A 72,089-nucleotide genomic window follows, 5' to 3' on the forward strand; every position below is an offset into this window, starting at 1 on the left:
CATGAATAAATATACAGATAAATACTTGTGGGTTGTGGACCTTGAATCATTGATGATTAAAACCAGAGCCTTACAACCTCTGGTAATGATTCAAGCTTAGGTTGAATTAGAGATAGAAATTCACGACAGATTGGTCCTTTGAGCGGAGCTTAATACATCTTTATCGTTCTAAGGACACCGAAACCCGTGCACGGGCGGGTGATAGCATCCGTGAAAGAGTCCTGGCCTTCGACGTTAAGGTTATAAACAGGCCGGTGATTACTCTTTATGAACGATAAAGACGTTAACGAGTTTGAAAAAGCATTTAAATCCAAACTGCAAGGAAAAGGTCAGTAATTTTTATTCATGGATTTTGGTGAAATGATTTGAACTTGTATAAGAATAGGAATTCTTGTAAAGGGCAGACAGGTTACCAAAATCTCAAAGGAGGTAATAATTATTACGACTGGGGAGGGTCCGAAAATGACCCTAAGTAAATAGCTATTACAAAAATAAACTAGTCCGAAATGACATGGAGTGAAGGGTATTCACCAAGGTAAACTAGTTAATATTGTCATTGTGCGAGATGCAGTGTAACAGTATAAACAGGGAGATAATTATCATCGTGTGAGATAGATGAGTCGGGAGTAGCGTATACGACTGGGGATTTGCTAGAACTTTGCAAATAAGTTTAGCAAATGATTGTATAAGGTCGTATATGTGTGAGACTTAATCCATCGGGAGACGTGATAATTGTTTCAAGGAAGGAGCTAAAAATTAGGTCGCGTGAGAAAACATGGTTATCGACCCCTTTCATGAAACCGGAGTTTTAAATAAAAAACTCTGGGTTAGGGGTTAAATAATTTTAAATGGTTAATTACAAAAGCAGATCATACATTGGCTCAAGAGGCGCACTAAGATATTAGCTCCTACGAAAATAATTTGGGTTGAATTATTACAAAAAGGGGGGGGATTTCTTATTTTTCCACCATGGGAAATAAATCTTCTAAAGAGGTCGGAGAATTAACGGGGGATGAAAGATATATGTTAGGAAGAGATCGAAGAAATATGTTTTATGGATCCATTAGGGAGAAGAGGTATGAATTTATTGGGCATCTCGAAGTAAAAAAGTTAGAGAAGTTATATGATTAGGCAGATGCATGTGAAACGGATTTGAAAAAACAGCGAAAGGAGGGGCTAGAGACAGCGAGTGTTTTTTTAAGCGCGAAAGTGCTTTAACGGTAACAAAGGAATATTTAACCATTGTTACTGCAGGGGTAAAGAAAAGGAGGAGGACAGTCAATTTTTTGGTTCAACGGGTAAAATGTTTGAAAAAATGATTCGTGTCAATTAAGAATTGGCTAAAAACACCACAAAGCGATTATTTGAGAGGTACCTATTAAGTCCAACGATGCATATGTATGAACTTTCGCACTCAAACGTAGACGTACGTCATGAGTGAGAAAGTAGAGAATATTTACATTTGCATTTTTGGTCATTTGGCAGACGCTCTGGTCCAGAGCGACTTGCAGAACCAATAGAGGGTTGCATTGAACTATTATGTTGTGTTGGGCATTTGAATGGCATAAGGTGAAATATGTGTGTATGAGGGAATTCAACGGCTGGGATGAATGGTAACCGGATACTACTTAGTATTTGGTTGGTTAATGCTAAAGGGAAGATTTGGAGCGTGGTTGGGGGTTAAAAACGCACTTATTCAATAGGGAATGGGTGGAGAGAGAGAGAGTTTTTACGTGTATTAAAAGTTGCATAAGATAGCTTTAGTAGTATTCTAGATAGGTCTATGAAAATATGTTACAAGTACGAATGACATTATGGAATATCATCCTTAAATGTATGCTTATCAATGATATCAAGTGTTTGTTTTATTGATTAGGGCCGAATCAGAGAGAACAGTTGAAGAAATTGGATGGCGAACTGAAGTAGCGATAGAGCTGTGAGGGTTGAGTTGAGGACAAGGAGAATGATTTGTGGCTCTGGTTGGCGGGAAGAAGGAGAGGCAGAGACAGACTTAAAGAGACAGAGGAAGTTAGAGAGGGAGAGAATAAAAGAAATAGAGAGAAGGAAACTGTTTAGGTTTGAAAAACAAGCAGGCTGAGAGACAGAGACAACAGTTTCTGGAGCTTGAAAAGCAGAGACTAACAGAGTAAGAAAAGGAACAGACGAGAGCAGAGTATTTAATGGCCACTAGGGGAAATAGCTGGTAGAGGTAGAACTCCAGAATAGAAGGGGAGAGAGATTTTACTAGGGGGTGAATCAAATAATTGATAATGGATCATTTGAAATGAGATCACATGTAGCAGATTTAGGTTAATCAATTAAATAATAATTAAATAATCATTGTATACTCGAAGAATTTTGAGTGGTTTTATGGATTAGTTATAAGGAATTAGATTGATACAAACATTATTGATGGGTTAGGACTGGGGATATCTGTATCATGTTTTGTGTGTACTACCATCTTTAGATTACGGATGGTAATTGAAGGTTAACAAAATGTATAACCAGGAGAAAGAGATTAGCTTATCTCATTGGAATATTGCTCAGGGCAAGGGGGAGCAGTAGTGAAGTTAGGCAGTATTTAGGTCATAAGAGGGAGCTACCAAATTAAGTTGAGCCTAACTATCTTTGATTGTTATTTTTCAATTGGGTTTTTCAAAAAAAAAAAAAAAAACACACCCAGCATGATGTTTATAAAGGGTTGTTATGTTGAATTTAGGGGATTTTCAACAGTTCATAGGTGGTGTTTACTATGCTGTGGGATGGAACGGTTTATTGGGTGATATTTGAAACTAAATTAATGGAATAAGCTGCAGTAATCAGAGGAATGTACAATCTAAGGCGAGACAACTATTGCCTAGATCATTGATTTAGCAATAGGATCAGGTAGATAAGGACTAGAGAAAAAAAAAATAGATGAAGAATGATGAGCTTTTTGGTAAGGATAGACTGCTGTAAAGCTTGGGTACTCCATTATGTACTGCATATGGGTAAATTAAGTGATCTTATCTATGGGAAGGCAATGGCAGCCCATAGTAAAATCATTTGGAACTCTGAGGAGGAAGAACAGTTTATGTTGTTGCTCTCTTCCCAAACAGTCTTAGCTTTTCATACATATATCAGGGATGTTACCCAAATGGTAGAGAGTAAAGAGGGATATGACATTGGTCGTGATTTAAAGATGATGTTTTTTTTTTTGGTGGGCTATTAGAGATAACTGGGTTAATCACAAACATAGAGGTTTTTATTCTTTGTTGCTAGGCAGAACACTTAGGTGACCTAAATATGAACTTGTCATGTCCAACAATCAGTCTTCAGGTCAAGCCCGGGAGAGCCGGGGTAGAACAGAGGTTGAACTAAACATAAGTGTTTTTACAAGATAATAGATTGTTTGATTGGATTACTAATTGATTCTGAACTGAATGAAAGTCGAATTTAGCCGCCATAAAGACAAAGGAAGTGGGAGGAGCAATAAAGAAGCAAAAGACAATCTCAAAAATGAAAGGCATGTCAATTGGTTGATAAATTACCTAAGGGAATGTTTAGGAAGGTGGTAAATATTGACACATAAGCAGAACTATGTGTCAAGAGGGGGGAAGAGGCTAATTGTAGGATTAAATAATATACGAAGGAGAGGACAAAATACTTTTTAAAAAAAACATTTTTTTAGATACAGTCTAAAAAGAGAATGCAGTCAGAAATTGTTACATTAATCTGAACATGTGTGAAGATAGTTTATTAACCACACCCGTATGTCAGAGGTTTTGTGCCCCACAGGTGAACTAAAGGAGAAGGTGACCCACTATCTAACCAGGTGACTGGTGAGCATCCAGTCACTAGAAGGAAAACTGGAAGCAGGCCTGTTGGGAAGGGCCCTATCAGGTTATGTTGGTCACCACCTTGGCCATTAGAATAGCAGAGAGAGGAACCTGGGTCCATGTTACCCACTGCAAGAAGGTAAGACCACATACAAGCACCACTTAGCACACGCAGAGTTGGCGAGCAGAACTAGGCCACAGGGTCCGGGGGTCACCTCTGTCAACGAAGATCTCCTACCCAGACCTATCATCACTGTAGTGTGTTCCTAGGGTGTGAGTATGGGGTGGTACCGAGCAGAAGGACTCAAGACAGGAGAGGGTTGGCGGTTGTTGGGAATATGGGTGACCCTGAGCTGCATCATAGTCTCGGCAATAGTCTTGGTATGTCAAGATCCACCACCACCTCGCACCAATTACGCTATGGCCTTACCATTATTAAGAAATAAAAGGGAAGCAACCCGACATACTGACCGTCAAGGACGAGTGATCTACAAAATAGGGATCAGAGAAGGGTGGGGAGTAAGATTCAAAATTAGGATCAGGGATCTTATCAGGGCAGATAAGCAAGCAACGTGGGATTATAAAATCCCATTGTATTTATGTTCAGCTCCCTCGGCGGATTGTTCCTGGGCTCAGGTATTTAGACATACTGGGGGACGGAGATATGAGACGGGGGGGGGGCTGGACGTCCAGATGGAGGATAAGAAGGTATAACGACATCCCCACGGAGATGGTAGTAACGATAGTAAAGGTCACTAAAGAGGACATGAAAAGATCTTACTGGGCTTGCGCGGACAAATACGGACGGGATACTTGTCTAAGATTACATTTGATGGAGTCAAAAGATATGGAAAGCACAGGTACTGTCATTAATCCACTAACAGCAATAGACCGAGTAAATCAGTCAAGGGATGACGGAATCAATTCGACTAACCCGTCCACTATGAAAGATTTTCTCCTCCAACAATGGAACAATGGGGAAGTGGAGGGGGTCCCTGATGAGAATCTCTGGTTAAAGTGGATGAAATACACCGCTAGGGCCTTGGGGGAGACCAATTGTTATGCATGCTCCATTGGGCGACCGACAATGTTGACCGCCCCAATGCCAAAGGCAATGTTTCCCTGTGTATTAGACCTGGGGTCCAATCAAAAAGAGCCAAATTGCACAGGGATTGGGCTGGCAAAATTGACATACTCGGCCAGCCCACCTAGATTCACTTTAACTCCTGGTGAATACCAGTGTTACAGACATAGAAATGGCACCCGTAACTTGGGTGATTTTGATGGCTGTAAGGAGATAATTAATGTGACTGATTTAGATAAGGAAGGGAGGGAAAAAATTAGGAGCCTAACCATCCCTCTGACTGATGTGTGGTGGGCATGCACTAACAAAGGGAGCATTCGGCAGACATTACCAGAGGGATGGGTGGGTACTTGTGCACCAGTATTGTTGGTCCAACCTGTAAGAATTGGTCATCAAAGACCAGTGACAGGAAGAATAATTAGGAGAAAAAGAAATATAAGTCAGGAAGGAAATAGCCCAATTTGGATAGATGGTATAGGCATCCCCAGGGGTGTTCCAGACGAATACAAAGCTATGAATCAAATATGGGAGAGTTTTACTACAACATTTTTCTGGTGGGTGACAATAAACAAAAATATGGATTGGATAAATTATATCTATTACAACCAACAACGATTTATTGACCAGACTAGAGATACAGTAAAGGGGATCTCTGAGCGATTATCCGCCATCCCGCTCATAACTTAGTAGAGGTTGGTTCTAGATCAGGCAGAAAGGGCCGGTGTCTATAGAAAGATAAGCCATTGTTGCACATTTATCCCTAACAACACCACACTGGATGGGACAGTCACCAGAGCTCTTGCAGAATTAACTGCACTAAGTGAAGGATGAACTGAACTCAGAAGTTAGTACATTGTGGATAGGTGGTTTGATGAAATATTTGGTAAATGGAAAACCCTAGCAGCCACCATCTTAGGAGCGGTCAGTGTTTGTATGGGTATTCTTGTATTATGTGGTTGTTGTCTTGTTCCCTGTGTCCGAGGATTGGTGAGTCAGGCGTTGGTGAAATGCAGTATCTAAACAATGATGAGAGATGGACTGACTCCGGACTCTGACCAGGGGAATGTGAAAAACGATCCTCCAGGCTTGGTGGATGACGAGGATTTGGACCCTGAAAGACCGCAATTGGATGAAATGTTTATTAGTTCTGATGTGATCTCTGAGATTAATCATGCTTGTAAAATACATTTATCCTGAATGTGGGAATATTTAGTCAAAGGGGTGGATTGTTAGATTAATTTGGATTTTAAGAATAATGACTAAAGGATTTCACCCCAAATACAGTATAAATGTTAGAATTATCATGTAGTGTCAACCCACTAACAGAGGGGGCGGTACTAAACATTCAAGGGTGAAGGGGAAGGCGGAAACTGTTTAGAAAAGTCACCTAAAGGTGGGAGGAGTCAAGTTTAGGAGGTATAAAATCGTACGTTTGTGTCTTTGGCGCCAGAGCTCTCCATGAATAAATATACAGATAAATACTTGTGGGTTGTGGACCTTGAATCATTGATGATTAAAACCAGAGCCTTACAACCTCTGGTAATGATTCAAGCTTAGGTTGAATTAGAGATAGAAATTCACATGACAGATGCTTGGTTAGTCGCTTGGTGTCCACAGTCCTATGTATTCGTGTGTGTCCGTTTACAGGTGGCGTTTACAGAATAGTCACTCCATGTAAGAATTTGATGTTCTCCAGGCTATTGTCGAGTCATCTAAAAGCATGTCCTGGTCCATCTCTTCCACTGCAAAAGAGAGAGAAAGAGGGTACCTAATCAGTTGTACAACTGAATGCATTAAACCAAAATGTATCTTTCTGCATTTAACCCAACCTCTCTGTATCAGAGAGCATAGCTGCAGGAAATAGGGTTGCTGAAGATGCTGCAGCACCCCCTGAAAAATCAGAATAAACAAATATATTAATAAAATAATATATACAGCGCATTCGGAAAGTATTCAGACCCCTTAACTTTTTCCACATGTTGTTACGTTACAGCCTTATTCTAAAATTGATTACATGTTTCTTTCCCCCCTCATCAATCTACATACAATACCACATAATGACAAACCAAAAACAGGTTCTTAGAAATTTTTGAAAATGAATAAAAAATAAAAAACTGAAATATCACATTTACATAAGTACTCAGACCCTTTACTCAGTACTTTGTTGAAGCACCTTTGGCAGTGATTACAGCCTCAAGTCTTCATGGGTATGACGCTACGAGCTTGGCACACCTGTATTTGGGGAGTTTCTCCCATTATTCTCTGCAGATCCTCTCAAGCTCTGTCAGGTTGCATGGGGAGCGTCACTGCACAGCTACAGTGAGGGAAAAAAGTATTTGATCGCCTGCTGATTTTGTACGTTTGCCCACTGACAAAGCCATGATCAGTCTATAATTTTAATGGTAGGTTTATTTGAACAGTGAGAAACAGAATAACAACAAAAAACGCATGTCAAAAATGTTATAAATTGATTTGCATTTTAATGAGGGAAATAAGTATTTGACCCCTCTGCAAAACATGACTTAGTACTTGGTGGCAAAACCCTTGTTGGCAATCACAGAGGTCAGACGTTTCTTGTAGTTGGCCACCAGGTTTGCACAAATCTCAGGAGGGATTTTGTCCCACTCCTCTTTGCAGATCTTCTCCAAGTCATTAAGGTTTCGAGGCTGACGTTTGGCAACTCGAACCTTCAGCTCCCTCCACAGATTTTCTATGGGATTAAGGTCTGGAGACTGACTAGGCCACTCCAGGACCTTAATGTGCTTCTTCTAGAGCCACTCCTTTGTTGCCTTGGCCGTGTGTTTTGGGTCATTGTCATGCTGGAATACCCATCCACGACCCATTTTCAATGCCCTGGCTGAGGGAAGGAGGTTCTCACCCAAGATTTGACGGTACGTGGCCCCGTCCATCGTCCCTTTGATGCGGTGAAGTTGTCCTGTCCCCTTAGCAGAAAAAAAACCCCAAAGCATAATGTTTCCACCTCCATGTTTGACGTGGGGATGGTGTTCTTGGGGTCATAGGCAGCATTCCTCCTCTTCCAAACACGGCGAGTTGAGTTGATGCCAAAGAGCTCGATATTGGTCTCATCTGACCACAACACTTTCACCCAGTTCTCCTCTGAATCATTCAGATGTTCATTGGCAAACTTCAGACGGGCCTGTATATGTGCTTTCATGAGCAGGGGGACCTTGCGGGTGCTGCAGGATTTCAGTCCTTCACGGCGTAGTGTGTTACCAATTGTTTTCTTGGTGACTATGGTCCCAGCTGCCTTGAGATCATTGACAAGATCCTCACGTGTAGTTCTGGGCTGATTCCTCACCGTTCTCATGATCATTGCAACTCCACGAGGTGAGATCTTGCATGGAGCCCCAGGCCGAGGGAGATTGACAGTTCTTTTGTGTTTCGCCCATTTGCGAATAATCGCATCAACTGTTGTCACCTTCTCACCAAGCTGCTTGGCGATGGTCTTGTAGCCCATTCCAGCCTTGTGTAGGTCTACAATCTTGTCCCTGACATCCTTGGAGAGCTCTTTGGTCTTGGCCATGGTGGAGAGTTTGGAATCTGATTGATTGATTGCTTCTGTGGACAGGTGTCTTTTATAAAGGTAACAAGCTGAGATTAGGAGCACTCCCTTTAAGAGTGTGCTCCTAATCTCAGCTCGTATAAAAGACACCTGGGAGCCAGAAATCTTTCTGATTGAGAGGGGGTCAAATACTTATTTCCCTCATTAAAATGCAAATCAATTTATAACATTTTTGACATGCGTTTTTCTGGATTTTTGTTGTTGTTATTCTGTCTCTCACTGTTCAAATAAACCTACCATTAAAATTATAGACTGATCATTTCTTTGTCAGAGGGCAAACGTACAAAATCAGCAGGGGATCAAATACTTTTTTCCCTCACTGTATTTTCAGTTCTCTCCAGAGATGTTAGATGGGGTTCAAGTCCGGGCTCTGGCTGGGCCACTCAAGGACATTCAAAGACTTGTCGCAAAGCCACTCCTGCGTTGTCTTGGCTGTGTGCTTAGGGTCGTTGTCCTGTTGGAAGGTGAACCTTCGCCCCTGTTTGAAGTCCTGAGCGTTCTGGAGCAGGTTTTCATCAAGGATCTCTTTTTACTTTGCTCCATTCATCTTTCCCTCGATCCTGACTAGTCTCCCAGTCCCTGCCACTGGAAAACATCCCCACAGCATGATGCTGCCACCACCATGCTTCACCGTAGGGATGGTGCCAGGTTTCCTCCAGATGTGACGCTTGGCATTCAGGCCAAAGAGTTCAATTTTGGTTTCATCAGACCAGAAAATCTTGTTTCTCATGGTCTGAGAGTTTTTAGGTGCCATTTGACAAACTCCAAGTGGGCTGTCATGTGCCTTTTACTGAGGAGTGGCTTCTGTCTGGCCACTCTACCATAAAGGCCTGATTGGTGGAGTGCTGCAGAGATGGTTGTCCTTCTGGAAGGTTCTCCCATCTCCACAGAGGAACTCTGGAGCTCTATAAGAGTGACCATCGGGTTCTTGGTCACCTCCCTGACCAAGGCCCTTCTCCCCCGATTGCTGAGTTTGGCCAGGCGGCCAGCTCTAGGAAGAGTCTTGGTGGATCCAAACTTCTTCCATTTAAGAATGATGGAGGCCACTGTGTTCTTGGGGACCTTCAACGCCGCAGACATTTTTTGGTACCCATCCCCAGATCTGTGCCTTGACACAATCCTGTCTCGGAGCTCTACAGATCCCACAGTTGACATGCACTGTCAACTGTGGGATCTTATATAGACAGGTGTGTGCCTTTCCAAATCATGTCCAATCAATTGAATTGACCACAGGTGGACTCCAATCAAGTTGTAGAAACATCTCAAGGATGATCAATGGAAACAGGATGCACCGGAGCTCAATTTCGAGTCTCATAGCAAAGGGTCTGAATAATTATGTAAATAAGGTATTTCTGTTTTGTATACATTTGCTAAGATGTCTAAAAACCTGTTTTCGCTTTGTCATTATGAGGTATTGTGTGTAAATTGATGAGGACTTTTTTTTATTTAATAAGGCTGTACCGTAACAAAATGTGGAAAAAGTGAATACTTTCCGAATGCACTCTATTTGCAAGTGCTCTTGTATATTCATGTTTATAAAGTTTATAACACATTAAAGTTAATGTAGAGTTCATAAAATGTTTCCTAATGCTGTTGTGATACTAGCTAAATATTGGTGAAAAGAGTTTAACACCATCTAATGCAATGCAATGTTGGCTATTTAGCTAGCTAGGCTAGCCTAGCTATCAACAGGGTGCCAGTGGCTTCCCTCTCACAGGCGCTCGCCAACTTCACTTTCACTTTCCCCCATGTTAGGTGTTTGTGCAGCATAGAGAGGCACGCCAGTAGCCATATCATTTCAATAATTTGCATTCACTCACTGCTGCATGGGTTTAGTCTCATCCAGGTAAGTTGGTCCCCAAGTGTTGTAACATTATACCTGTCCTGTGTTTTGGGCTATTTGCCATTGTTTTATAGCCGGTGGTCTTTTTGAATGTAGAATGTGTGACGCATAAAACATTTATGAATGTTCTTTTCTAATTCAGAACTCAGACTATTCAGACTATGTAAGTGGAAAATATTACTATTGATAAAAATATTACTATTGATTAATTTTGAATAATAGCCAACAATGCAGACTTAAAAAAGTAAGACAAATTAGCTAAATTTGCTAAAAAAAAAGACTAATAGTACACAAACAAATACCAATAACGAGGCTATATACAGTGGCTTGCGAAAGTATTCACTATCATTTGTATTTGTATCATTGATTTACACAACATGCCTAGCACTTTTGAAGATGCAAAATATTTTTTGGGGTGAAACAAACAAGTAATAAAACAAAAAAACGGAAAAGTTGAACGTGCATAACTATTCACCCCCCCAAAGTCAATACTTTGTAGAGCCACCTTTTGCAGCAATTACAATCTCTATAAGCTTGGCACATCTAGCCAGCTCCTTCAAGTTCGATGGGTTCCGCTGGTGTACAGCAATCTTTAAGTCATACCACAGATTCTCAATTGGATTGAAGTCGGGGCTTTGACTAGGCCATTCCAAGACATTTAAATGTTTTCCCTTAAACCACTAGAGTGTTGCTTTAGCAGTATGCTTAGGGTCATTGTCCTGCTGCAAGGTATACCTCCATCCCAGTCTCAAATCTCTGGAAGATTGAAACAGTTTTCCCTCAAGAATTTCCCTGTATTTAGCGCCATCCATCATTCCTTCAATTCTGACCAGTTTCCCAGTCCCTGCCGATTAAAAACATCCCCACAGCCTGATGCTGACACCACAATGCTTCAAGATGGTGTTCTCAGGGTGATGAGAGGTGTTGGGTTTGCGCCAGACATAGCGTTTTCCTTGATGGCCAAAAAGCTCAATTTTAGTCTCATCTGACCAGAGCACCTTCTTCCATATGTTTGGGGAGTCTCCCACATGCCTTTTGGCGAACACCAAAATTACATTTACATTACATTTCACATTTTAGTCATTTAGCAGACACTCTTATCCAGAGCGACTTACAGGAGCAATTATGGTTAAGTGCCTTGCTCAAGGGCATAGCGACAGATTTTTCACCTAGTCGGCTCGGGGATTAGAACCAGCGACCTTTCGGTTATTGGCACTACACTCTTAACCACTAAGCTACCTGCCGCCCTGCACCCATCAGGGTTATCTTTGATCTCTTTGTTGCCTCTCTGATTAATGCCGTCCTTGCCAGGTCTGTGAGTTTTGGTGGGTGGCCCTCTCTTGGCAGGTTTGTTGTGGTGCCATATTCTTTCCATTTTTTTATAATGGATTTAATGGTGCTCCGTGGGATGTTCAAAGTTTCTGATATTTTTTTATAACCCAACCCTGATCTGTACTTCTCCACAACTTTGTCCCTGACCTGTTTGGAGAGCTCCTTGGACTTCATGGTGCCGCTTGCTTGGTGGTGCCCCTTTCTTAGTGGCATTGCAGACTCTGGTGCCATTCAGAACAGGTGTACAGTTGAAGTCGGAAGTTTACATACACCTTAGCCAAATACATTTAAACTCAGTTTTTCACAATTCCTGACATTTAATCCTAGTAAAAATTCCCTGTCTTAGGTCAGTTAAGATCACCACTTTATTTTAAGAATGTGAAATGTCAGAATAATCGTATAGAGAATGATTTATTTAAGCTTTTATTTATTTTATCACATTCCCAGTGGGTCAGAAGTTTACATACACTCAATTAGTATTTGGTAGCATTGCCTTTAAATTGTTTAACTTGGGTCAAACGTTTCGGGTAGCCTTACACAAGCTTCCCACAATAAGTTGGGTGAATTTTGGCCCATTAATCCTGACAGAGCAGGTTTGTAGGCCTCCTTGCTCGCACACGATTTTTCAGTTCTGCCCACACATTTTTTATAGGATTGAGGTCAGGGCTTTGTGATGGCCACTCCAATACCTTGACTTTGTTGTCCTTAAGCCATTTTCCCACAACTTTGGAAGTATGCTTGGGAACATTGTCCATTTGGAAGACCCATTTGCGACCAAGCTTGAACTTCCTGACTGATGTCTTGGGATGTTGCTTCAATATATCCACATAATTTTCCTTCCTCATGATGTCTATTTTGTGAAGTGCACCAGTCCCTCCTGCAGCAAAGCACCCCCACAGCATGATGCTGCCACCCCCGTGCTTCACGGTTGGGATGGTGTTCTTCGGCTTGCAAGCGACCCCCTTTTTACTCCAAACATAACGATGGTCATTATGGCCAAACAGTTCTATTTTTGTTTCATCAGACCAGAGGACATTTCTCCAAAAAGTACTTTGTCCCCATGTGCAGTTGCAAACCGTAGTCTGGCTTTTTTATGGTGGTTTTGGAGCAGTGGCTTCTTCCTTGCTGAGCGGCCTTTCAGGTTGTGTCGATATAGGACTTGTTTTACTGTGGATATAGATACTTTTGTACCTGTTTCCTCCAGCATTTTCACAAGGTCCTTTGCTGTTGTTCTGGGATTGATTTGCACTTTTCACACCAAAGTACGTTCATCTCTAGGAGACAGAACGCATCTCCTTCCTGAGCGGTATGATGGCAGCGTGATCCAATGGTGTTTATACTTGAGTACTATTGTTTGTACAGATTAACGTGGTACCTTCAGGCATTTGGAAATTGCTCCCAAGGATGAACCAGACTTGTGGAGGTCTACAATTTTATTTCTGACATCTTGGCTGATTTCTTTTGATTTTCCCATGATGTCAAGCAAAGAGGCACTGAGTTTGAAGGTAGGCCTTGAAATACATCCAATGGTATACCTCCAATTGACTCAAATGATGTCAATTAGCCTATCAGAAGCTTCTAAAGCCATGACATCATTTTCTGTGATTTTCCAAGTGGTTTAAAGGCACAGTCAACTTAGTGTATGTAAACTTCTGACCCACTGGAATTGTGAAACAGTGAAATAATCTGTCTGTAAAGAATTGTTGGAAAAATTACTTGTCATGCACAAAGTAGATGTCCTAACCGACTTGCCAAAACTATAGTTTGTTAACAAGAAATGTGTGGAGTGGTTGAAAAGCGAGTTTTAATGACTCCAACCTAAGTGTATGTAAACTTCCGACCTCAACTGTATATATACTGAGATCATGTGACAGATCATGTGACACTTAGATTGCACACAGGTGGACTTTATTTAACTAATTATGTGATTTCTGAAGGTAATTGGTTGCACCAGATCTTATTTTGGGGCTTCATAGCAAAGGGGGTGAATATATATGCACACACCACTTTTCCGTTATTTATTTTGTAGATTTTCTTTTAACATGTTACTCCAAAAAAATATATATTTAAATTACAGGTTGTAATGCAACAAAATAGGAAAAACACCAAGGGGGATGAATACTTTTGCAAGGCACTGTACAAGATGTACATGTACGTAGGGGTGAAAGTGACTTGGCATAAAAATAAACTAGCAGCAGTGCATGTGAAGTGTGAAGGAGTGTGAATGTGTGTCTGTGTGCGAGTGTGTTTGGCGTCAATATGCTTTTGTATGTGTGTGTGTGAGCGTGTTGGAGTGTCAGTGTACTATGTGTGAGTGTATGGGTAGAGTCCAGTGTGTGTACATGGAGCCTGTGCAAGAGAGTAAGTGCAAAAAGGGGGTCAATGCAAATACACTATATGGCCAAAAGTATGTGGACAGCCCTTTAAATTAGTGGATTTGGCTATTTCAGTCACACCCGTTGCTTAATAAAATCGAGCACACAGCCATGCACTCTCCATTGGAAACATTGTCAGTAGAATGGCCCGTACTGAAGAGCTCAGTGACTTTCAACGTGGCACTGTCATAGAATGCCACCTTTCCAACAAGTCAGTTCATAAAATGTCATACCTGCTAGAGCTGCCCCGGTCAACTGTAAGTGCTGTTATTGTGAAGTGGAAATGTCTAGGAGCAACAACGGCTCAGCCACAAAGTGGTAGGCCACACAAGCTCACAGAACGGGACCAGCGGAGTGCTGAAGCGCGTAGCACGTAAAAATCGTCTGTCCTCGGTTGCAACACTCACTACTGTGATCCAAACTGCCTCTGGAAGCAACGTCAGCACAAGAACTGTTCGTTGGGAGCTTCATGAACTGGGTTTCCATGGCCGAGCAGCCGCAAACAAGCCTAAGATCACCATGCGCAATGCCAAGAGTCGGCTGCAGTGGTGTAAAGCTCGTCGACATTGGACTCTGGAGCAGTGGAAACGCGTTCTCTGGAGTGATGAATCACGCTTCACCATCTGGCAGTCCGACAGAAAATCCGGTGTTTCTATGTCAAACTGTGTTGTTATATTTCAGTCTTCTGTGATGTATATATTGGGATGCAAACTCAAAACTGATTAAATTACATCTGACATGGTACCGGTGTCTTCTTTTTATTAAGCCCATAACCATGTGTGTGAGGTGTATACTTTTGTTTCAAAGTAGATTTGTTTAAGACTGCCAAGAATCACTGTGTGACCCTGATTTAGCCCACTGCGGTAAAAGGTTAAAGAATCCCCATAGCTAACATATGGCTGGCTATCTTTCATTTGGACAGATGTACATCCAATTAAACATCTATTTTAGAAAAACAAAATGGCCACAAATTTGTTTACATCCCTGTTAGTGAGCATTTATCCTTTGCCAAGATAATCCATCCACCTGACAGGTGTGGCATATCAAGAAGCTGATTAAACGGCACGATCATTACACAGGTGCCCCTTGTGCTGGGTACAATAAAAGGCCACTAAAATGTGCAGTTTTGTCACACAACACAATGCCACAGATGTCTGAAGTTTTGAGGGAGCATGCAATTGGCATGCTGACTGCAGGAATGTCCACCAGAGCATTGAATGTTCATTTCTCTACCATAAGCCGCCTCCACCTCCGGCTTCTTCACCTGCGGGATCGTCTAAGACCAGCCACCCTGACAGCTGATGAAACTGAGGAGTATTTATGTCTGTAATTTTGTGGGGAAAAACTCATTCTGATTGGCTGGGCCTGGCTCCCCAGTGGGTGGGCCTGGCTCCCAAATGGGTGGGTCTGTGCACGCCCTGGCCCAGCCATGGCTGCACTCCTTCCCAGTCATGTGAAATCCATAGATTAGGGCCTATTGAATTCATTTAAATTGACTGATTTCCTTACATGAACTGTAACTCAGTAAAATCGTTGAAATTGTTGCATGTTGCATTTGTATTTTTGTTCATTGTGTTAACGGGTATAACTGAGTTCTTACCTGGTCGTTGCCATCTTATTTCCCTGTTGTTTACTTTCCAGACTTTGCCCTGTTATTTCACCACTGTAAACTAAAGAGATTTAGAAAATCTGGTAAAAAATTGTCAGGGTTGAGTGTAGAGGTAACGTGGAATCACACGCAGGACACACAGAGATTCGAAACAGATGTCTTTAGTGAAGTCCGAAAATACAAGCCAAACACGGCAACAGGCCACAGGCGAAACATACGCACACTTGGTAAGAACCACAGTAAATGCGCACAACGTGCAGGACTCTCTCAAACAAAACGAAATACAGAGAGCACAGAACAGCGAACCAACTACTACACGTGACATCGAACAATTACACACAACACCTGACCAAACACAAGAGAACTAAATAGGATGCATAATGAACACTTAACAATGAACAGGTGTAACAAACAGACAAAACCAATCAAACATAGAAACATAGAACGGTGGCAGCTAGTACTCCGGAGACGACGACCGCCGAAGCCTGCCCGAACAAGGAGAAGGAGCAGCCTCGGCCGAAACCGTGACAGTACCCCCCCCTTGACGCGCGGCTCCAGCCGTGCGCCGACCCCGGCCTCGGGGACGACCAGGAGGACGCGGAGCAGGGCGCGTAGGATGACCACGATGGAACTCGGTCAGAAGAGACGGGTCTAGGATGTCCCTCCTCGGCACCCAGCACCGCTCCTCCGGGCCGTACCCCTCCGACTCCACGAGATATTGGAGACCCCCCATCCGGTGTCTCGAATCTAGGATGGACCGAACAGTGTACGCCGGAGCCCCCTCGATGTCCAACGGGGGCGGAGGAGTCTCTTCTATCTCATAGTCCTGGAGTGGACCAGCTACCACCGGCCTGAGGAGAGACACATGGAACGAGGGGTTAATATTCTTGTAATCAATGGGCAGTTGTAACCTGTAACACACCTCGTTCAATCTCCTCAGGACTTTGAAAGGCCCCACAAACCGCCGACCCAGCTTCCGGCAGGGCAGGCGGAGGGGCAGGTTTCTGGTTGAGAGCCAGACTCGATCTCCAGGTGCGTACACTGGCCCCTCCCTGCGGTGGAGATCGGCGCTCGTCTTCTGTCGACGGATGGCTCGCTGCAGATGGATGTGTGCAGCGTTCCACGTCTCCTCCGAGCGCCGCACCCACTCATCCACCGCAGGGGCCTCGATCTGGCTCTCATGCCAAGGTGCCAGAACCGGCTGGTACCCTAACACACACTGGAAAGGGGTTAGTTTAGTGGAGGAGTGGCGGAGAGAGTTCTGTGCCATCTCGGCCCAGGGAACATATCTCGCCCACTCCTCCGGCCGGCCCTGGCAATATGACCTCAGAAACCTACCCACATCCTGGTTGACACGTTCGACCTGCCCATTACTCTCCGGGTGGTAACCCGAGGTAAGGCTCACCGAAACCCCCAACCGTTCCATAAACGCTCTCCAGACTCTGGAGGTAAACTGGGGGCCTCGATCAGACACTATATCCTCGGGTACCCCGTAATGCCGGAAGACGTGGGTAAATAGAGCCTCAGCGGTCTGTAGGGCAGTAGGAAGACCCGGCATGGGAAGGAGACGACAGGCCTTCGAGAACCGATCCACAACGACCAGGATGGTGGTATTCCCCTGTGAGGAGGGAAGGTCTGTAACAAAATCCACCGAGAGGTGAGACCAGGGTCGTTGTGGAACGGGCAGGGGTTGTAACTTACCCCTGGGCAAGTGTCTGGGCGCCTTACACTGGGCACACACCGAGCAGGAGGAGACATAAATCCTCACATCCCTGGCTAACGTTGGCCACCAGTACTTTGTGCTAAGGCAGTGCAATGTCCGGCCAATACCTGGATGCCCAGAGGAGGGTGACGTGTGAGCCCAATAAATGAGCCGATCCCGGACCTCGAGCGGGACGTACGTCCGACCCACCGGACACTGTGGAGGGCTAGGGTCGGTGCGTAATGCCCGCTCGATCTCCGTATCGACCTCCCATACCACCGGTGCAACCAGACAAGACTTAGGTAGTATGGGAGTGGGCTCAACGGACCTCTCCTCCGTGTCATACCGCCGAGACAGGGCATCTGCCTTCCCGTTCTGGGACCCAGGGATGTAAGTGATCTTAAACACGAACCGGGCTAGAAACATAGTCCACCGAGCCTGGCGAGGATTCAGTCTCCTAGCTGCCCGAATGTATTCCAGGTTACGGTGGTCAATCAGAATGAGAAAAGGGTGTTGAGCCCCCTCAAGCCAATGCCTCCACACCTTTAGGGCTTGTACCACGGCTAACAGCACCCTGTCCCCTACGTCATAATTACGCTCCGCCGGACTGAGCTTTTTCAAATAAAAAGCACAGGGGCGGAGTTTAGGTGGTGTGCCGGACCGTTGTGAGAGAACAGCCCCGATACCGGCTTCAGACGCGTCCACTTCCACTTGGAATGATAAAGCGGGATCCGGGTGCGCCAGCACTGGAGCCGAGGTAAACAGGTCCTTCAGTCTCCCAAAAGCCCTGTCCGCCTCAGCTGACCACCGCAAGCGCACCGGACCCCCCTTCAGAAGGGACGTTATGGGAGCTGCCACCTGTCCAAAACCCCGGATAAACCTCCGGTAGTAATTCGCAAAACCCAAGAACTGCTGCACCTCTTTAACCGTGGTTGGGGTTTGCCAATTACGCACAGCTGACACACGGTCAACCTCCATCCTCACCCCTGACGCAGACAACTGATAACCCAAAAAGGAGACCGACTCCTGGAAGAACAGACATTTCTCGGCTTTGACATACAGGTCATGCTCCAACAGCCTCCTCAATACTCGGCGCACCAGGGCTACATGTTCGGCCCGGGTAGAACTGTACACCAGAATATTGTCTATGTACACGACTACTCCCTGCCCCTGCATGTCCCAGAAAATCTCATCTACAAAGGATTGGAAGACTGATGGAGCATTCATTAACCCGTATGGCATGACGAGATACTCGTAATGACCGGAGGTAGTACTAAATGCTGTCTTCCATTCATCGCCCTCTCTAATGCGCACCAAGTTATATGCGCTCCTGAGGTCCAATTTTGTGAAGAACCGTGCCCCGTGTAATGACTCCGTCATAGTCGCAATCAGCGGGAGTGGATAACTATATTTCACAGTAATCTGATTGAGACCGCGGTAATCAATACACGGGCGCAAACCTCCATCCTTTTTCTTCACAAAAAAGAAGCTCGAGGACGCGGGTGAAGTGGAGGGCCGTATGTATCCCTGTCTCAGAGACTCGGCAATGTATGTCTCCAATGCCCTCTTCTCCTCCTGTGACAAAGGATACACATGGCTCCGCGGGAGCGCAGCTCCTGCCTGGAGGTCTATCGCACAATCCCCCTGTCTATGAGGTGGCAACCGCGCCGCTCTCGTCTTGCTAAACACGAGTGCCAGATCCTCATACTCGGGGGGAATGTGCAATGCGGGCATTTGGTTCGGACTCTCCACCGAGGTCGCCCCTACGGAAACACCCAGACATAGCCCCTCACACTGAGCAGACCACCCCTTAAGAGCCCTCTCTCGCCACGAAATAGTAGGATCATGGGTAATCAACCAGGGAAGCCCCAGCACCACCGGATACGCAGGAGAGTCGATCAGATAGAGCTGAATCGTCTCCTCATGACCCCCCTGCGTCTCCATCCTAAGTGGCATTGTGACCTCCCTAATCAACCCGGATCCTAACGGACGACTATCTAGGGCATGTACAGGGAAATGATTATTTACCGGAAGGAGGGGAATCCCTAACTCTACACAGAATTTGCGATCTACAAAATTCCCAGCTGCGCCTGAATCTACTAGCGCCTTATGCTGGGAACGAGGTGCAACCTGTGGAAAAGAAACAGGTATGGTTATGTGTACGACAGAAAGCTCTGGGTAAGTGGGGCGCCTACTCACCTGGGAGGACTCCCCAATGTGTGGCCTGCCTTCTCCTCCACCAGGAGACCCTCCCCAGCACCTAGCCGCGGTGTGCCCTCCACGGCCACAGTTGGTGCAGGGGACGGCCCCCCTCGGGCTCCTTCTTCTCCTTCCTCTAGCGCCAGCACCTCCGAGCTCCATAGGGCTCGGCTCGGAGGTGCTGGAGGGTGGAATGGCCGACCCCCACCTGGGACGCCCGCGGGTAGCGAGCAGGGTGTCCAGCCGAATGGCCATGTCAACCAATTGGTCAAATGAAAGCATGGTATCCCTGCACGCCAACTCTCTGCGGACGTCCTCCCGGAGGCTGCAGCGGAAGTGGTCTATGAGTGCCCGCTCATTCCACCCCGCATCTGCCGCTAGAGTCCGGAACTCCAGTGCAAACTCCTGAGCGCTCCTCATCCCCTGCCGGAGGTAGAATAGACGCTCCCCCACCGCCTTCCCTTCCGGTGGATGGTCAAACACTGCACGGAAGCGGCGGGAGAACTCCGCATAGGTGATAGTAGCGGCGTCTATTCTCCTCCATTCGGCGTTGGCCCACTCCAACGCCTTGCCGGTGAGACAGGAGATGAGGGCGGAAACGCTCTCGTGTCCCGAGGGCGCCGGGTGTACGGTGGCGAGGTAGAGTTCCACTTGCAACAGGAACCCCTGACACCCGGCAGCGGTTCCGTCGTACGCCCTCGGGAGCGAGAGCCGAATCCCACTGGGTTCCGGAAGTTGGACAGGCGGGCTGACCGATGGTGATGGTGCGGTAGGTGGGGGTGTGGGTACCCCGCTGGTCTCCCATCGATGGAGGGTGTTCATCACTCGGTCCAGGGCGTGCCCGATTTGGTTGATCCTGTCCTCCTGTCCACGAAGGCGCTCCTCGATGATCTCTGTGGGTGCGGGTGCTCCTGCTGATTCCATAGAGATGGTGTGTAATTCTGTCAGGGTTGAGTGTAGAGGTAACGTGGAATCACACGCAAGACACACAGAGATTCGAAACAGATGTCTTTAGTGAAGTCCGAAAATACAAGCCAAACACGGCAACAGGCCACAGGCGAAACATACGCACACTTGGTAAGAACCACAGTAAATGCGCACAACGTGCAGGACTCTCTCAAACAAAACGAAATACAGAGAGCACAGAACAGCGAACCAACTACTACACGTGACATCGAACAATTACACACAACACCTGACCAAACACAAGAGAACTAAATAGGACGCATAATGAACACTTAACAATGAACAGGTGTAACAAACAGACAAAACCAATCAAACATAGAAACATAGAACGGTGGCAGCTAGTACTCCGGAGACGACGACCGCCGAAGCCTGCCCGAACAAGGAGAAGGAGCAGCCTCGGACGAAACCGTGACAAAAATCATGTTTTTACTACTGTATTTTGTTAATTTGGTAGGCAAATAACATTGAAATGTTTTCATCTGTAATAGAAGGATAATCAAAACGATATCTTCTGTACATGGTTCTCCCTTTAGTCCAACTATTTCACTATGCTTCGGTAGTGACACATTTTGTGGTGGTAATGAATTCAGGTAAATTTTTCAAATATGCAATACAAACAAAGTGTGTGAGTAGTATATACTGTATGTTTACCTGACCAGTGGCGGTAAGTGCCGTTTAACATGAGGGACGATGATTTTGATTTTTTTTTATGAGCATGGCCTTATTTCTATTACAGCATAGTGGATGACTGTCATTCATATTCCATTCACCCAGCTCAATGTAACATCGATAGGTTTATGCTACTATATGATACTCAAATTTTCCCTGTACCCATCATGAGGTTGCTACAACCTAGCCTATGAATGAAAGTTTACAATGTAGGTGCACAGGTCGAGAGAATTTTGAGTAATCAAGGTGACACGTTCAATACCGCCTTGGACACTCTTGCCTGCATCTAGCTGATCTAGGGTTCTAGGGTTCAATCATTAGTCCAACATTTGCAAAAGAGAGTTTCTATTGGAAAAATTCAGGTATGTTTATCCCCGTTTCATTATGTTTGCTTCCGTTTAAGAAATTTATTTATATATATTTTTTTTTTCACCTTTATTTAACCAGGTAAACCAGTTGAGAACAAGTTCTCATTTACAACTGCAACCTGGCCAAGATAAAGCAAAGCAGTGCGATAAAAACAACAACACAGAGTTACATATGGGGTAAAACAAAACAAAGTCAAAAATACAACAGAAATACATATAATATACAGTGTGTGCAAATTTAGCAAGTTATGGAGGTAAGGCAATAAAATAGGCTATAGTGCAAAATAATTACAATTAGTATTAACACTGGAATGATAGATGTGCAAGAGATTATGTGCAAATAGAGATACTGGGGTACAAATGAGCAAAATAAATAACAATATAGGGATGAGGTAGTTGGGCGGGCTAATTTCAGATGGGCTGTGTACAGGTGCAGTGATCGGTAAGGTGCTCTGACAACTGATGCTTAAAGTTAGTGAGGGAGATAAGAGTCTCCAGCTTCAGAGATTTTTGCAATTTGTTCCAGTCATTGGCAGCAGAGAACTGGAAGGAATTGCGGCCAAAGGAGGTGTTGGCTTTGGGGATGACCAGTGAGATATACCCGCTGGAGCGCAGACTACGGGTGGGTGTTGCTATGGTGACCAATGAGCTAAGATAAGGCAGGGATTTGCCTAGCAGTGATTTATAGATGGCCTGGAGCCAGTGGGTTTGGCGACGAATATGTAGTGAGGACCAGCCAACAAGAGCGTACAGGTCACAGTGGTGGGTATTATATGGGGCTTTGGAGACAAAACGGATGGCACTGTGATAGACTACATCCAATTTGCTGAGTAGAGTGTTGGAGGCTATTTTGTAAATGACATCGCCGAAGTCAAGGATCGGTAGGATAGTCAGTTTTACGAGGGCATGTTTGGCAGCATGAGTGAAGGAGGCTTTGTTGCGAAATAGGAAACCGATTCTAGATTTAACTTTGGATTGGAGATTCTTAATGTGAGTCTGGAAGGAGAGTTTACAGTCTAACCAGACACCTAGATATTTGTAGTTGTCCACATACTCTAGGTCAGACCCGTCGAGAGTAGTGATTCTAGTCGGGTGGGCGGGTGCAAGCAGCGTTCAGTTGAAGAGCATGCATTTAGTTTTACTAGTGTTTAAGAGCAGTTGGAGGCTACTGAAGGAGTGTTGTATGGAATTGAAGCTCGTTTGGAGGTTTGTTAACACAGTGTCCAATGAAGGGCCAGATGTATACAAAATGGTGTCGTCTGCGTAGAGGTGGATCTGAGAGTCACCAGCAGCAAGAGCGACGTCATTGATATACACAGAGAAAAGAGTCGGCCCAAGAATTGAACCCTGTGGCACCCCCATAGAGACTGCCATAGGTCCAGACAACAGGCCCTCCGATTTGACACATTGAACTCTATCTGAGAAGTAGTTGGTGAACCAGGCGAGGCAGTCATTTGAGAAACCAAGGCTATTTAGTCTGCCAATAAGAATGCGGTGGTTGACAGAGTCGAAAGCCTTGGCCAGGTCAATGAAAACGGCTGCACAGTACTGTCTATTATCGATCGCGGTTATAATATCGTTTAGGACCTTGAGCGTGGCTGAAGTGCACCCATGACCAGCTCGGAAACCGGATTGCATAGCGGAGAAGGTACGGTGGGATTCGAAATGGTCGGTGATCTGTTTGTTGACTTGGCTTTCAAAAACTTTTGAAAGGCAGGGCAGGATGGATATGGGTCTGTAACAGTTTGGATCTAGAGTGTCACCCCCTTTGAAGAGGGGGATGACCGCGGCAGCTTTCCAATCTCTGGGGATCTCAGACGTTACGAAAGAGAGGTTGAACAGGCTAGTAATAGGGGTTGCGACAATTTCGGCGGCTAGTTTTAGAAAGAAAGGGTCCAGATTGTCTAGCCCAGATGATTTGTAGGGGTCCAGATTTTGCAGCTCTTTTAGAACATCAGCTGTCTGGATTTGTGTGAAGGAGAAGCGGGGGGGGGCATGGGCAAGTTGCAGCGGAGGGTGCAGAGCTGGTGGCCGGGGTAGTGGTAGCCAGGTGGAAAGCATGGCCAGCCGTAGCAAAATGCTTGTTGAAATTCTCGATTATTGTAGATTTATCGGTGGTGATAGTGTTTCCTAGCCTCAGTGCAGTGGGCAGCTGGGAGGAAGTGCTCTTATTTTCCATGGACTTTACAGTGTCCCAAAACTTTTTGGAGTTAGTGCTACAGGATGCAAATTTCTGTTTGAAAAAGTTAGCCTTTGCTTTCCTAACTGCTTGTGTATATTGGTTCCTAACTTCCCTGAAAAGTTGCATATCGCGGGGGCTATTTGATGCTAATGCAGTACGCCACAGGATGTTTTTGTGCTGGTCAAGGGCAGTCAAGTCTGAGGAGAACCAGGGGCTATATCTGTTCTTAGTTCTATATTTTTTGAATGGGGCATGTCTATTTAAGATTGAGAGGAAATTACTTTTAAAGAACAACCAGGCATCCTCTATTGACGGAATGAGATCTATATCCATCCAGGATACCTGGGCCAGGTCAATTAGGAAGGCCTGCTCGCTGAAGTGTTTTTGGGAGCGTTTGATAGTGATGAGGGGTGGTCGTTTGACCGCGGACCCGTTACGGACGCAGGCAATAAGGCAGTGATCGCTGAGATCCTGGTTGAAGACAGCGGAGGTGTATTTAGTGGGTAAGTTAGTCAGGATGATATCTATGAGGGTACCCATGTTTACGGATTTAGGGTTGTACCTGGTAGGTTCGTTGATAATTTGTGTGAGATTGAGGGCATCTAGTTTAGATTGTAGGATGGCCGGGGTGTTAAGCATATCCCAATTTAGGTCACCAAGCAGTACGAACTCTGAGGATAGATGGGGGGCAATCAATTCACATATGGTGTCCAGGGCACAGCTGGGGGCTGAGGGGGGTCTGTAGCAAGCGGCAACAGTGAGAGATTTATTTCTGGAAAGGTGGATTTTTAGAAGTAGAAGCTCAAACTGTTTGGGCACAGACCTGGATAGTATGATGGAGCTCTGCAGGCTATCTCTACAGTAGATTGTAACTCCACCCCCTTTGGCAGTTCTATCTAGACGGAAAATGTTATAGTTGGGGATGGAAATTTCAGAATTTTTGGTGGCCTTCCTAAGCCAGGATTCAGACACTGCTAGAACATCAGGGTTGGCGGAGTGTGCTAACGCAGTGAATAACTCAAACTTAGGAAGGAGGCTTCTGATATTTATGTGCAGAAAACCAAGACTTTTACGGTTACAGAAGTCAACAAATGATAGCTCCTGGGGAGTAGGAGTGATACTGGGGGCTGCAGGGCCTGGGTTAGCCTCTACATCACCAGAGGAACAGAAGAGGACTAGAATAAGGATACGACTAAAGGCTTTAAGAACTGGTCTTCTAGTGCGTTGGGTACATAGAATAAAGGGGGCAGTTCTCCGGGCGTTGTAGAAAAGATTCAGGGCATTATGTACAGAAAAGGATATGGAAGGATATGAGTACAGTTCAGGTAACCCTAAGCGTTGGGTAACAATGAAAGAGATAGCGTCATTGGAGGCATCGATTGAGCCGGTCTTGGCGTGTATGGGGGGTGGAACAAAGGAACTATATGAGGTAGTTTGAGAGGGACTAGGGGTTCTACAGTGAAATTGTATAATAAGAACTAACCCAAACAGCAATAGGCAAGGCATAATTGACATGGGAGAGAGGCATAAAGCAGTCACAGGTGTTATTAGAGAGAGCTAAGACACAACTGGAAATAGCGATAACGTTTGGGCTAAGACTAAACAGAATAAACAGGACAGGGTACCGTGTAAAGGAACAGTCCAGCAGGCATCAGCTGTGCAGCTGAGTGATCATAAGGTCCAGTGAACAGCAATATGTGAGTCCGAGAGCAGTTCAAATTGGTGCTTCAGCACAGCTAGCAGGGAGCACAGTTGTAGTTTGCGTGTGCTAGCGGGCCGGGGCTGGCAGATGGATCTTCGTGGTAGTCGCAACGGGAAGCCTGTTGAAACCACATCAGACTATTTCGTCGGCAAACCAGTCGTGTTGGATCGGCGGGGATCAGTGTCAACACTAGGAGGTCCCGTCCGGTTGACAGAGAGGTAGATAGCCGGGAGAATGGGCCTGAGGCTAGCTCAAGGCTAACTGGTGCTTGCTATAGGGCAATGGTAATCAGCCAACAACAGGTTGCAGCTAGCTAGCTGGTTGTGATGATCCGGCGCTAGGGTCCAGTGATTCCGGCAGAAAGTCCAATAAGCTCTGGGTCGATAGCACGCTGGGTCGATAGCACGCTGTGCAGACTGGCCGACGAATTGTCCAGGCTAGAGCTAGAGCTGGCTGGTGGATAGTGTAGGCCACGGACAGTGGTGAAGACGCTAACGGTAACTAATAGCAGGTAGCCAATTCAGATTGCGGCTACACTCAGATTGCGGCTACACTCAGCTAGCTAGCTGGTTGTGATGATCCGGCGCTAGGGTCCAGTGATTCCGGCAGAAAGTCCAATAAGCTCTGGGTCGATAGCACGCTGGGTCGATAGCACGCTGTGCAGACTGGCCGACGAATTGTCCAGGCTAGAGCTAGAGCTGGCTGGTGGATAGTGTAGGCCACGGACAGTGGTGAAGACGCTAACGGTAACTAATAGCAGGTAGCCAATTCAGATTGCGGCTACACACGTTTCAGCTTAAGGTTCTTGATGAAAGTTATAAAGAAATAATAGAATCCTTTCCACGTTGGGTGAGGCGGGTTGCAGGAAAGTATATTTAGTTAAAGAATGAAAGTAAAAATTGAGAAATATATACAAAATAGACAAAAAAAAACAAGAAACGGGATATTTACACAGGACGATGAAATAAAAGCGACCGCACTGCTACGCCATCTTGGGTTGAAATGTCGGCGGAATGAATACACCCCTAATCACACACGAACAGTTCACTTTCATAGCAGCCACATAAAAACAGCACGATCACTTTGCTCGTTATGTATATACAGTACCAGTCAAAAGTTTGGACACACCTACTCATTCAAGGGTTTTTCTTTATTTTTACTATTTGCCACATTGTACAATAATAGTGAAGACATCAAAACTATGAAATAACACATATGGAATCATGTAGCAACCAAAAAAGTGTTAAACAAATCTACATCTATTTTATATTTGAGATTCTTCAAAGTAGCCACCCTTTGCCTTGATGACAGCTTTGCACACTCTTGGCATTCTCTCAACCAGCTTCATGAGGTTGGCACCTGGAATGCATTTCAATTAACAGGTGTGCCTTCTTAAAAGTTAATTTGTGGAATTTCTTTCCTTATTAATGAGTTTGAGCCAATCAGTAGTGTTGTGACAAGGTAGGGGTGGTATACAGAAGATGGCCCTATTTGGTAAAAGGCCAAGTCCATATTATGGCAAGGACAGCGCTATGATGAAACTATCAAGCGCTATGATGAAACTGGCTCTCATGAGGACCGCCACAGGAATGGAAGACCCAGAGTTTCCTCTGCTGCAAGTTCATTAGAGGTAGAGAAATTGCAGCCCAAATAAATGCTTCACAGAGTTCAAGTAACAGACACGTCTCAACATCAACTGTTCAGAGGTGACTGTGTGAATCAGGCCTTCATGGTTGAATTGCTGCAAAGAAACCACTATTAAAGGACACCAATAAGAAGAAGAGACTTGCTTGGGCCAAGAAACACGAGAAATGGACATTGGACCCGTGGTAATGTGTCCTTTGGTATGGAGTCCAAATTTGAGATTTTTGGTTCCAACCGCCATGTCTTTAATTTTGTAGATAGATTGTATCTTCCATCAATGTAATTGTCTGCATCACTTCCAATCCCCCATATATAAATATATACATATACATACATACATACATATATGTACATATCCTTTAAAAATATATATTTCCTTTTATTACTTTCCAACCCCACCACCCCTTCCCTAATTGGAGTAAACTAGTGAACAACAACACTTAGGCCTCTACTTCCAGCTTATACATACTATGCACATTTTATGGACACGGTCAATTTTACAATAATTCTATTTTGTTTGTTTTTACTCCTGAACTTCCTCTACCCTCAACCTCTCTGATCATTTTCATGATGTCCGTCCGGTTTGCTTCTATATGCCATATCTTTATAACTGTGCTCTTTCACAAAAGCTCTCAACCTATAACCTCTATACGTATTATGGACACAGTATGCTTTACATTAGTTATCTTGTTGTTATTAGTTGTTGTTAGTTGTTATTAGTCCCATCCTTCAGCTCCATGCAACACCTCCCATCTACAGTGGGGAAAAAAAGTATTTAGTCAGCCACCAATTGTGCAAGTTCTTCCACTTAAAAAGATGAGAGAGGCCTGTAATTTTCATCATAGGTACACGTCAACTATGACAGACAAAATGAGAGAGAAAAAATCCAGAAAATCACATTGTAGGATTTTTTATGAATTTATTTGCAAATTATGGTGGAAAATAAGTATTTGGTCAATAACAAAAGTTTCTCAATACTTTGTTATATACCCTTTGTTGGCAATGACACAGGTCAAACGTTTTCTGTAAGTCTTCACAAGGTTTTCACACACTGTTGCTGGTATTTTGGCCCATTCCTCCATGCAGATCTCCTCTAGAGCAGTGATGTTTTGGGGCTGTCACTGGGCAACATGGACTTTCAACTCGCTCCAAAGATTTTCTATGGGGTTGAGATCTGGAGACTGGCTAGGCCACTCCAGGACCTGGAAATGCTTCTTACGAAGCCACTCCTTCGTTGCCCGGGCGGTGTGTTTGGGATCATTGTCATGCTGAAAGACCCAGCCACGTTTCGTCTTCAATGCCCTTGCTGATGGAAGGAGGTTTTCACTCAAAATCTCACAATACATGGCCCCATTCATTCTTTCCTTTACACGGATCAGTCGTCCTGGTCCCTTTGCAGAAAAACAGCCACCAGCATGATGTTTCCACCCCCATGCTTCACAGTGGGTATGGTGTTCTTTGGATGCAACTCAGCATTCTTTGTCCTCCAAACACGACGAGTTGAGTTTTTACCAAATTATCTATTTTGGTTTCATCTGACCATATGACATTCTCCCAATACTCTTCTGGATCATCCAAATGCACTCTAGCAAACTTCAGACGGGCCTGGACATGTACTGGCTTAAGCAGGGGGACACGTCTGGCACTGCAGGATTTGAGTCCCTGGCGGCGTAGTGTGTTACTGATGGTAGGCTTTGATACTTTGGTCCCAGCTCTCTGCAGGTCATTCACTAGGTCCCCCGTGTGGTTCTGGGATTTTTGCTCACCGTTCTTGTGATCATTTTGATCCCACGGGGTGAGATCTTGCGTGGAGCCCCAGATCGAGGGAGATTATCAGTGGTCTTGTATGTCTTCCATTTCCTAATAATTGCTCCCACAGTTGATTTCTTCAAACCAAGCTGCTTACCTATTGCAGATTCAGTCTTCCCAGCCTGGTGCAGGTCTACAATTTTGTTTCTGGTGTCCTTTGACAGCTCTTTGGTCTTGGCCATAGTGGAGTTTGGAGTGTGACTGTTTGAGGTTGTGGACAGGTGTCTTTTATACTGATAACAAGTTCAAACAGGTGCCATTAATACAGGTAACGAGTGGAGGACAGAGGAGCCTCTTAAAGAAGAAGTTACAGGTCTGTGAGAGCCAGAAATCTTGCTTGTTTGTAGGTGACCAAATACTTATTTTCCACCATAATTTGCAAATAAATTCATTAAAAATCCTACAATGTGATTTTCTGGTGTACTTATGATGAAAATTACAGGCCTCTCTCATCTTTTTAAGTGGGAGAACTTGCACAATTGGTGGCTGACTAAATACTTTTTTTCCCCACTGTATCTCTTATCATCCATATTGGATTTCTATTTGCCATATATTTTTCAACTGTACTGTGATGTTTCACAAAAGTTCTGAACCCTTCTATTCTCATTGTTTCTACAGATTGTAAATTGAAAATATTTTTTTTTGCTAAAAGTATTATTATATTATTGATCGATTGACTATGACTTTTCAGATCACCCAGTGGTGCTATCTGCAGGGTTAGCTCCAGGTAAATATTGCAATCCCTCAGCCATTCCTGGACCTGTGACCAAAAACAAGCTACAAATGGACAGTACCATAACAAATGATCTAATGATTCTGTCTCTTCGCAGCAACATCTGCAGAGCTGGGAAGATTGTATCCCCCATATAAATAACATTCTATTGGTAGCAAGAATTTTGTATAATAATTTAAATTGAGTTTTGAATCCAGCGTCGTTTTGCGTATCAGTTCATAAACACTATGCCATGGAATCGGTACGTCAAAAATCTCTTCCCAACTATTTTGCAATCTATATTTGACGGCTGTCAATCCTTTCGTCCTTAAATGAAACTTGTATACTTTTTTATTTATCACAATTTTCCTTAACCAATTATGTTCTTTAATGCAAGGCCGACAGACAAGTTCCTTACTTTTTCCCCCTTCCACTTTCCTCTTCCATTTTTGCGGTAATGCTGCAATTATTTGGTTGTAATTTTGGGTAGAGCAGACATTTCCATATGTTTTTGTTAGCTGCATGTGCAACATAACTCCACCAGTCCTACCTATGATATAATTTATAAAGATTATACATTTTTTAAACATTCTTTCAAAACACTATGTTTTTTTAATCAATTAGTATATTTGAGTTTAACCACAATATTTGTTGCATTATTTGTTCTGTCGTTTCTGGAGGATTAAATTGAAATTGCAACCAACTTTCTATGGCTTGTTTTAGAAACAGTCATATTTGGGAGATTATTTCCTTTTCAAATAACTGAAAGTGAGAGGTTGTAATCTGAATATAGGGAAAAAGGCCATTCTTGAACATGGGGTGAGACAATCTTACTAATTTGCTAGAGAACCAGTTCAGATTTAAGTATAACTTTTGTATGACTGAAGCTTTTAGTGATAGGTCTAATGCTTTAATATTTAATCATTTCTGTCCTCCGAATTCATATTCATTATATAAGTAGGCCCGTTTAATGTTGTCTGGCTTGCCGTCACAAATAAAATGGAATATTTTTTTCTCATATAATTTAAAAAACTGTTCGCTAGGCGTAGGCAAGACCATAAGCAAATAGGTAAACGGAGATACTACTAAAGAGTTAATCAGGGTGGTTTTTCCACAAATAGACAAGTATTTACCTTTCCATGGTAGCAAGATCTTATCTATTTTTGCTAACTTTCTATTAAAATGTATTGGAGTGAGATCATTTATTTCATTTGGGATATGTATTCCGAGTATATCCACATCACCATCAGACCATTTTATTGGTAAACTACATGGTCATGTTAAAGTTGTATTTTTTTGTGATCCAATACGTATGATAGTACATGTATCATAATTTGGTTGTAATCCAGAGTGGTTAGAAAATGTATCTAGAACCTCTATGAGGCTGAGGAGGGATTTAAGTTGTGGATTTAAAAGAAAACATGAATCATCAGCAGACAATGACACCTTTGTTTTTAAGCCCTGGATTTCTAATCCCTTGATATTATTGTTGGATCTGATTTGAATAGTCTTTGTGAGATGCGGTGCGGGTGAACGGATAATCTCTGCATGTGTAGTTCCCACCGTAAAGAATGGAGGGGGAGGTGTTATGGTGTGGGGGTGCTTTGCTGGTGACACTGTCTGTGATTTATTTAGAATTCAAGGCACACTTAACCAGCATGGCTACCACAGCATTCTGCAGCGATACGCCATCCCATCTGGTTTGGGCTTATTGGGACTATCATTTGTTTTTCAACAGGACAATAACCCAACACAATTGAGATTGTTTGGGATGAGTCGGACCGCAGAGTGAAGGAAAAGCAGCCAACAAGTGCTCAGCATATGTGGGAACTCCTTCAAGACTGTTGGAAAAGCATTCCAGGTGAAGCTGGTTGAGAGAATGCCAAGAGTGTGCAATGCTGTCATCAAGGCAAAGGGTGGCTATTTGAAGAATCTCAAATATAAAATATATTTTGATTTGATTAACAATTTTTTGGTTACTAAATGATTCCATATGTGTTATTTCATAGTTTTGATGTCGTCACTATTATTCTACAATGTAAAAATTTTTTAAAATAAAGAAAAACCCTGTAATGAGTAGGTGTTCTAAAACTTTTGACCGGTAGTGTACATACATACATACATACAGTTGAGGTCGGAAGTTTACATGCACTTAGGTTGGAGTAATTAAAAGTCGTTTTTCAACAACTCCACACATTTCTTGTTAACAAACTATAGTTTTGTGAAGTCGGTTAGGACATCTACTTTGTGCAATTTTTCCAACAATTGTTTACAGAGAGATTATTTCACTTATAATTCACTGTATCGCAATTCCAGTGGGTCAGAAGTTTACATACACTAAGTTCACTGTGCCTTTAAACAGCTTGGAAAATTCCAGAAAACGATGTCATGGCTTTAGAAGCTTCTGATAGGCTAATTGACATCATTTGAGTCAATTGGAGGTGTACCTATGGATGTATTTCAAGGCCTACCTTCAAACTCAGTGCCTCTTTGCTTGACATCATGGGAAAATCAAAAGAAATCAGCCAAGAGTCTGGTTCATCCTTGGGAGCAATTTCCAAATTTCGCCTGAAGGTACCACGTTCATCTGTACAAACAATAGTACGCAAGTATAAACACCCTGGGACCACACAGCCGTCATACCACTCAGGAAGGAGACGCGTTCTGTCTCCTAGAGATGAACGTACTTTGGTGCGAAAAGTGCAAATCAATCCCAGAACAACAGCAAAGGACCTTGTGAAGATGCTTGAGGAAACAGGTACAAAAGTATCTATATCCACAATAAAACAAGTCCTATATCGACATAACCTGAAAGGCCGCTCAGCAAGGAAGAAGCCACTGCTCCAAAATTGCCATAAAAAAGCCAGACTACGGATTGCAACTGCACATGGGGACAAATATCGTACTTTTTGGAGAAATGTCCTCTGGTCTGATGAAACAAAAATAGAACTGTTTGGCCATAATGACTATCATTATGTTTGGAGGGAAAAGGGGGTTGCTTGCAAGCCGAAGAACACCATCCCAACCGTGAAGCACGGAGGTGGCAGTATCATGCTGTGGGGGTGCCTTGTTGCAGGAGGGACTGGTGCACTTCACAAAATAGATGGCATCATGAGGAAGGAAAATTATGTGGATATATTGAAGCAACATTTCAAGACATCAGTCAGGAAGTTCAAGCTTGGTCGCAAATGGGTCTTCCAAATGGACAATGACCCCAAGCATACATCCAAAGATGTGGCAAAATGGCTTAAGGACAACAAAGTCAAGGTATTGGAGTGGCCATCACATAGTCCTGACCTCAATCCTATAGAAAATGTGTGGGCAGAACTGAAAAGGTGTGTGCGAGCAAGGAGGCCTACAAACCTGACTCAGTTACACCAGCTCTGTGAGGAGGAATGGGCCAAAATTCACCCAACTTATTGTGAGAAGCTTGTGGAAGGCTACCCGAAACGTTTGACCCAAGTGAAACAATTTAAAGGCAATGCTACCAAATACACTGCTCAAAAAAATAAAGGGAACACTTAAACAACACAATGTAACTCCAAGTCAATCACACTTCTGTGAAATCAAACTGTCCACTTAGGAAGCAACACTGATTGACAAAAAATGTCACATGCTGTTGTGCAAATGGAATAGACAACAGGTGGAAATTATAACTCCAATAAAGGAGTGGTTCTGGAGGTGGTGACCACAGACCACTTCTCAGTTCCTATGCTTCTTGGCTGATGTTTTGGTCACTTTTGAATGCTGGCAGTGCTTTCACTCTAGTGGTAGCATGAGACGGAGTCTACAACCCACACAAGTGGCTCAGGTAGTGCAGCTCATCCAGGATGGCACATCAATGCGAGCTGTGGCAAGAAGGTTTGCTGTGTCTGTCAGCGTAGTGTCCAGAGCATGGAGGCGCTACCAGGAGACAGGCCAGTACATCAGGAGACGTGGAGGAGGCCGTAGGAGGGCAACAACCCAGCAGCAGGACCGCTACCTCCGCCTTTGTGCAAGGAGGAGCAGGAGGAGCACTGCCTGAGCCCTGCAAAATGACCTCCAGCAGGCCACAAATGTGCATGTGTCTGCTCAAACGGTCAGAAACAGACTCCATGAGGGTGGTATGAGGGCCCGACGTCCACAGGTGGGGGTTGTGCTTACAGCCCAACACCGTGCAGGACGTTTGGCATTTGCCAGAGACCACCAAGATTGTCAAATTCGCATCTGGCGCCCTGTGCTCTTCACAGATGAAAGCAGGTTCACACTGAGCACATGTGACAGACGTGACAGAATCTGGAGACGCCGTGGAGAATGTTTTGCTGCCTGCAACATCTTGCAGCATGACCGGTTTGGCGGTGGGTCAGTCATGGTGTGGGGTGGCATTTCTTTGGGGGGCCGCACAGCCCTCCATGTGCTTGCCAGAGGTAGCCTGACTGCCATTAGGTACAGAGATGAGATCCTCAGACCCCTTGTGAGACCATATGCTGGTGCGGTTGGCCCTGGGTTCCTCCTAATGCAAGACAATGCTAGACCTCATATGGCTGGAGTGTGTCAGCAGTTCCTGCAAGAGGAAGGCATTGATGCTATGGACTGGCCCGCCCGTTCCCCAGACCTGAATCCAATTGAGCACATCTGGGACGTCATGTCTCGCTCCATCCACCAACGCCACGTTGCACCACAGACTGTCCAGGAGTTGGCGGATGCTTTAGTCAAGGTCTGGGAGGAGATCCCTCAGGAGACCATCCGCCACCTCATCAGGAGCATGCCCAGGCGTTGTAGGGAGGTCATACAGGCACGTGGAGGCCACACACACTACTGAGCCTCATTTTGACTTGTTTTAAGGACATTACATCAAAGTTGGATCAGCCTGTAGTGTGGTTTTCCACTTTAATTTTGAGTGCGACTCCAAATCCAGACCTCCATGGGTTGATAAATTTGATTTCCATTGATAATTTTTGTGTGATTTTGTTGTCAGCACATTCAACTATGTAAAGAAAAAAGTATTTAATAAGATTATTTCATTCATTCAGATCTAGGATGTGTTATTTTAATTTCCCTTTATTTTTTGAGCAGTGTACTGATTGAGTGTATTTAAACTTCTGACCCACTGGGAATGTGATGAAAACAAGTGGATTTGGGAAATTACTGGCCCTAAAATGGCAGCTTTGGCTCAGTTCAGGCTGCCAGATCTGGCCCGAATGACTCGGGCCTAGTCTGTACCGTCATTCATTTCAGACTCGGGCCAGATCCAGCTGCCAGACCTGGGCCAGCAGTTTTAGATCTGGCATGCCGGAATCAGGTCAGATGTGGGCCAGACGTTTGTGCTACCTGGGAGCTTATGCTTTCAGTACTAGATTCATTCTCTGATCATTTGATTGGGTGGACAACATGTCAGTTCATGTTGCAAGAACTCTGATAACTTCCAGAAGACGTCCTCCAACCTATCATAATTACCGTGTAAGTCTAAGGAAGGGGTGAGAACCATGAGCCTCCTAGGTTTTGTATTAAAGTCAATGTACCCAGAGGAGGACAGTTTAGTTCATTAGCAACTTTTCAACTGCTTCCTACTTTTTAGCTACTTAGCATGTTAGCTAACCCTTCCCTTAACCCTTTTAAGGAACCCTTCCCCTAACTTGAACCCTTTTAGCTAACCGTTCCCCTTGCCTAAACCCTTTAACCTAACTCCTAAACTTAACCCTAACCTTAGCTCTGGGGGTCCATGCGCCTGTCATCGATGTCAGTAACCCTCCAAAAAGTAATTCCTAAACCTTTTTCATATGCACTAGGAAGCTAAGTGTTTATTTCTTGGGCTTCAGGAATGTGACTGAAAAAGTGCCTCAGGCCTTGATATCGGTGAACAAATGCTGTGATCAAGGCTACAACGGTGCCAGTGCAATGAATGGAGCTTACTCAGGTGTTCAAAAGCACATATCAGACCGAGAGCCTAATGCTTCTAAGGTAGTTTTTATGAGTTTTAGTTTAGAAAAATCTCAGCAGAAGCGACCGTTACAGGGATACTAAAAACAGCTTGATTGCCGTAGCAACATCTGGGAAACAGAAGGGAGTGGTGCTTCAAATACAGCAGTTCTGCAACATCTTTAATTGAGCCTCTCATTCTCCTTAATTGCCGGCCTCAACACGTTACAGAAAGAGATTAACTGTATAGGAAGAACTGGGGACAGGTTGTCGATACTGGACAGCCAATAAATTGGCAGATGCAAACAGATTATATTCTTTAGTGGACAACAGTTCTTGAGGGCTTGAACAAAAAAAGCGGTTTGCGATTTTGAGGCTACTGGTGAACCAACGTTTGAGATGTGTGGTTGTAATATCAACAGTCCCTTATCCTACAGGCCATGGTGAAAACATTTGCACACACAAAAAGAGGACTTCAGGAGACCAGGGAAGTCTCTCAAGTTGGATTTAATTTGATTTCATAAAATGTACCTTGAATATTGCAGCCCATTTTTGTAGGTTATTAGCCAGACAAAACCCGCTGGGTATTGGGTGAATTTATCCTCAAGCCGACTACTTTTTTCCTCAGTGTTATACTATTTGATGTGTAATTTTATAAAACGTTTATAAATAGTAGCTAAATACGGTATATACTGTAGCTATAGATAATACACTGCTAGATGTTCTGTACCATTCTGCCATCAGATTTACCACCAATGCTCCTTATAGGACATATCACTGCACTCTGTACTTATCTGTAAACTGGCCATCTCTTTATACTAGATGCAAAATCCACTGGTTGATACTCATTTACAAAATCCTTTTAGGCCTCACTCCCCCCTACCTGAGATACCTATTAATAATAATAATAATAATAATAATACATGGGACTTATATAGCGCTTTTCAAGAACCCAAAGTCGCTTGCAACAATTATCATCTTCATACAGCACCTGATCTGCCAGTCACATTCTGTTAAAGGTCCCAAAAGCAAACACATCCCTGAGTCGTTCTTCGTTTCAAATCAAATCAAATCAAATTTGATTGGCCACATGCGCCGAATACAACAGGTGCAGACATTACAGTGAAATGCTTACTTACAGCCCTTAACCAACAGTGCATTTATTTTTAACAAAAAAAGTGTTGAGAAAAAAAAGAGCAGAAGTAAAATATAATAACAGTAGGGAGGCTATATATACAGGGGGGTACCGGTGCAGAGTCAATGTGCGGGGGCACCGGCTAGTTGAGGTAGTTGAAGTAATATGTACATGTGGGTAGAGTTAAAGTGACTATGCATAAATAATTAACAGAGTAGCAGCAGCGTAAAAGGATGGGGTGGGGGGGCAGTGCAAATAGTCTGTGTAGCCATGATTAGCTGTTCAGGAGTCTTATGGCTTGGGGGTAGAAGCTGTTGAGAAGTCTTTTGGACCTAGACTTGGCACTCCGGTACCGCTTGCCGTGCGGTAGCAGAGAGAACAGTCTATGACTAGGGTGGCTGGAGTCTTTGACAATTTTGAGGGCCTTCCTCTGACACCGCCTGGTATAGAGGTCCTGGATGGCAGGAAGCTTGGCCCCAGTGATGTACTGGGCCGTACGCACTACCCTCTGTAGTGCCTTGCGGTCGGAGGCCAAGCAGTTGCCATACCAGGCGGTGATGCAACCAGTCAGGATGCTCTCGATGGTGCAGCTGTATAATTTTTTGAGGATCTGAGGACCCATGCCAAATCTTTTCAGTCTCCTGAGGGGGAATAGGATTTGTCGTGCCCTCTTCACGACTGTCTTGGTGTGTTTGGACCATGATAGTTCGTTGGTGATGTGGACACCAAGGAACTTGAAGCTCTCAACCTGTTCCACTACAGCCCCGTCGATGAGAATGGGGGCGTGCTCAGTCCTCTTTTTTTTCCTGTAGTCCACAATCATCTCCTTTGTCTTGGTTACGTTGAGGGAGAGGTTGTTGTCCTGGCACCACACGGCCAGGTCTCTGACCTCCTCCCTATAGGCTGTCTCATCGTTGTCGGTGATCAGGCCTACCACTGTTGTGTCGTCGGCAAACTTAATGATGGTGTTGGAGTCCTGCCTGGCCATGCAGTCATGGGTGAACAGAGAGTACAGGAGGGGACTGAGCACGCACCCCTGAGGGGCCCCCGTGTTGAGGATCAGTGTGGCAGATGTGTTGTTACCTACCCTTACCACCTGGGGGCGGCCCGTCAGGAAGTCCAGGATCCAGTTGCAGAGGGAGGTGTTTAGTCCCAGGATCCTTAGCTTAGTGATGAGCTTAGAGGGCACTATGGTGTTGAATGCTGAGCTGTAGTCAATGAATAGCATTCTCACGTAGGTGTTCCTCTTGTCCAGGTGGGAAAGGGCAGTGTGGAGTGCAATAGAGATTGCATCATCTGTGGATCTGTTGGGGCGGTATGCAAATTGGAGTGGGTCTAGGGTTTCTGGGATAATGCTGTTGATGTGAGCCATGACCAGCCTTTCAAAGCACTTCATGGCTACAGACGTCAGTGCTACGGGTCGGTAGTCATTTAGGCAGGTTATCTTAGAGTCCTTGGGCACGGGGACTATGGTGGTCTGCTTGAAACATGTTGGTATTACAGACTTAGTCAGGGACATGTTGAAAATGTCAGTGAAGACACTTGCCAGTTGGTCAGCACATGCTCGGAGTACACGTCCTGGTAATCCGTCTGGCCCTGCGGCCTTGTGAATGTTGACCTGCTTAAAAGTCTTACTCACATCGGCTACGGAGAGCGTGATCACATAGTCATCCGGAACAGCTGGTGCTCTCATGCATGCTTCAGTGTTGCTTGCCTCGAAGCGAGCATAGAAGTGGTTTAGCTCGTCTGGTAGGCTTGTGTCACTGGGCAGCTCGCGGCTGTGCTTCCCTTTGTAGTCTGTAATAGTTTTCAAGCCCTACCACATCCGACGAGCGTCAGAGCCAGTGTAGTACTTCATATCACAAAACAAACATGCTTATTCATTGAAGTACCCCATGAAAATATAATTGCCAAAAGTGTTGATTTGTCTGCTATGACAAATCAACACTTTTGGCAATAATATTTTCATGGGGTTCTTCAATTAAATGGACTTAAATGCCCCCTGACAATGAAGAGGTAATGTGCTAAATCACCTGCAATGCTTTTGTTTACTTGCCAACCTTCATTGCCACCAGTAAAAGAAAGAATGCAGTCGGCCAGGTTGCTCCTGTCAAATAACTTTTAAACTCAACAATGAAAAAGAACCTGTTAAAAGAACCATCATCACTAAGCATGACACACCCCTCTTTGTGACACATTCCTAATCTTGTCAGGAAACCTCATTGGAAGAGGTGGGTAATAGGTGGGCGGTATGGTATGTGATTAGCTAGTCAGGCAACAAAAAAATGTTTACTCTTTGTTGTTTGCATTGCTTGTTGCCAACCAGTGGTGCCGTTTCTGTTGATACATGCGTTTAAAAAGTGAAAGAACCAGACTTCTGAATGATTTAATCACACTTGAGTAATTCCTTCAAAGATTTCTTAGATTCCTATCACACAAAATACAATTTGATATGCTTTCTGAAACCAAATGTAAAATTGTGTTTTTTACTATTAATACTACAAAAGGAAAAAAAATAGTTATCTTGACTTATTGTTGGTCCTTTACGATGGACACGTTGAAACCATGTTAGATTTTTCTGATTTGATGTTTAAAAAAATGTATGTAAAGCTGCTCCAGCCGGAGACATCGATACATACATAAAAAATATAGAGGGTAAAAGAAAATAAAGGAGAAAGGCACTTTGAACCACCAATGCACAATATTGTTGTCTCTATCCTAAAGGCTAAAAGACACCCCATAACAAGGGAGCATCTCATTCTCTTTACCAACAAAATCAACACATAGTAGATAGGTTATACTTTGCTGACCTGAAATCAGCAATCTGCAATGATTGATTGTTAATGGAATTATTCACCTGAAATGTTTGCCAATGTGGCCAAATATGGCTGGATAATTCAGTTTTTAAGCTAAAGGATAACTTTTGTTAATCTCAGGACCACTCAATCCATTTCGGTCAGGATACACCATGTATTCCAGATTAGATTATGGAAATTACCCTCTTATACCCCTTCAACGGACATTTGCCTATTTTGGAAACATACCAACAGATACATGTAGAAATGTGTGTAGAAATGTGTATTTATTTATGTTCTGGACCTGTTAGTTGTTAACACCCTCTAGTGGCGGTTTAAGTGCAACCGTGTAGAATTTACCTGCTTGTGTCATGTGACAGGAAGCAGTTTCAGAAGTGAAGCAATGCGTAAGATGTGCAAGTGTGACAGAGTAGTAACAATCCTTCAACATCCTTCTTTATAAGCTTTGTAAGACGCAATGTCTGTAAGATAAATGTTTATCACATATAATTTTTATGTTTCTGTAAAATATGAAGGTAGCTGTTAGATACTTTGCATTAGCTTCAGTGCTATTTCTCCCTAGGGACACCTAGCTTAGCAATATCAAGCATACAGTTGCATCCTAGTAACTTTATTTTATATTTGACTCTAGATTGAGTACTCTTATTCCTTATTTCATACAGTTAGTGCAGTTATTGTGTAGGACATTCTGTGCTCTATACTACTGTAACTGAAAACATGTACTTTTGTGTTTGTTGCTGTTCCACACTGTGGATAGCTAGCTAACTGGATAGCTGGATAAGGGCTGCTGTACATTTAGTGCGTCCAGTATAGTGAAAAGACAGGCACAGCTACCCGTAAGAGAGGAACCTCCACGTGGAGCAGCAAGGATTCAAGAGTTAAGGGGCTGTCATCTCGGTGCAGAGCAAGCCATCACGACATTGCCAGCTTAAGTCTTCACCCTACGTGCCACATTTACCTCACATCATCATGGCAGAAAGTAGTAAGGAAAATGCTACGCAGCAAGACAAACACATTGAAGAGAAACATAGAGCATTCGATGCACAGTCTATAAGTTCTCGCTCTTACAAATCATCAGTCAGTTCGAGGTCGTCAGCCAGTTCAAGGGCTAGTATAGTCATTGCCAAAGCGAGAGCCAAAGCAGAAGCAGCCCAAGCCAGAGCAGCTTATGTGAAGCGAGAGATAGACATTAAGGTTGAGAAGGCCCGCCTCGAAGCTACCTTGGATGCCCTGCAGGAAGAGAAAGAGAAAGATGCTGATCTAGCTGAGTCAGAAATACTGGAGGCAGCTCTACAGGAAGTAGATCTTTGTTTGGCCGGCAGGGTCTCACCCCCAGTCCCACGTCAGAAACGTCTTCAGTGCACCTATGTGATGAACTAAGGCTAGCGTGGTTTAAGTCAGCAGTTCAACAGAGTGAGGGACGAAGAACCACGAGACTCTGCCGACACAGTTACATCAGGTATCATGCCCTGTGCCACCAACCAAACGCAGACAGACAAAGAGCTTACACCAGGTCATACGACCCTCGCCAGAGCGAGCAAGTCCAACAACCAGAGGAATGGAGGGATAAAAGAAGAAATCACCAGCAGTCTCCTACTCGTTCACGTGGGAACCCCTGCAGAGCCTCTACTCAACGTAACCCCCACCACCTATGACCTTGCCAAGTACCTTGCCCGCAGCCAGTTGGTCACTACCGGGTTAACCAAATTCGATGATAAACCAGAGAACTATTGGAAAGCCTCCTTCTGTAATACCACATCAGAGATAGACCTTTCAGTGGGAGAAGAGATTGACCTGCTCATCAAATGGCTTGGCGCAGAGTCTTCCGAGCAGGATAAAGGCAGTCCATGTCAGTGACTTGAGGAAAGCTATGGCTCACCCGAAGCCATTGAAAGGGCTCTCTTTGCCAAGTTAGAGAACTTCCCCAAGGTGACAAATAAAGAACCCCAGAGACTCCGTGCCCTTGGAGATCTATCAATCAATCAATCAATTTTATTTTATATAGCCCTTCTTACATCAGCTAATATCTCGAAGTGCTGTACAGAAACCCAGCCTAAAACCCCAAACAGCTAGTAATGCAGGTGTAGAAGCACTATTGGAGCTTGAAGCTGCAAAGCAAGATGGCTACCTACCTGGCCTATCATTCCTGAACACATCCGGAGGGGTGAGCCCTATCGTAGAGAAGCTCTCGTATGGCCTGCAGGAACAGTGGACATCATACGGGTCAAAATTCAAGCATGAAAACAACGTCACCTTCCCTCCATTCTGGGTGTTCACCAACTTTGTCCGTAGAGAAGCCAAAGTCAGGACAGACCCCAGCTTCAACCTCTTCGCCTCCCATGCGGCACCTGTCAGAAGAGACAAGCAAGACAGACATATATCTGTCCACAAGACACAAGTGTCTTCAACTGAGAACACGGGGGATCAGTAGAAACCAGAGGATTTGATTAAGCACTGCCCCATCCACAACAAGCCCCATCCGTTAAAGAAGTGTAGAGGTTTCAGAGAGAAGTCCCTGGAAGACCGCAAACAGTTCCTCAAAGATTTCAGTGCTGCTCTTCCACAAATCATCTCACCAAGAACTGTAAGGTAACGGTGAAATGCAACGAATGCGAAAGCGACCGGCACTTCTCAGCACTCCATCTCGGCCCAGCTCCATGGAAATTAAGCTCATCCCCTTCCTCTTCAGAGCATGACGGGGAGGAAGAGGAACCGGCCAATCAGGAGGTCGCATCTAAGTGCACCGAGGTGTGTGGAAAAGGAATGAGCGTGAGAGCATGCTCCAAGATATGCCTCGTTAATGTGTTCCCCGAAGGACGTCGTGAAGAATCCAAAAGGATGTACGCTATACTGGATGAACAAAGCAAATCTGTCTCTAGCAAGATCAGAATTCTTCGACATCTTCAAGGTCAAAGGTAGTTCATCACCATACACACTCAAGACGTGTGCGGAACTCACAGAGATCGCCAGCAGATGGGCCTGTGGTTACTTTGTGGAGTCAGTCGATGAGAAGATGAGTCTCTGCCTTCCCACACTTGAATGTAACCAAGTCCCTAACAACCGCTCAGAAATTCCCACTCCAAAAACGCAGCTCGCCACCACAGTCAACTGAGACGCATCACAGACGAGATCCCACCTCTGGATCCTGATGCAGACATACTTCTCCTCTTAGGCAGAGATGTCTTGAGAGTACATAAAGTCAGGAACCAAATCAACAGTCCAGAAGACGCTCCAGTCGCCCAGAAGCTAGACCTAGGTTGGGTTGTCGTCGGGGACGTGTGTCTCAGAGGTGCCCACAAACCATCTCAAGTGAGCTCGTTCAAGACATCCATCTTGGAAAATGGTTGTCCAACCTACCTAAGCCCATGCAAGTCAGGTTAGGGTGAAAGAGAAGGTCAGTTACAGAGCACCGCAGCAGATCCTCGACGAGCCAAACCTACAAGACAACTCACTGACACTTACAGAAAATAACCTGGGTCAGTCAATCTTCTGTCGCACCACTAGCGATCACAAACTTGCACCTTTGATCGATGACACGAGATTCCTTCAGATCATGGACAACGAGGTCTGCCAAGACAGCTCCAACAGCTGGGTCGCGCCCTTGCCCTTGCCCTTCCAGACACCCAGACGACGGCTGCCTAACAATAGGTAGTACGCTTACAGTCGTCTCACCTCACTCCGTCGTACTCTAGAAAAGCGGCCTCAGATGAAGGAGCACTTCCTAGAGTTCATGCAGAAAATGCTCATCAACGACCATTCATGAAGTTTTGATTGTTAGTGTGTGGTGGCTGTTAAGCTAACATATGGAATTGTTTTAAGATGGGAAGGTGCTACAGAGGGTAGTGCGTACGGCCCAGTACATCACTGGGGCCAAGCTTCCTGCCATCCAGGACCTCTATACCAGGCGGTGTCAGAGGAAGGCCCTAATAATTGCCAAAGACTCCAGCCACCCTAGTCATAGACTGTTCTCTCTGCTACCACACGGCAAACGGTACCGTAGGCTCCTTAATAGCTACTAGCCATAAGACTGCTGAAAAATGTATCAAATGGCCACCCGGACTATTTGCATTGAACCCCCTTTTTTTACGCTGCTGCTACTCGCTGTTTATTATCTATGCATAGTTACTTTACCCCTACCTACATCTACATATTACCTCAATTACCTTGACTAACCTGTACCTCCGCACACTGACCCAGTACCGGTACCCCCTGTGCATTCAGAAAGTATTCAGACCCCTTGACTTTTTCCACATTTTGTTACGTTACAGCGTTATTCTAAAATTCATTAAAAAGTTTTTTGCCCCCCTCATCAATCTACACACAATACCCCATAATGACAAAGCAAAAATAGGTTTGTAGAAATGTTTTCAAATGTATTAATAATAAACAACGGAAATATCACATTTACATACACTACTGGTCAAAAGTTTTAGAATACCTACTCATTCAAGAGTTTTTCTTTATTTTTACTATTTTCTACATTGTAGAATAATAGTGAAGACATCAAAACTATGAAATTACACATATGGAATCATGTAATAACCAAAAAATTATTAAACAAATCAAAATATATTTTATATTTGAGATTCTTCAAATAGCCACCCTTTGCCTTGATGACACCCAGCTTCATTTGGAATGCTTTTCCAACAGTCTTGAAGGAGTTGCCACATATGCTGAGCACTTGTTGGCTGATTTTCCTTCACTCTGCGGTCCGACTCATCCCAAACCATCTCAATTTGGTTGAGGTCGGGGGATTGTGGAGGCCAGGTCATCTGATGCAGCACTCCATCACTCTCCTTATTGGTAAAATAGCCGTTACACAGGCTGGAGGAGTGTTGGGTCATTGTCCTGTTGAAAAACAAATGATAGTTCCACTAAGCCCAAACTAGATGGGATGGTGTATCGCTGCAGAATGCTGTGGTAGCCATGCTGGTAAAGTGTGCCTTGAATTCTAAATAAATCACAGACAGTGTCACCAGCAAAGCACCCCCTTCACCTTAACACCTCCTCCTCTATGCTTTACGGTGGGAAATACACATGCGGAGATCAACCGTTCACCCACACCATGTCTCACAAAGACACGGCGGTTGGAACCAAAAATCTCCAATTTGGACTCCAGACCAAAGGACAACTTTCCACCGGTCTAATGTCCATTGCTCGTGTTTCTTTGCCTAAGCAAGTCTCTTCTTATTATTGGTGCCCTTTGGGAGTGGTTTCTTTGCAGCAATTTGACCATGAAGGCCTGATTCACACAGTCTCCTCTGAACAGTTGATGTTGAGATGTGTCTGTTACTTGAACTCTATGAAGCATTTATTTTTCTGCTGCAATTTCTGAGGCTGGTAACTCTAATGAACTTATCCTCTGCAGCAGAGGTAACTCTGGGTCTTCCATTCCTGTGGCGGTCCTCATGAGAGCCAGTTTCATCATAGCGCTTGATTGTTTTTGTGACTACAGTTGAAGAAACTTGAAAAGTCTTAATGTTCCATGTTGACTGACCATGTCTTAAAGTAATGATGGACTGTTGTTTCTCTTTGCTTATTTGAGCTGTTCTTGCCATAATATGGACTTGGTCTTTTACCTTGTCACAACACAACTGATTGGCTCGAACGCATTAAATTATATTTTAAGAAGGCACACCTGTTAATTGAAATGCATTCCAGGTGACTACCTCATGAAGCTGATTGAGAGAATGCCAAGAGTGTGCAAAGCCGTCATCAAGGCAAAGGGTGGCAATTTGATAAATCTTGTTTAACACTTTTTTGGTTACTACATGATTCCATATGTGTTATTTCATAGTTTTGATGTCTTCACTATTATTCTACAATGTAGAAAATAGTAAAAATAAAGAAAAACCCTTGAATGAGTAGGTGTTCTAAAACTTTTGACCGGTAGTGTAAGTATTCAGACCCTTTACTCAGTGCTTTGTTGAAGCACCTTTGGCAGCGTGACTAATGTATGACTGTTATTTATTGAATCACCTATCTATGTTTAATTGTCACTCAATTAAATTAATCATGTAACAATTAACTCATTAGGATGTATTTTTTTTACAAATATAATATTTTTATTCACAATGAATGAAAGATAACATTTAAAGACATTGTACATTTTTTCCCCTTTCTGTCCCCCAATGTTACTTCAATACAAGCAAAAATGTAATAGCCTAACAATTTCAGGTGATTAGGTGATTGTATAGGCCTATAGCAGTAATCTCAAGGGGTGGGGGTGGGGCCAAGAGTACTAATCTGGAGGAAGTGTTTGGAGCTGTTCAAAATTGGATATCATCGGGTCCCAGGTGGAATAGAATGAGTTGGTTGACCCTCAGATGGTATACTTAATTTTTTCTAATTTTAGGAACAGCAGCAGATCTTTGAGCCAAAGAGAGGCTAAGGGAGGATTGATAGATTTCCAATCCAATAAAATCCTTCTGTGGGCTAACAGGGAGGCAAAGGCAATGGCATCCAGCTGTCCATACCATCAATATTTGGATAGAATTTGGAGAATCTGGCCTTACTGAAATGGATACGGTGAAGTACCTTAAACTGTATAAGGCTGAGCCGGGCACAAGAGGAGCTTCCATTTAAGTAAGGTAGCATTCCAGACTTCATCAGAGATCTCTCCACCAAGTTCCCTTTCCCACTCAGATCTGATTTTATTGAGTGACGGGTTATCAAGGGACATGATTATCTCAAAAATATGGGATATGAGTCCCTTTAGTTGAAAAGGTGTTTTCAAAAGGGCATCCAGACCTGATCCGGGTGTTAGAATCAGAAAGGTTGAGCTTTGAATGCGAATAAACTTTCGGATTTGGAAATACCTAAATAAACTTGAATGGGGTAGATTAAATTTGATAGCGAGGTCTTCGAAATTGGCAAAGGTGCCATCAATATAAAGATCATTAAACTTAGTAAGGCCATTCCTCTGCCACAGCCTGAAAGCTGAATCCAGTTTGCCTGGAAGGAAGAGGTGATTATTACATATAGGTCCTTGAATAGAGAAATCACAGAGTTTAAAATGTTGATGGAATTGAGCCCAAATTTTAAGAGGATTGACAATTGGATTGGATGTGTAGCGCGAAGCTGAAAGAGGAAGATTGGAGGTGACTAAAGCTGACAAAGAGGAAGAGAAACAGGAGTTGGCTTCTGTTTGACACCAGTCAATTTCTGGGGTGTGAAGCCAGTAAACAATATTTTGTATATTTGCTGCCCAGTAATAATACATAAAGTTAGGAAGGGCTAGTCCTCCGTGTGTTCTATCTCTCTGGAGGAATACTTTACATATTCTTGGATTCCCACCGCCCCATAAAAAAAATATATAAGCTTATCCACTGAAGTGAAAAAATGCTTTGATAAAAAAAGAGGGAGACATTGGAACAAATACAGAAATCTGGGCAATACATTCATTTTGATACAATTCACTTTACCAGCTAAAGTAAAATGAGAATACTCCATCTCTGAAAGTCCACTTTAAGTTTGCTAATCAGGGGAGTAAAGTTCTCATCATGGACGGAAGACAAGGTACGGGTGATATTGATTCCTAAATATTTAAAGCCAGACTTGGACATACAAAATGGAATAATATCCCCTGGAATTTGTAATGCTAATTCATTAATAGGAAAACATTCACTTTTTGAGAAATTCAATTTATAAACCGAAAACGCACCAAACCTACGCAGTAGGTCCACTACCGCAGGGACACACGCTTCAGGGTCTGAGATATATAAAAGTAAATCATCTGCATATAAGGAAACTTTGTGTTCCAGTCCCCATCTGTAGATACCATGTATTGAGGGTGTGGCCTTTAGCATAATAGAAAGGGGTTCTATCGCCAGGGCAAATAACAGAGGGGACATTGGACATCCCTGGCGTGTGGCCCTTGATAATGGGAAATACTGTGAACAAAGTATGTTTGTAAGTGCTGATGCCTTGGGTGATGAGTACAACAGTCGGACCCAGGAAATGAAGTTTGCACCAAAGCCAAATTTTCCCAGTACAGAGAATAAATATTCCCATTCTACCCTGTCAAATGCGTTCTCCGGATCTAAAGAGATAACTACTTCAGGAACGTCCGAAGATGCAGGAGAGTGCATGACATTAAGCAGACGTCGAATGTTAGAAAAGGAGTGGCGACCCTTAATAAACCCCGTCTGATCAGTCGATATGATGTCTGTCATAGTGGACTCTACTCGAGAGGCAAGCAATTTCGCTAATATTTTAACATCTGCATTTAAAAGTGAGATTGGTCTGTATGAGCCACACTCAGATGCATCTTTGCCGGGTTTTAACAAAAGTATGATCGACGCCTCTCAGGGTTTGGGGTAAAACACCCTGGTCCAGGACGTTTTCAAACATTTCAAGCAGGAGTGGGGCCAGTTTGTCAGAAAACGTATTGTAGAATTCGATTGGGTAGCCATCTGGGCCAGGGGATTTCCCACTTTGCATTGCTTTAATTGAATTAATAATCTCCCCTAACTGCAAAGGTTGATCAATTTCCTCTCCTCTGTACTAATGGTAGGAGTTTCCAAGTTGTCAAGAAAATCATTCATAATTGAATTGTCTTCAGGTGATTCTGACGTGTAAAGTTCTGAATAAAAATGTTTGAAAGTGTTATTGATTTCAGTGGGACTAACTGTTAAGACACCCGAGGTGTTGAGAATTTGAGGGATCAGCTTTTGATTTGCATTTGAGTTGATGAGCAAGAAATCGACCAGCCTTTTCTCCATGTTCGTAAACAAAACCGCGTGCGCGGAGTAGCTGCTACTCAGCCTTATCTTCGGTAGAATGGTGCAGAATGAATTGTTTGAAAGTAAAGATGAGTTAAGTCTCCATGGGGGGCGATCTGTATAGTTCAATGAGAATGGGTGGGTGGATCACACAATTCAAGTCGCCTCCAAAGATTAAATAGTGTGAGTTGAGATTGGGCAGCAAAAAAATTAGTTTGTTAATAAACTCAACATCATCCCAATTGGGAGCATACACATTTACAAGCAAAACAGAGGTGTGAAAGAGAGAACCAGATACCAAAACAAAATGCCCCTGTGGATCTGATATGAGCAGCAGTAAATTGTACTTTCTTATGAATAAGTATTGCTGTTCCCCTTGCCTTAGCATTGAATTTTGAATGGAATATTTGTCCTACCCAAGCTTTACGGAGTCTACCATGATCTGCTGTACAAAGATGTGTTTCTTGTAAGAATGCTATATCAGTTTTTAAATTCTAAAGATGAGCAAATACTCTAGCCCGTTTAGCCGGGCCATTCATTGCCTTGACGTTCCAGCTTGTAAACCTAATAGCTGACCCCCCATCTCCCACCCCAATATCTGAATTGTCAGTCATAAAAAATTGAGATTACTAAATTATAACTGGAATAGAGATGTATAAGAACACTAATCATATCCTGTGACAAAAGAAAAACCATGTACCGAAAAGTTAGACAAAATACTGTTGAAGTAGAATATGTAACAATCAAATGGTTAATGAAGGCAAACAACGTCCCCCCACCCCCCTGACATAAAACCCTCAAAATAACACAACAAAATAAACACAGTGCAAAATAACACTGTCCTATGCTCGCCTCTAGGGCGGACTGCAGGCTTCCCCAAATATGGTCAAACTCCCGGTTAACCATCTGCCACTTAACTTACCCTACACAAGAGGGCTCCCAATTATTAACATCACTCAATAGTCGATCAGTTACATCCTCCATTGCCTTTAACAAACACAGATAGCCAAATAACATGCTTCTGTTAGTCAAGACTTCGCCCATGGGTTGTGTTAGGGGCATGCTCCACGCCACGCTCCTGCAGCCGCACCGCGCAACTGTGTCCACAACCACAAGGAGTAAAATAGGATACTCAGGCGCAGCGCGACCACAAAGACCACAGCAGGGAACGCACCCCACAAACACGAATGCCAAAATATTCCAACGTCCATGAACCTCCGTAGAGGCGAAAGCTAAATATATCTAAACACCCACTCAATCAAACAAACAAAGGCATTACAGTCACAGGAAATCAAATGCAAACAAAAAAGTAACATTAGCATTAGTAAATAGTATTTAGAGAGGTAACGTTAAATGACTAGCTAATGGCAGCTTAAGTTAGTTCAAACAAAAACAAACTCACGTTGGATATTTAACATTTTAACATTTACGTCATTTAGCAGATGCTCTTATCCAGAGCGACTTACAGTTAGTGAGTGCATACATTTTTCATACTGGCCCTCCATGGGAATCGAACCCACAACCCTGGCGTTGCAAACGCCATGCTCTACCAACTGAGCTACAGTTACATGTGTTACTAGTACCAGCTAAGCTAGTCAGCCCGCCAATATTACTTACATGGATACAGATCTTCGTTCAGTTGATTCTAGATGTAGCTGGCTAGGTAGTTGTCCAAATGTCAAGCTATATCTTAGGCAGCTAGCCGCTAGAAATGGTGGAGAAGTGCTTAGCTAAATTCACCGCCACATTCAAATAGCCAAGTCAGTCCTTCAGCACTCCGGTTTTTGTTGTGCATAGCTAGCTATGTTAGCAAGTCAGCCCAATGTTCCTGTTTTCTGAAATCTTCTCAGCCAAGTATAGACGTAATAAAGATATCCCTGAGTGTTCCTGGAGTTAAGCATTCATCTTGTTGCCATGTAAAAATACATTTTTAAAAAAGTGGCGTTAGCTAGCCAGCCAGATAGTAAACAGTCAAGTGTGCCAGCTCCCGCTAGCCAGCCAATTTGATTGTGATGTATTAGCTAACATTGCCACTAATCTCAGTCAAATAAAACTAAATAAAATAAAGATGTAATTGGGTGCTCCCGGATGAAAAAAAACAAACACTGCTTTCATGTGAAAAGTAATATCCAAGTGGATGTCATGAAAATCAGTCCGTTGCCAGCCACATATTCCTCCCACCACTGCTAGCCAGCCGGGCCACTTCCTTTACTCTATGTGCCAGACATAGAATGCTTTAGCCTCGGCCAGTGTGTCAAAAATTAGGCCCTAGGCCACTCCCCTGAGTTGGGTTTGGGGGCGAGGGATCTGTGCGCTCGGTCGAGCTCTGGCGGTTTATCAAAGACACCGTTACCCATCACTTCTACCAGCATGTCGAAGACAAATTTCACAGGGTTGACGCCTGTCTCAATTCTCTCCATGACGCCAACAATCCGGATGTTTTCCCTTCTGGTATAATTCTCCAACGAATCTACCTTGGAAAGTAGAGCTGTGTTGGCTCTTTTCATATGAGATACACCTGCCTCTAGCTCGGCAATCCGCTTGGTGTTGTCAGTGGAGAAACCTTCTAGTGTAGTGAGGCGTCGCCCAAACGTGTTGACTGTTCCTCGAAAGGCGTCAATGGAAGTTTGGAGAGGTGCCAGTGAAGTGATGATGAGAGAAGTGATATCCTATTTTAGGCTACTTCTTTGTTTAGCTAGCTCAGCTACAAGCGTGGACATAGACAAGGCCTCCGACTCCGCGGCAGCCATTTTCTGTGTTCGAGTAGTTGGTTCGGCCTTCGACAATGTATTAGCCGTAGAAGTTCTCTTCGAGTTGGTCTTGCTCATGGTACCATGAAAAGTGATTAAAATAATATAACCAACTGATACATCCATATAAGAACTAACAGCGGCGTGTAAAAAAAAACGTTAAAATTAAAGTTTAATTGGGGACCTCTCATACACGTCTTCTCACATCGCCTGACCGGAAGTCAACCAACTCATTAGGAATTTGGTGCACCACGGAAAAAGTTGTTTAACGAGTTACCATCTCCCGAATTTAAACTCTTAGAAGATATACAGTGAGGGAAAAAAGTATTTGATCCCCTGCTGATTTTGTACGTTTGCCCACTGACAAAGAAATGATCAGTGTATCATTTTAATGGTAGGTTTATTTGAACAGTGAGAGACAGAAAAAAATCCAGAAAAACACATGTCAAAAATGTTATAAATTGATTAGCATTTTAATGATGGAAATAAGTATTTGACCCCCTCTCAATCAGAAAGATTTCCGGCTCCCAGGTGTCTTTTATACAGGTAACTAGCTGAGATTAGGAGCACACTCTTAAAGGGAGTGCTCCTAATCTCAGTTTGTTACCTGTATAAAAGACACCTGTCCACAGAAGCAATCAATCAATCAGATTCCAAACTCTCCACCATGGCCAAGACCAAAGAGCTCTCCAAGGATGTCAGGGACAAGATTGTAGACCTACACAAGGCTGGAATGGGCTACAAGACCATCACCAAGCAGCTTGGTGAGAAGGTGACAACAGTTGGTGTGATTATTCGCAAATGGGAGAAACACAAAAGAACTGTCAATCTCCCTCGGCCTGGGGCTCCATGCAAGATCTCACCTCGTGGAGTTGCAATGATCATGAGAACGGTGAGGAATCAGCCCAGAACTACACGGGAGGATCTTGTCAATGATCTCAAGGCAGCTGGGACCATAGTCACCAAGAAAACAATTGGTAACACACTACGCCGTGAAGGACTGAAATCCTGCAGCGCCCACAAGGTCCCCCTGCTCAAGAAAGCACATATACAGGCCCGTCTGAAGTTTGCCAATGAACATCTGAATGATTCAGAGAAGAACTGGGTGAAAGTGTTGTGGTCAGATGAGACCAAAATGGAGCTCTTTGGCATCAACTCAACTCGCCGTGTTTGGAGGAGGAGGAATGCTGCCTATGACCCCAAGAACACCATCCCCACCGTCAAACTTGGAGGTGGAAACATTATGCTTTGGGGCTGTTTTTCTGCTAAGGGGACAGGACAACTTCACCGCATCAAAGGGACGATGGACGGGGCCATGTACCGTCAAATTTTGGGTGAGAACCTTCCCTCAGCCAGGGCATTGAAAATGGGTCGTGGATGGATATTCCAGCATGACAATGACCCAAAACACACGGCCAAGGCAACAAAGGAGTGGCTCAAGAAGAAGCACATTAAGGTCCTGGAGTGGCCTAGCCAGTCTCCAGACCTTAATCCCATAGAAAATATGTGGAGGGAGCTGAAGGTTCGAGTTGCCAAACGTCAGCCTCGAAACCTTAATGACTTGGAGAAGATCTGCAAAGAGGAGTGGGACAAAATCCCTCCTGAGATCTGTGCAAACCTGGTGGCCAACTACAAGAAACGTCTGACCTCTGTGATTGCCAACAAGGGTTTTGCCACCAAGTACTAAGTCATGTTTTGCAGAGGGGTCAAATACTTATTTCCCTCATTAAAATGCAACTCAATTTGTAACATTTTTGATATGCGTTTTTCTGGATTATTTTGTTGTTATTCTGTCTCTCACTGTTCAAATAAACCTACCATTAAAATTATAGACTGATCATTTCTTTGTCAGTGGTCAAACGTACAAAATCAGCAGGGGATCAAATACTTTTTTCCCTCACTGTATATGTTCTATATCGATAACAGTCACATATTAAATAATTACCTCTTATCAGTCTCATTCTGAACGTTGCATAATCCTTGAACCTACAAGAACCCTAACCTTATTGATGAATCAGCAATACACAAATTGACTTAATTATGTATTTACTAACTAACTAAATAATAACACAATGCAAAACACACACACACTCACACAGGTTATTGATTACTAACGTAATACAATGAAAACAGGTCCCTAGTGGACTGGACTAACAATAGCATGAATGCTTGGGTAGTGGAGGGGTCAGAATGGAAGGAAGAGAGAGATTCAAACTATCGTGGTTACTTTGGAGACTATGCTCACAGTAATCATAATACTTATGCACCCTAATAACGCTCATTCGGATTAGAAATGAAACATGTATATACGTGTTGCTGTCCTCGATATTTGAGTTTATGTAGGACTCTGGTTTGCCCACCAGAGATCTCAATGTCCTTGGTAGAGTTTCTGGTCGTAGTGGTGGTTAGAAAGAATACTTCAGATGTACCAGCGGTTGTCGAAGAGGGATTGTCCTTTCCAACTCGTGTCTTTAGTGAAAGTTCTCTAGACGACTATAAATGCCAGCTGCAGACTGCTGCAATGCCAGTGCATTGTCTTCTTCTTCACCTCGTGTAGAGATTGAGAGTTTCAGTTTCTCCATTTCAAACGTGTGGACTAACGTCTCAAGTTCTGGTCTTTCTAGTCTAACCATTTCGTAACGTGTAACTTCAGCTTCACGCTTCTTGGTCTTGTAGAGTGTCAACCATTTTAAGCCGTGGGGCTTACTGGTCTGGTAGAAATTCAACCATTTGAAACGTTTGGCTCACGCTTCACGTCTGCTGGTCTAAAGGTTGATTTGTTTTTCAAGGCTTTTCATGCACTCGGGGTAAAAGGGGCATTCCATCATGTTTACACGATCTCTGATGTCACTCGGGGCGTGGCTAGTCACTGTGCATACAGTGGGGAAAAAAGTATTTAGTCAGCCACCCATTGTGCAAGTTCTCCCACTTAAAAAGATGAGAGAGGCCTGTAATTTTCATCATATGTACACGTCAACTATGACAGACAAAATGAAAATCACATTGTAGGATTTTTAATGAATTTATTTGCAAATTATGGTGGAAAATAAGTATTTGGTCACCTACAAACAAGCAAGATTTGGTCAATAACTAAAGTTTCTCAATACTTTGTTATATACCCTTTGTTGGCAATGACACAGGTCAAACGTTTTCTGTAAGTCTTCACAAGGTTTTCACACACTGTTGCTGGTATTTTGGCCCATTCCTCCATGCAGATCTCCTCTAGAGCAGTGATGTTTTGGGGCTGTCGCTGGGCAACACGGACTTTCAACTCCCTCCAAAGATTTTCTATGGGGTTGAGATCTGGAGACTGGCTAGGCCACTCCAGGACCTTGAAATGCTTCTTACGAAGCCACTCCTTCGTTGCCCGGGCGGTGTGTTTGGGATCATTGTCATGCTGAAAGACCCAGCCACGTTTCATCTTCAATGCCCTTGCTGATGGAAGGAGGTTTTCACTCAAAATATCACGATACATGGCCCCATTCATTCTTTCCTTTACACGGATCAGTCGTCCTGGTCCCTTTGCAGAAAAACAGCCCCAAAGCATGATGTTTCCACCCCATGCTTCACAGTAGGTATGGTGTTCTTTGGATGCAACTCAGCATTCTTTGTCCTCCAAACACGACGAGTTTAGTTTTTAGCAAAAAGTTCTCTTTTGGTTTCATCTGACCATATGACATTCTCCCAATCCTCTTCTGGATCATCCAAATGCACTCTAGCAAACTTCAGACGGGCCTGGACATGTACTGGCTTAAGCAGGGGGACACGTCTGGCACTGCAGGATTTGAGTCCCTGGCGGCGTAGTGTGTTACTGATGGTAGGCTTTGTTACTTTGGTCCCAGCTCTCTGCAGGTCATTCACTAGGTCCCCCCGTGTGGTTCTGGGATTTTTGCTCACTGTTCTTGTGATCATTTTGACCCCACGGGGTGAGATCTTGCGTGGAGCCCCAGATCGAGGGAGATTATCAGTGGTCTTGTATGTCTTCCATTTCCTAATAATTGCTCCCACAGTTGATTTCTTCAAACCAAGCTGCTTACCTATTGCAGATTCAGTCTTCCCAGCCTGGTGCAGGTCTACAATTTTGTTTCTGGTGTCCTTTGACAGCTCTTTGGTCTTGGCCATAGTGGAGTTTGGAGTGTGACTGTTTGAGGTTGTGGACAGGTGTCTTTTATATTGATAACAAGTTCAAACAGGTGCCATTAATACAGGTAACGAGTGGAGGACAGAGGAGCCTCTTAAAGAAGAAGTTACAGGTCTGTGAGTGCCAGAAATCTTGCTTGTTTGTAGGTGACCAAATACTTATTTTCCACCATAATTTGCAATTTGTCTGTCATAGTTGACGTGTACCTATGATGAAAATTACAGGCCTCTCTCATCTTTTTAAGTGGGAGAACTTGCACAATTGGTGGCTGACTAAATACTTTTCCCCCCCACTGTAGTTTATATGAAAAACGATTATCTCATTAGAAGACTAAAATCACATTCCTATCTTCACCAAAATATTCTCATACTTAATCATATATTTTTTTACAACATTTAGATGTAAACTTGATAGATAGAATATGTACACTTTCTGAGTTAGTTATTACTTGATACCATCCTTAATGACATCACAAAATAATAAACAATAAGACATGATTATTCTTTAGATCCCCACTGACCATTTCCCACATTCTTTTAAGTAGGAATATTGTTTCATTATCCACTTTTGGATGTTGGAGTCTTGGCAGGAAGACTTCCTTTGTCTCACAGGGAAATTCTTTCTTCCCATACTAGAGACCAAAAGGAGTCCTTTTCTGCAAACGATTTATGACCTGCTGTTAAGTCATAAAACAGGCCCCAGGAAAGGGGGTGTTCAAACCTTTGCCTAGCAGGAATGTTTGATCCTCAACCCATGAGGGCAAGTCATGACAGTCCCCCTCTGGTGATTCAATCTTGGTATTATTCTGCAAGTTGCAACCCACCATAAAAATGACCATGGGATGTCCTGGTTGTGGATCATCGTTGCGGTCCCCCTCTGGTGGTTTACCTTGGGAGGATCTCTGCAAGCTGCAGGCCACCACAAGAATGGCCAGGGGATGTCCTGGTTGGGGATCGCCGTTGCGGTCCCCCTCTGGTGGTTTTCCTTGGGAGGATCTCTGCAAGCCACCACAAGAATGGTCAGGGGATGTCCTGGTTGGGGATCGCCGTTCCGGACCCGTCGTCCGGTTGTCCACACTGTTAGATCTGGGCAGTAACTTAGGCAGATGTTAACAACGCACACACTCACACTATACATAATTACATTTATTTCCCAAATGAGCGGCGTTGTGGCACTAACTGATGGTTGTATGGGGAACTTGTTTATGGCTCTTATCACTTCGCGTCAGAGAAAATGAAACAAAATAAATAAAAGCATAAACAAAAGAGATACAAAATATAGTTACCACACCTTAATAATCTAATTGGACTGTATTCTATATACGTCCACGGTCTTGGCTAAATGACTATCATGGCATTGTCTCTAATGTCATGTCTAGGGTTTTCCCACTTAGTGGTGTGTTGCTTAGGGATGACCTATGGACGTCTGGGGAGAAACTGGTGAGTACGGTAGCTGTAGAATCAAAGGCCTCAGGGTAAATTTAACTTTACCAAGGCTGGTGTTTTGCTCGGACCCTTAATTGATCCAAGCATAAATCCTCATTGAATGTTCCGTTGTACATGTGCGCTTATGCTTACTCAAGCGCGCATGCCAAGGGAAAGAACACCAAGTATCCTGGTAGGCTGCAACCTGTTCAGAATGAGTCAGACGTAATCAGATAATTTTCATGTCAATGTCTGGAGGTCAGTAAGAATTGGTGTCAAGGGAACCTGTAGTGGTTTTACTGTTGCTGGCATTGTTACTGGTACTCAAGGGGACCAGCTATCCTACCGATTTATTCTGAAATGTTATCCTACCAGAATACATGATTAGAGCATTTTACTAGTTGCATTGTAGTTGAAACTACACATGGCAAGGAATGATTATTGTTGCCATTTGTTTTGGAGGTGGAAAGTCCACTGGAGTTATTTTATGACCAGTGTGGTACACTTCAGTGACATCTCAGATGTGTTCTAAGGTTATCCCCGTCGAGGGGCTTGTCCGCTCTATGTTGTCGGGGAAGTTTACAACTAGATTTGTTTCCTGCTCTGGTGGTCTCGTACAGTGTTGCACGTAGTCTCGACCCCCCCACCGGCCTCGACAAGGCTCATCATGGGTCTGGGATAGTATTCCCCCCCTTTGTGTCTTGGGATCCCTGCACCAGCTGTGGGTGTTGGTGTCCGAGGCACAAACGAAAAGGTTGGACCCTTTGTACGAGTTGTCAGCAGCCGTGTAGTTAGTAGATTGGCTGTAACCATTCAACCAAATCTCCTGGTGTTTGTGCTTGAAAACGCTCAGTGGCTGTCGTGGCCTGTCAGTCACCACAGCTTCTGTGTGTGGCGACCGTTCCAGTACCTGCGAACTGAGACAAGGATATCTTTCTGCGATATGGCACAGTATTTCACCAGTGGGAATCATCGGGTCAGTTGCGGGACAGACGCCGTTAGTTTCATTGTAAGGGGTTTCAGTCCCCATCAAAGCGGAAAATGTAACATCGGAAGCAGAGTACACTCTGCACGTCGATGCTTTTATTCCTGAGAAGGCTGCAGTGCTTGCTGAAGTGTCCACAGGACAAGAGAAGTTAATCTCAGCTACAGTATCGCATGACTCCAAGAAGGAGTGAAGTGGCTCATTCAGAGCGGACAGCATCGGGTGAGGTTGTGTCTCTCTCTGGCGGGAGGTAAGCTTGGCTTATATGGTGTCGAGTAAAGCTTAAACCATGTATTTAGATTGTAGGTAGGTAGGTATTGTAGTTAGGTATTGTAGGTAGTTTATCTAGGTAGTTATTGTAGGTTATTCTAGGTAGTTATTGTAGGTTATTGTAGGTAATTATTGTAGGTAAGTATTGTATTCGGATGAGCCTGGTGAAGCACGAGGCTAGCTAACTCACTACCTGGACCAATAAAGCTAGCTAGCTAGCGGGTACCTACTGGTAACTATTAGCAACTGTGGATAGTTGTTTCCAATGTTATTTCACGCTTACGAGTACCTGTAATTATGCCAGCTAGCTACCTACCATTCTAACCTCATCATCTGAAGCGTTAACGTTAGGTAGTTAGTAGCTACTGTACTCGAAATGTAGCTAGCTTGTTGCTACCTGGATAGCTTACGTAAGTTATAACCTACATTTATTTGTGTTTTGTTTGTACATACTCTCTCCTCTGCTCTTATCCTTCTAGACCTATCCGCTGCCTTTGATACTGTGAACCATCAGATCCTCCTCTCCACCCTCTCCGAGTTGGGCATCTCCGGCGCTGCTCACTCTTGAATTGCGTCCTACCTGACAGGTCGCTCCTACCAGGTGGCGTGGCGAGAATCTGTCTCCAAACCACGTGCTCTCACCACTGGTGTCCCCCAGGGCTCAGTTCTAGGCCCTCTCCTATTCTCTCTATACACCAAGTCACTTGGCTCTGTCATATCCTCACATGGTCTCTCCTATCATTGTTACGCAGACGACACACAATTAATTTTCTCCTTTCCCCCTTCTGATAACCAGGTGGCGAATCGCATCTCTGCACGTCTGGCAGACATATCAGTGTGGATGTCGGATCACCACCTCAACCTGAATCTCGGCAAAACGGAGCTGCTCTTCCTCCCGGGGAAAGACTGCCCGCTCCATGATCTCGCCATCACGGTTGACAACTCCATTGTGTCCTCCTCCCAGAGTGCAAAGAACCTTGGCGTGACCCTGGACAACACCCTGTCATTCTCCGCTAACATCAAAGCAGTGACCCGATCCTGCAGGTTCGTGCTCTACAACATTCGCAGAGTACGACCCTACCTTACACAGAAAGCGGCACAGGTCCTAATCCAGGCACTTGTCATCTCCCGTCTGGATTACTGCAACTCGCTGTTGGCTGGGCTCCCTGCCTGTGCCATTAAACCCCTACAACTCATCCAGAACGCTGCAGCCCGTCTGGTGTTGAACCTTCCCAAGTTCTCTCATGTCACCCCGCTCCTCCGCACACTCCACTGGCTTCCAGTTGAGGCTCGCATCTACTACAAGACCATGGTGCTTGCCTACCGAGCTGTGAGGGGAACGGCACCTCCTTACCTTCAGGTTCTGATCAGACCCTACACCCAAACGAGGGCACTGCGTTCATCCACCTCTGGCCTGCTAGCTCCCCTACCTCTACGGAAGCACAGTTCCCGCTCAACCCAGTCAAAGCTATTTGCTGCTCTGGCACCCCAATGGTGGAACAAGCTCCCCCACGACGCCAGGACAGCAGAGTCACTGACCACCTTCCAGAGACACTTGAAACCCTACCTCTTTAAGGAATACCTGGAATAGTATAGAGTAATCCTTCTACCACCCCCCCCCCACAAAAAAAAAAGTGGTTGTCCCACTGGCTATCATAAGTTGAATGCACCAATTCGTAAGTCCCTCTGGATAAGAGCGTCTGCTAAATGATGTAAATGTAAATGTAAATTCACTGAGACTGCTGGCTTGAAATCATTAAAGGACTGGTCAATCAGGTTTGCTGATTCAATGTATTAATGAGTTATCTTAATCTCTCCTTGGGTCAGATGCTTCACAGAGAAGTGTCGAGACATCTTTTTCGAAAGGGGTTCTTTTTTATAGATGCTCTTTGTGGATGACTGTGTCACAGTCAGCGGTAGGAGACGACAGTATGGTCAGTGGAGACGGCACGGTTGCCTGTGACCACACTTGGTTGGTCTTCCAATCCATCAGTGGGATCAACCGATCCATCAAGTCTACTCTGAGTAGCAGGAGTTCACTTTCGAGGCTGGTAACATACACAGGGTGAACAAGCGATACGTCTTGGAAGTGTAGTTTCAGCATGAGTCGCATTGTAGAGGCGAGGTAGTCTGGGTGAAACCTCGAAGTGAAGTATCGCATCGTTCCGTTTTCAACAAACGTTTAGCTGGGTTCAAAGCCCTTTTGAGATCATTGAACAATGTTTGAGAGATGAGTGATATTGTCGAGCCCGAATCAATTAGCGCATGACAGGTTAAGTTTCAAGTGAGAGCAGGAGTAATTTGACTGTTAACGTCCTTGATAAGGGTGTTAATTCTGGCGGACCTGTTGTCCGGCAATTCCACGTCTAGTCATAGTGACTTGTCTTTTTCCTATTTATCAAATTCTTTCCGGTTCTTTATTTCTCTTAGCAGAGCTTTCAGCGAGTATTGCCGTATGCTTCTGTCGTCATTGAACCCTTGTTACCCTTGTTCTGTGACACTTTGGGTGGATTGGGTGCAGGAACGTAGTGATCCGGTCGATTGTAGTCGTTTCGCTGGCGACGTACTTTACAGTTATTTTGACCGTGGTGGGTATAGGTATCGTGGTTTCGAGGTAGAAACCGTTGTTTTACATCATCTCTTGACGCTTCAAGACCTGATAATGCACCCTCTAACTGGAGTGAGTGCTCCTGTTCAAACTCCAAAATCGAGATGTCATGGCTCTTAGCGCTGTGCACTTTTGATGCCTCAAAAGCTGTGCTCGCAAGCTCTCTGAGTTCTGAGATTGGCAAACCAACGTGGGCTGTAGGACCCAAGTAGGTAATGAAGGTGGGATACATGTTCGACAGAAACATTTGTTTGAATGGTAATAGCTCTTCCATTCCGGTTTCAGTGAGTAGGCCAAAGTAAGCTGAACGAAGCCTATGATAGTAAGCTTGTGGGTGTTCATTCTGAGCTTGCTTGACAGTGTTAGCCAGCGAGCTGTCGTGTTTGCGTGTCGCAGAACCACTGAATTCTATATTCAAAGCTGTGGCAAGTTTTGCGTAGTCGTTTTGCACGTGTTACTGTTGGAGACGAATGGACCTCGTCACGTGTGTATTCGACATTCGCTTCAACAAGTAAAGCCTGTCAGCACCCGTAGCGTTCGGGTAGCCATTCAAGGCATCCTCTATGTCTGCAAGGAACGTCTCAGTGTCGTTTCGCTTACCTGGAACAGGGTCAAAGGTGCGGATGCTTTTGACGAGTTTGTCAAGGCATTCCGTGCCAAGTGCGCAGGGAGGGTTGGCTTCATCCTGTGGGAAATTGTGGGCTGAAAGGCCAAGAGGAGTAGTGAAGCTTTGGCTTTGTTGGCGAGGAGGGGCCATATTACCCTGTGCCAAATGGCCAAGAGGGGAAGACTGAGGGACATTTGCGAGAGGCAAAGTCTGAAACCTTCTGTCATCTTCACTCCTTTGTGTACCGAGCTCTGGTTGCGAGCTTGGTTGCTTGACTGGGTAGTCACGCTGTAGCGCGTGACTTTTCTGGAATTCTTCCAGATGGTACCTAAGGGCTGTATTCTGCTGCATGGCAGAGTCCACTTGGGCGCTTAGAGTACTTATTTCAGACACGTGAGTGTCGCACTTGCTCCATTCGGCCTGATACTTATCTGACATGGTTTGCAGTTAGTTTGCAGAGGTCTTGAGTCCGGAGCGAGAGATTCAGTGATGAAATTTCCTCCGCTTGCTTAGAAATCAATATTTCCATCTTCATCACCTGAGTTCTCACATCATTCATTTGGTCAGCAACTTCAATGAGTTTCACTGATTTGTCATCCAACTTGGTCATTGTGTTCATTAACTGATCGTCTTTGGTGTGCAGCATTTGGACTAGAACATTGTAGCTTTGAGTAACGTTCATCAAAACTGCATGTATGTTATCAAATTGCGTGTTCCTGTTAATAACTCGTCATACTTATCTAGTTTGGCGTGGACTTCGTCGTATTTAGTTTTTACTAAATCGAGTTGTTCCTGTAGAAGACGATCTTGTTCCTGTAGAAGACGATTTTGTTGAAGAGTTTGTGCTCGTTCGTCATCATACGTTTTTGCAATTACTTTTAATTGTTCCGTTTTCAAATGCAGTTCCTCGGATACCAGAATGTTTTCCTCATCTGCTTTTGTCATTAGTTTCCCAATTCTCTCCACCTGTCCCGTCATATCAACCATTTCTTGCTCGTGCTTCAGCTGTGCACTGCGGTATTGGACCGATGCAAATCTCTGATGGTTGATTTTGGAGAGCGTTTGTCACAATTTCTTCTGTTTTCCGCTAATGGCATAGTTAGGGTTGGTATCGCTGCCGAGGTCAGCAATCAATCCTTTTATGGGTAAGGGTTCACTAATTAGCGGGGGAGTGGGGAACACCCCCTCCGATAGCTTGCACATTATTATTATTTTTTTATGTTGTTTTGTCAAAGTTGGGGTTTTGAGTTATTGGAAGCTGCAAAAACGATTTAAATCTATTTATAGACGTTAATTAACCATCACTACTGCATCAGTAATGTGGGAGTTGGACGTGAATGAATTTGCAAAAGCAAATTGAGTTGATTAATCAATGATAATGAGTAATCATACCTGTACATGCTATCTGGGCATTAAACTTTAATTAACCTGAAAGTGTTGCTTTATCTAGGTTAATATGGAAAAGTTTAAATTATCTCCTTTGTTGAACAAAATCAATTTGGATCTTATCCAAATGATCAACCTGAAAGGGTATGTTCGGCAATTTAATTTATTTAATTGAATAAGACAATGATATCCAGTCAGTTGAGATTGGCTGGATTATCATAAGTGTAACCAGTAGTTCAAATATGAGGGTTCATTTAACACCGGGGTCAGTTATCTCTAAGGCTGAAGCCACGTGGGATTCCCGTGAAGGCGGGACTACCGTCAATACTGGTTCAGTACTGTGGGGGTTGGCTCCAATGAGCTTGCAAAAGCAAATTGAATAGATTAATCAATGATAATGATTAATTATACCTGTATTGGTTTAATTAACCTGAACAGCATTGCTTTATCTAGGTTAATATGGAAAAGTTTAAAATGTCTCATTAGTTGGAAGAACCTGAAAAGGTATGTTCGGCAATTTAACTTATTAAATTGAATGAGACAACGATATCCAATCAGTTGAGATTGGCTGTATATCATAAGTGTAGCCCGTAGTTACACACTATAAGAACACGTTTTGCCCTCACAAACAAATTACTTGCGATTCTTCACCACTAGAGGTCACTGATCGCAGAAAGCTGAACTCGAACGGGAGTACAGAGGTGCGGGACTTCCGTCGGCCAAGACGGGGATTTCAACGTGATACAGGAAATACAAAATGGGTGCTCTCCCTTTGTTAGCTTAGCATCTAGTGCACAGCTAACCTTTCTTATACTTGTTTTAAGCACACAACAGGATCCCATACACTACGGGAAGGGGTTTACTAGTGACGTCTCACATTCAAACCCATTCGGCATTCTCTTTGCTAGCACTGTATTACCGGAACGCGCGGTAACATAAGAGATACGCCTGTGGCCTATCCATGCTATCGAAGCGTGATAGGCAGATACAGTGGGGAGAACAAGTATTTGATACACTGCAGATTTTGCAGGTTTTCCTACTTACAAAGCATGTAGAGGTCTGTCATTTTTATCATAGGTACACTTCAACTGTGAGAGACGGAATCTAAAACAAAAATCCAGAAAATCACATTGTATGATTTTTAAGTAATTAATTTGCATTTTATTGCATGACATAAGTATTTGATCACCTACCAACCAGTAAGAATTCCGGCTCTCACAGACCTGTTAGTTTTTCTTTAAGAAGCCCTCCTGTTCTCCACTCATTACCTGTATTAACTACACCTGTTTGAATTCGTTACCTGTATAAAAGACACCTGTCCACACACTCAATCAAACAGACTCCAACCTCTCCACAATGGCCAAGACCAGAGAGCAGTGTAAGGACATCAGGGATACAATTGTTGACCTGTACAAGGCTGGGATGGGCTACAGGACAATAGGCAAGCAGCTTGGTGAGAAGGCAACAACTGTTGGCGCAATTATTAGAAAATGGAAGAAGTTCAAGATGACTCGGTCTGGGGCCCCCGGTCAATCACCCTCGGTCTGGGGCTCCATGCAAGATCTCAACGAATACAGTGGGGGAAAAAAGTATTTAGTCAGCCACCAATTGTGCAAGTTCTCCCACTTAAAAAGATGAGAGAGGCCTGTAATTTTCATCATAGGTACACGTCAACTATGACAGACAAATTGAGAAAAAAAATCCAGAAAATCACATTGTAGGATTTTTAATGAATTTATTTGCAAATTATGGTGGAAAATAAGTATTTGGTCACCTACAAACAAGGAAGATTTCTGGCTCTCACAGACCTGTAACTTCTTCTTTAAGAGGCTCCTCTGTCCTCCACTCGTTACCTGTATTAATGGCACCTCTTTGAACTTGTTATCAGTATAAAAGACACCTGTCCACAACCTCAAACAGTCACACTCCAAACTCCACTATGGCCAAGACCAAAGAGCTGTCAAAGGACACCAGAAACAAAATTGTAGACCTGCACCAGGCTGGGAAGACTGAATCTGCAATAGGTAAGCAGCTTGGTTTGAAGAAATCAACTGTGGGAGCAATTATTAGGAAATGGAAGACATACAAGACCACTGATAATCTCCCTCGATCTGGGGCTCCACGCAAGATCTCACCCCGTGGGGTCAAAATTATCACAAGAACGGTGAGCAAAAATCCCAGAACCACACGGGGGGACCTAGTGAATGACCTGCAGAGAGCTGGGACCAAAGTAACAAAGCCTACCATCAGTAACACACTACGCCGCCAGGGACTCAAATCCTGCAGTGCCAGACGTGTCCCCCTGCTTAAGCCAGTACATGTCCAGGCCCGTCTGAAGTTTGCTAGAGTGCATTTGGATGATCCAGAAGAGGATTGGGAGAATGTCATATGGTCAGATGAAACCAAAAGAGAACTTTTTGCTAAAAACTAAACTCGTCGTGTTTGGAGGACAAAGAATGCTGAGTTGCATCCAAAGAACACCATACCTACTGTGAAGCATGGGGTGGAAACATCATGCTTTGGGGCTGTTTTTCTGCAAAGGGACCAGGACGACTGATCCGTGTAAAGGAAAGAATGAATGGGGCCATGTATCGTGATATTTTGAGTGAAAACCTCCTTCCATCAGCAAGGGCATTGAAGATGAAACGTGGCTGGGTCTTTCAGCATGACAATGATCCCAAACACACCGCCCGGGCAACGAAGGAGTGGCTTCGTAAGAAGCATTTCAAGGTCCTGGAGTGGCCTAGCCAGTCTCCAGATCTCAACCCCATAGAAAATCTTTGGAGGGAGTTGAAAGTCCGTGTTGCCCAGCGACAGCCCCAAAACATCACTGCTCTAGAGGAGATCTGCATGGAGGAATGGGCCAAAATACCAGCAACAGTGTGTGAAAACCTTGTGAAGACTTACAGAAAACGTTTGACCTGTGTCATTGCCAACAAAGGGTATATAACAAAGTATTGAGAAACTTTAGTTATTGACCAAATCTTGCTTGTTTGTAGGTGACCAAATACTTATTTTCCACCATAATTTGCAAATAAATTCATTAAAAATCCTACAATGTGATTTTCTGGATTTTTTTTCCTCATTTTGTCTGTCATAGTTTACAGGCCTCTCTCATCTTTTTAAGTGGGAGAACTTGCACAATGGGTGGCTGACTAAATACTTTTTTCCCCCACTGTATATATTATATATTGATAAAAGTCACTTATTAAATAATTACCTCTTATCAGTCTCATTCTGAACGTCTCATAATCCTTGAACCTGCAAGAACCCTAACCTTATTGATGAATCATCAATACACAAATTGGCTTAATTATTTATTTACTAACTAAATAATAACACAATACAAAACACACACACAGGTTATTGATTACTAACGTAATAAAATGAAAACAGGTCCCTAGTGGACTGGACTAACAATAGCATGAATGCTTGGGTAGTGGAGGGGTCAGAATGGAAGGGAGAGAGAGATTCAAACTATAGTGGTTACTTTGGAGACTATGCTCACAGTAATCATAATACTTATGCGCCCTAATAACGCTAATTTGGATTAGAAATGCAACATGATAGTTGAGTTGGTGATGTAGGACTCTGGTTTGCCCACCAGAGATCTCAATGTCCTTGGTAGTGTGTCTGGTCATAGTGGTGGTTAGAATGGAAACTTCAGATGTACCAGTGGTTGTCGGAGATAGATTGTCCTTTCCAACTCGTGTCTTTAGTGAAAGTTCTCTAGACGACTATACATGCCAGCTGCAGACTGAAATGATAAGGTCTAGTGCATTGTCTTCTTCTTCACCTCGTGTAGAGGTTGAGAGTTTCAGAGTTTCTCCATTTAAAACGTGTGGACTAATGTCTCACGTTTTCTGGTCTTTCTAGTCTAACCATTTTGTAACGTGTAGCTTCAGCTTCACGCTTCTTGGTCTTGTAGAGTGTCAACCATTTTAAGCCGTGGGGCTTATTGGTCTGGTAGAAATTCAACCATTTGCAACGTTTGGCTCACGCTTCACGTCTGCTGGTCTAAAGGTTGATTTGTTTTTCAAGGCTTTTTATGCAGTTGGGGTAAAAGGGGCGTTCCATCATGTTTACACAATCTCTGATGTCACTTGGGGCGTGGCTAGTCACTGTGCATAGTTTATATGAAAAACTATTATCTAATTAGAAGACTAAAATCACATTCCTATCTTCACCAAAATATTCTCATACTTTAATCATAGATTTTCTACAACATTTAGATGTAAACTTGATAGATAGAATATGTACACTTTCCGAGATACAGTTATTACTTGATACCATCCTTAATGACGTCACAAAATAATAAACAATATGACATGATTATTCTTTAAATCCCCACTGACCATTTCCCACATTCTTTTAAGTAGGAATATTGTTTCACTATCCACTTTTGGATGTTGGAGTTTTGGCAGGAAGACTTCCTTTGACTTACAGGGAAATACTTTCTTCCCATGCTAGACACCAAAAGGAGTCTTTTTCTGCAAACTATTTATGACCGGCTGTTAAGACATAAAACTGGCCCCAGGAAAGGGGGTGTTCAAACCTTTGCCTAGCAGGAATGTTTGATCCTCAACCCATGAGAGCAAGTCATGACAACAGCCTAGAGTCTTCTTGGGTATGATGCTACAAACTTGGCACACCTGTATTTGGGAAGTTTCTCCCAATCTTCTCTTCAGATTCTCTCAAGCTCTGTCAGGTTGGATGGGGAGCATCACTGCACAGCTATTTTCAGGTCTCTCCAGAGATGTTCGATCGAGTTCAAGTCCGGGCTCTGGCTGGGCCACTCAAGGACATTCAGAGACTTGTCCCGAAGCCACTCCTGCGTTGTCTTGTTTGTGTGCTTAGGGTCGTTGTCCTGTTAGAAGGTGAACTTTCTCCCCAGTTGAGGTCCTGAGTGCTCTGGAGCAGGTTTTCATCAAGGATCTCTCTGTACTTTGCTCCGTTCATCTTTCCCTCGATCCTGACTAGTCTCCCAGTCCCTACCGCTGAAACATATCCCCACAGTAATGCTGCCACCAACATGCTTCACCGTAGGGATGGTGAAGTCTTGTTTCTCATGGTCTGAGAGTCCTTTAGGGGCCTTTTGGCAAACTCCAAGCTTGCTGTCATGTGCCTTTTACTGAGGAGTGGCTTCCGTCTGGCCACTTCACCATAATGGCCTGATTGGTGGAGTGCTGCAGAGATGGTTGTCCTTCTGGAAAGTTCTCCCATCTCCACAGAGGAACTCTGGAGCTCTGTAAGAGTGACCATCGGGTTCTTGGTCACCTCCCTGACCAAGGCCCTTCTTCCCCGATTGCTCAGTTTGGCCGGGTGGCTAGCTCTAGGAAAAGTCTTGGTGGTTCCAAACTTCTTCCATTTAAGAATGATGGAGGCCACTGTGTTCTTGGAAATGTAGCTCTGCCACTTTCCACTGCAGATGCGGAAGGGTTACATACGCAGAGGCGGTGGATTGAGCCTATGCAAAAAAAACGATATCTCTAGCTTAAACTGATAGATTTTTTATTAAAAGGAGAAAACCTAAACCCTTTAACCTAAATCAAATGTTTTGTTGATTTCGTGTTGAATTGACGTTAGGCACAACTCAAATAAATGTAGGTCAAAACTAGACGTTAAACTGACTTCTGTGCCCAGTCGGAAGTAGGAGAAAATGACTTGATGATTTTGAGTGCTCTTCTTTGTTTATGCCCATTCAGCATTGTTCACACCCTCTTAAGCCATATAATTCACATGTACTGCAAACACATGGCTATCCGTCAATGTTAATGTTTTTTACTAGGCTGGCTATGACACAAATCAACTCCACCCACCACTTATCAATCCCTGGGTAATTTCAAATAAATTGTACAACTTCCAGCTACACCAGTAATGTCGATGCCTTCCTCACAGACCACGGATCAAGTGGCTGTATTTTCAATGGTGAGAACGACAATATAAATAGAAAATATAGGAGCCCCATTATTTTTGATTTGTGGTAAGAATTACTGTTATTTTCAAACTATGTTCACAAAATGTTTTAAGTTGACGGCATTTTCAAAGGTTACACATCATTTTACTGAGAAATCAATTAAATATTGTCCAGGCTTCTGTCCTTACCCCATAACATTGGCTGCTTGAAACATCTGAAGATTGAAACAAACTCTTCTAGCACTCTCTTCCTGGTTCTACTGTCTATTTGGGTGACTCCTTCTGGAGTGACAACAGCTGCAGACATAGGTGCACCTGCACCAGTAGAAGCCTTAATTGCCAGAGCCAACCTTGCTCCTTTTCCCAAATCTGTCGACCCGACGCCTTCTAGTTCTCTTGCCAAACAATTCAACGTCTCCGGCGACCCCCAGTACTTCACCCGTTCCAGGGCACCTGCACCTATATGTCCTGTCGGAGGAGTGTGGCCGTGCACTTCTTTCCTACAGTGTAGAGGGAAAGAACGAGCACTGTGGTAGCACCCTGGTGTTCTGGACACGTCTGGTGAGGGTGTCTGTCTACAACGAGGAGATACAGTAGAGCTGGTCAAAGGTCACCAAGCCGAAGCCAAGGTCAGTGCTGGTAACTGAGGTTCTGTGTCGCCCAGGCATGATTGATGTACAGTGAGGGAAAAAAGTATTTGATCCCCTGCTGATTTTGTACGTTTGCCCACTGACAAAGAAATGATCAGTCTATAATTTTAATGGTAGGTTTATTTGAACAGTGAGAGACAGAATAACAACAAAAAAGTCCAGAAAAACACGTCAAAAATTGATTTGCATTTTAATGAGGGAAATAAGTATTTGACCCCCTCTCAATCAGAAAGATTTCTGGCTCCCAGATGTCTTTTATACAGGTAACGAGCTGAGATTAGGAGCACACTCTTAAAGGGAGTGCTCCTAATCTCAGCTTGTTACCTGTATAAAAGACACCTGTCCACAGAAGCAATCAATCAATCAGATTCCAAACTCTCCACCATGGCCAAGACCAAAGAGCTCTCTAAGGTTGTCAGAGACAAGATTGTAGACCTACACAAGGCTGGAATGGGCTACAAGACCATCGCCAAGCAGCTTGGTGAGAAGGTGACAACAGTTGGTGCGATTATTCGAAATGGAAGAAACACAAAAGAACTGTCAATCTCCCTCGGCCTGGGGCTCCATGCAAGATCTCACCTCGTGGAGTTGCAATGATCATGAGAGCAGCTGGGACCATAGTCACCAAGAAAACAAAAAATTTTCCAGCACTGCCTTAACCCTCTTGGGTATGGAGTTCACCAGAGCTTCACAGGTTGCCACTGGAGTCCTCTTCCACTCCTCCATGACGACATCACAGAGCTGGTGGATGTTAGAGACCTTGCACTCCTCCACCTTCCGTTTGAGGATGCCCCACAGATGCTCAATAGGGTTTAGGTCTGGAGACATGCTTGGTCAGTCCATCACCTCTACCCTCAGCTTCTTTAGCAAGGCAGTGGTCGTCTTGGAGGTGTGTTTGGGGTCGTTATCATGTTGGAATACTGCCCTGCGGCCCAGTCTCCGAAGGGAGGGGATCATGCTCTGCTTCAGTATGTCACAGTACATGTTGGCATTCATGGTTCCCTCAATGAACTGTAGCTCCCCAGTGCCGGCAGCACTCATGCAGCCCCAGACCATGACACTCCCACCACCATGTTTGACTGTAGGCAAGACACACTTGTCTTTGTACTCCTCACCTGGTTGCCGCCACACACGCTTGACACCATCTGAACCAAATAAGTTTATCTTGGTCTCATCAGACCACAGGACATGGTTCCAGTAATCCATGTCCTTAGTCTGCTTGTCTTCAGCGAACTGTTTGCGGGCTTTCTTGTGCATCATCTTTAGAAGAGGCTTCCTTCTGGGACAACAGCCATGCAGACCAATTTGATGCAATGTGCAGCGTATTGTCTGAGCACTGACAGACTGACCCCCCACCCCTTCAACCGTTGCAGCAATGCTGGCAACACTCATACATCTATTTCCCAAAGACAACCTCTGGATATGACGCTGAGCATGTTCACTCAACTTTTTTGGTCGACCAAGGAGAGGCCTGTTCTGAGTGGAACCTGTCCTGTTAAACCACTGTATGGTCTTGGCCACCGTGCTGCAGCTCAGTTTCAGGGTCTTGGCAATCTTGTTATAGCCCAGGCCATCTTTATGTAGAGCAACAATTCTTTTTTTCAGATCCTCAGAGAGTTCTTTGCCATGAGGTACCATGTTGAACTTCCAGTGACCAGTATGAGGGAGTGTGAGAGCGATGACACCAAATTTAACACACCTGCTCCCCATTCACACCTGAGACCTTGTAACACTAACGAGTCACATGACACCGGGGAGTGAAAATGGCTAATTGGGCCCAATCTGGACATTTTCACTTACGGGTGAACTCACTTTTGTTGCCAGCGGTTTAGACATTAATGGCTGTGTGTTGAGTTATTTTGAGGGGACAGCAAGTTTACACTGTTATACAAGCTGTACATTCACTACTCTACATTGTAGCAAAGTGTCATTTCTTCAGTGTTGTCACATGAAAAGATATACTCAAATATTTACAAAAATATGAGGGGTGTACTCACTTTTGTGAGATACTATATATATATACTGCTAAAAAAATAAAGGGAACACTAAAATAACACATCCTAGATCTGAATGAATGAAATAATCTTATTAAATACACAAAAATTATCAATGGAAATCAAATTTATCAACCCATGGAGGTCTGGATATGGAGTCACCCTCAAAATTAAAGTGGAAAACCACACTACAGGCTGATCCAACTTTGATGTAATGTCCTAAAAACAAGTCAAAATGAGGCTCAGTAGTGTGTGTGGCCTCCACGTGCCTGTATGACCTCCCTACAACGCCTGGGCATGCTCCTGATGAGGTGGCGGATGGTCTCCTGAGGGATCTCCTCCCAGACCTGGACTAAAGCATCCGCCAACTCCTGGACAGTCTGTGGTGCAACGTGGCGTTGGTGGATGGAGCGAGACATGATGTCCCAGATGTGCTCAATTGGATTCAGGTCTGGGGAACGGGCGGGCCAGTCCATAGCATCAATGCCTTCCTCTTGCAGGAACTGCTGACACACTCCAGCCACATGAGGTCTAGCATTGTCTTGCATTAGGAGGAACCCAGGGCCAACCGCACCAGCATATGGTCTGACAAGGGGTCTGAGGATCTCATCTCGGTACCTAATGGCAGTCAGGCTACCTCTGGCGAGCACATGGAGGGCTGTGCGGCCCCCCAAAAAATGCCACCCCACACCATGACTGACCCACCGCCAAACCGGTCATGCTGGAGGATGTTGCAGGCAGCAGAACGTTCTCCACAGCGTCTCCAGACTCTGTCACGTCTGTCACATGTGCTCAGTGTGAACCTGCTTTCATCTGTGAAGAGCACAGGGCGCCAGTGGCGAATTTGCCAATCTTGGTGTTCTCTGCCAAATGCCAAACGTCCTGCACGGTGTTGGGCTGTAAGCACAACCCCCACCTGTGGACGTCGGGCCCTCATAGAGTCTGTTTCTGACCGTTTGAGCAGACACATGCACATTTGTAGCCTGCTGGAGGTCATTTTGCAGGGCTCTGGCAGTGCTCCACCTGCTCCTCCTTGCACAAAGGCGGAGGTAGCAGTCCTGCTGCTGGGTTGTTGCCCTCCTACGGCCTCCTCCACGTCTCCTGATGTACTGGCCTGTCTCCTGGTAGCGCCTCCATGCTCTGGACACTACGCTGACAGACACAGCAAACCTTCTTGCCACAGCTCGCA

This window comes from Coregonus lavaretus (assembly GCF_964263955.1).
Source record: "Coregonus lavaretus genome assembly, chromosome: 1".
Lineage (NCBI taxonomy): Eukaryota > Metazoa > Chordata > Actinopteri > Salmoniformes > Salmonidae > Coregonus > Coregonus lavaretus.